Genomic DNA, 72,089 nt, shown 5'->3' with positions numbered 1-72,089 from the left:
TATTTAAGGACTGATTGGTGAAAGAGATTTGCAGTAAAGTGGTAAATCTGGGTAAATCTCACACTTCTGAATGTTTTTCTCGATGTTATCTTTGTAAATTTGCAATGCATATTCTTCAATGATGTGAAGTGATTGGGGTATTTTATTTAGAATTATGTCATTATCCAAAGCCGTTACACAAAGCTTTCTTGTGTTCTTTACCTCTGGAACAGCCTGGATACAAGTGCATCCTATTGCAGAAAGAATTTCCTTTTTTATCTGAGAAAAAATAAGAAAGCACTTAAAAATTATTAGTTTCTTTGATTTTAGCAAATTAAAAACCTCTGGAATATAATCAAGAGGAAGATGGATGATCACAAACCATCAAACCACCAAACTGAACTGCTTGAATTTTTGCACCAGGAGTAAAGCAGCATAAAGTTATCCAAAAGCAGTGTGTAAGACTGGTGGAGGAGAACATGATGCCAAGATGCACTATTATAAACACTGATCGTGCGTAATTGTTTCTATAGTAAAAGACAAAGACAAGTACAAGCCAATATTTTGTGTTTTTCATATCAACACCTGGTTTGGTAAATGTGGTAAATCAGGTGAGCTGCTGACGGAACTGAACATTATAAACACATGCTGGCTGAGGAGCATCCAGGAGAAATCTGAAATCTCTACACTTTGTTCTTCAGCTCGGCTCACAGGATATAAAACATACACAGGAAATTTGACAGTGTTAAATCAAGACTTATTAGTGTTGATTTAACACTAACAGTGTTGATTTAACACTGCCAAATTTCCTGTGTACTTATTGTTAAAAATAAAAAATACTTGTTATGTTTTACTGAATTTACGTTTATTTGCATCTGTTTAAATCATATATGTTGCTTTTTTCCAGGTAAAAACTCTCATATTGCTCATAGAGATAAATTAATTAGTGTAATTTGCTTTGGTGCCTAAAACTTTTGCACAGTACTGTATAACAGAACCTGGAAATAAAAATTCTGACTATAAATTAGAGTAATAATAATAACTCTCTGTGATGGAGCTTTTAGAGCTTCAGACATCTCGTTCTTTTCACAATCACCGTGAACAATACTGACTGGATTAGCGTATCTAGAACGGAGTGTTCTCTCTAAATGACTTTTGCAATGCAATGCAATTCTCCTTGAAGACAGTCCCAGAAAATGAATGGATTCTTGGAAATAAATTGATTTATGTTCACGTCACACTTCTGATTCAGTCTTCCGGTCTTAAGTGGCTTTTGTTGGCCTGCTGTTCTCTTTCTTTCTCTTTCTCTTTCTCTTTTTCTTTCTTCACACAGTGCAATCAGCCGGCGTGCCCTATTCCTATTCTAATGCTGCTTTCTGCAGGGTAATTCACACCAAAACCCAGTCTCTCCTGAGTCCCGCAGGCAGATGAGGACTCTGAGGACTCTCCACGCTGCCAGAAAAAGCTCTGAAGAGGCTTTGGGTTGAACCCACGCTGCAGCCTGACCTCCACACTGAAGCTCCTTCACAACACAGCTACCTTATTACAGAACTGATGCTGAGCCTCCGACAGAAATATTTCGATTGTGATCACTGATAAAACAGAACAGAGCAGATATTTTGTAGGATACACTTATTTTAAAAAGATAGATGTAGAAAAGAAAGTACACTCCTACACCAGGGCTGACCTCCCATTCTTCAACCTCTGCAGCAATACCGGCAGCACTAATACGACTCTTGTTTAAAGTCAACATCTGTAATATCTTATTACAGAACTGATGCTGAGCCACTGACAGAAATATGTACAGAAATACGCTTGTGAACACATTTCGATTGCGATCACTGATAAAACAGAGCAAAGCAAAACATGGCTCACTGATTTTGCTCATATCCTTCTAAGACCCATATTTTTTCTTTATGTGAATTTTTAATTTATCCTAGCTATATTTAGGATTAGAAGGACCGAACAAGTATAAAAGCTAAACTTTTGTTAAAACTAAAATTGAATGAGAATTTCTGTCTGGACTGGCTGTAGAAACTTTTGACTGGGATTCCCGTAACGTTGGCCAAAGGGTCAAAGTTTTTATAAATGTGTCATGGTGCAGTGAAGCAGAAAGGTAATGTCCTCATATGAGGACACAAGGTCTCAAGAGGATATAGTGTATATTTTGTACAATACACTTATTTAAAAATATATATGTAGAAAAGAAAGTATACTCCTCCACCAAGGCTGACCTCTCGCTTCTTCAACCTCTGCAGCAATACCGGCAGCACTAATGCGACTCTTGTTTAAAGCCAACATCTGGATGTTATGCTAATGAACACATGGACTTATTGTCTTTAGTAACTGCATTGCAGTAACTCAGAACATAACTACTTTATTACAGAACTGATTCTGAGACACCGTCAGAAATATGTACAGAAATACGCTTGTGAACACATTTCTATTGTGATCACTGATAAAACAGATGTGTTTGTTCACACATCAGAACAGCTGTATTTATAGATTAACTCTATTAACTCATTAAGTGACTTCTGAAGGTGATTGATTGCACTGATTGATTTTATTTACAGGTTTTAGAGTAAAGGGGGCTGAATACCTTGTGGATGATGTGGATGATCACAAGCCATCAAACCACCAAACTGAACTGCTTGAATTTTTGCACCAGGAGTAAAGCAGCATAAAGTTATCCAAAAGCAGTGTGTAAGACTGGTGGAGGAGAACATGATGCCAAGATGCATGAAAAAAACTGTGATTAAAAACCACCAGGGTTATTCCACCAAATATTGATTTCAGAACTCTGAATTAAAACTTTATGAATATGAACTTGATTTCCTTGCATTATTTGAGGTCTGAAAGCTCTACATCAAATAAATGCTCTAAATGAGAATATTTTTATTTAGAATTTGGGAGAAATGTTGTCTGTAGTTTATAGAATAAAACAACAATGACAATGTTAATTTTACTCAAACATAAACCTATAAATAGCAAAATCAGAGAAACTGATTCAGAAACTGAAGTGATCTCTTCATTTTTAGTGAAGTGATACAGAATACTGAAAAATGAATGTATCTTTTGGTTGGTTAAGTGGAACAAACTTTGTACTTCAGAGGGAACAAATCTGACCCTGTAAAGACCAATATTATACTTTAGAGGGTACAATTATAAAAAGTGTACTTTTGAGTACAAGTAAGTACTTATATCATACCTCTGTTTTTAGTGTGTCTGTAAAGGACCACATTGTACGCTAATCGGAGTGAGATAAGCTTCCATTATATAGAGATATGAAATAAACAGGAACAATATCACAGGAGTATCTGCTTTGTAATCGAGAGGAATGATGTGAATTCAAAGAATAAATTATCCATGAAGAAAACATCTGTCTCCGCTTCTTTCAGGACCCCTGGATCTCACCTTGGCAGCTGCTGCCTGGAGAAATTTGTCTTCCTGTTGATCTTTGGAGACCCGAGTTATAAATCTGCATCTGTCGGCCCACGGACGGAGAGGCGGCGCCACATCAGCAGCTTCCAGCTCAATCTGCAGAAACGGGTCTCACATCAGCACCGGCCGGTATTATATCTTATCTAGTTTTAGCACTGGAGCTATAAAAACTATAACAAGCTAATGTAGCTAACAAACAACAGAAGCCTATTATAGTATAGTATTAATTAATGCATTAAAGGTCACAGTGACGTATTAATGGTTTTGTTTAGCGATATAATCACAGAGTTGATACTCATGCATGCTAAAATGTGGATTAAATCTTATAACTAACTCTCACTCTCCTAAATTTAACTTACTGAGTTATGAAAAAGTGTTTGATTTAGCGTGCATGTGCATATCTTTGCTGCTTTTGTGCTGTGTAGGTTTGCCATATCTCCTCTCCTACCTGGTGTAATCCATTAGTTTTTTTTAACATTTAATCAATTAAAACCACTATCAATTAAAACCACTATCAATTAAAACCGCTATCAATTAAAACCACTATCAATTAAAACCACTATCAATTAAAACCGCTATCAATTAAAACCACTATCAATTAAAACCGCTAAAAGACACTAGTCTATCTCAGTAATTGGCTGAATGTAAAGAGAGAGAATATGATTTAACAATCCGACAAAGGAATGTACAATTCTATTAATTAATCATGGGTGTGGTTAATTTTTTTGGCGTAACATGAAATAATAAACCAATCAGTGTGCCAGTTGTCATTCCCTTTAAGAGGCAGGTGAGCTTTGACTTTGTAGTTTTGCAATAGTTTCTTAACAGCGCGGCGCTTTTGTGCGTCTCAGCAGAATAAACTTTAGAGGAAAAGTTCTTTTATTTTTTGTTCTGTTTATCGTTGAGTTAAACGTCGGGAATGGACTGTTGAGTGTTGTCAGGGTTTTAATGAGTCAGTGGAGCTCCTCTGTTTTCCGCCACCAAAATATATAGAAATACGACATATATTTACCTGAGTATAATTCACTTAGAGACCACTACGCTGGGAAGAGTGGGAAAATTTTGATTTTTTCACCAGAGATGTTATTTTTTCACTTTTTGTATCTCTTCTTTTCTGCAGTTTGCTAATAATTGTGTATTTCAGAGCTTTAAAAAAACAAGGAAACCTTTAAAAAAAAGTGATTTTTACACTGATCTATCACTTTAACTCTTACCGGCAGCATCTGTAAATGTCAGTGCACATATTCCTGCTGGAGGCTGCATCCCTTATCCTGTAGAGAGAGAGAGAAAGAAAGAGTCTGCAGTGAGATTAAAGGAAAGAAGGCCAGTTTCTGCTCAGGAGGAATGAACTCTGCATCGATACGGACCGGCTGCAGAGAGGATACAGAGCAGGGAAATTTGGCAGGGTAACCCTCAGAGCTCCCCTGTGATCTAAATGCCTTAAAACACATCATCACACATTTTCCTTTTCATTTTACTCCTGATTCATAGCTCAGAAGCTCAGAGAAACACTGTGGGAAACTGTGAGAAAGTGCAGAACATAGACTTTCAATCCATCACTCCATCCGTCAGTGTCTGTAAGTAGAAGAGGATATTTTTTGTTAGGATCTGATCTTTATTTCAAAGAAAAACCCTTTCTGTTTTTCTTACTAATGGAACGAGACGCCTGGACCTCTGAAAGCTCCTTCACAGAAACTTATTACACCAGATGGTTAGAAATAGGAAGCCATGATGTCTTAAAGACACTGATCTACTGATCTTCAGTGTTCTGAGTGTAAATCTTTTGATTTTGAGTATAAAAAGTGTTTTTATTATACTATATTTTCAAAATGGGGTTTGTGACAAAAAGAAAACTACAGCTCTTTGATTTTACCAAACAGAAAACATCAATTTGCTAAAGGATAATGGATGATCACAAGCCATCAAACCAACAAGCTGAACTGCTTGAAGTTATCCAAAAGCAGTGTGTAAGACTGATGGAGGAGAACATGATACTGAGATGCATGAAAATAACTGTGATTAAAAAACAATGAGGGTTATTCCACCAAATATTGATTTCTGAACTCTTAAAACTGTTTTTTTTTTTTGTTATTTCTGTCATTTCTCATTTTCTGTAAATAAATGCTCTAAATGAGAATATTTTTATTTGTAATTTGGGAGAAATGTTGTCTGTAGTTTATAGAATAAAACAACAATGTTCATTTTACTCAAACATTTTCCTATAAATAGCAAAATCAGAGAAACGGATTCAGAAACTGAAGTGATATCTTCTTTTTTTTTCCAGAACTGTATATTTTGGTGATTTTAGCTAAAGCTTGGCGATTAGCTAACCAGCTTTACATCTGTCTTGTAGTCCGTCTGGTGTTTTTGCACTGATTGTCAATAGTTACTTATGTTTCACTCTGTCTTTGGCATTGGAGCTTTTTAGAATGGTGCTGATGCTGCAGCATGTATACATGCATAGTGTTTGCATACTGTTGCTACATACTTGGCAACCCAGAGTGAGGAAATGGGAGTGGAGAATGGGCAGTGGGCAGAATCAGAGGCTAAAACACTTGCAAGTTTGGAGTTTTTTACTCCATATCAGACAGTTCAAAGATGAAATATATAACATAATCGATGACTAAGCTTCATCTTGTTTCTTTAATATTTATATTTACAAATTCAGTCCTTTGCTGCTGTAAACACTGCTGTTTGCTCTTCAGCTTGTAGCAGAATGCTCTTAACCCCACATACTGTAACTCCAGGGGTACAAATCTGTGGCTAGTCTGAGTGAATCCAGCTCTCTCAGCAAATCCTCTCTTATCACACCTCAGCACGGCTCCAGAGTCTGTAGGTGAAACCGGCCGGCTCGTATCTGGAGCTCACTTTCCCCGGGTTCTCCTGCAGGTCCGGTAGATCCACACAGCTGATAGAGCTGCTGCAAATCCAATCTGTGCTTTGGTGGGCTTGTCAATAACTATACTTTCCCAGCATTGAAATAAACACACAGCATTTTGGTCTCAGCTGATCTAATTTCTTCCACAAACATGCTCTCTCTCCATGCTTCACCAGCTTCACCTGCCAAAGATCGATGGTCCAGTGACAAATTTAATTCATGCAGTTAACTGAAGCCCAAAAGCAGTGTGTAAGACTGGTGGAGGAGAACCAAGATGCATGAAAAAAAATGTCTTTGCATTATTTGAGGTCTGAAAGCTCTGCATCTTTCTTTGTTATTTCAGCCATTTCTCATTTTCTGCAATTATTGTAAATGCTCTAAACTACAGTATTTTTTTCTGGAATTTGGGAGAAATGTTGTCTGTAGTTTATAGAATAATAGAAATAAACACACAGCATTTCGGTCAAATTTAATTCATGTAGTTAACTGAAGCCCAAAAGCAGTGTGTAAGACTGGTGGAGGAGAACTAAGATGCCAAGATGCATGAAAAAACAATGTTTTTCCACCAAATATTGATTATTTCTGAACTCTTAAAACTTTATGAATATGAACTTGTTTTCTTTGCAACTATTTGAGGTCTGAAAGCTCTGCAAATACTGTAAATGCTCAAAATTACAGTTTTTTTTTTTATTATTATTATTATTATTTTTTGGAATTAGGGAGAAATTTGCGATGGACTGGAGCCCTGTTGTGTGGGTATTCCTGGCTTGCTTTCAGTGATTTATGGAGTTTTCTGTACCCATAAAAAAGCAAAATAGAGGATAGATTGAAGGATATCTTCAACTTATCTTCTAACAAGTGAGAAAAATTCCAAATGACTAGAACTTAACGTTTTTAGCTACAAAAATAATTTACAATGAGTTTTATTTGCGGTTTTCTTTTGAAAGCAATATATATATATATATATAGAGAGAGAGAGAGAGAGAGAGAAAGAGAGATATCGATGACAACTGATGTCGTCACAAAGCAGCTATACAGAATAACGTTTATTTGCGAATCAGATTATTTGTTTGCAGATATTTGGATGTTTTTAGTTCAGAAAGCTCAGAATTTGATTGGCTCGTGTCCTTTAACATGATTTCCTCCATTCTTTGTTCAAATATGAACAGTGGCTCCATCGACTCAAGCATGTCTCTGCATAGTGACAATCTCTCTCTCTCTCTCTCACTCTCTCTATTCTCTCTCTCTCTCTGTATCTCTCTCTCTCTCTCTCTCTCTTTTTTCTCTTTCTTTCTTCCTCTCCCTCTCTCCCTCTCTCTCTCTCTCTCTCTCTCTCTATTCTCTCTCTCTGTATCTCTCTCTTTTCTCTTTCTTTCTTCCTCTCTCTCTCTCTCTCTCTTCAGCACATCTGCTTGGCCTTTTGTTCTTCTCCTCAGGGTTCGGGTAGACAGACACATATTCCCCAGATCTCACACACACACACACACACACACACACACGCACACACACACACACACACACACACACACACAGCAGTGTTAAAGACACACACACGACACACGCACTTTCACACACGTGTCATCACATGTCTGAACCTGTTCTGTGTCTAGAATAAACGAACACAAACACACACACACACACACTCACACACATATGTCACAGGCTTGTTGTTCTTGTGTTCAGCTTCTTCTCACTTTTTCCTTCTCCATTATCAGATCAGACAAGCCTGTTAACCCTTCTGTTACCTTTAAATTTACCTTTAAATCTGTGTGATAAGCTCCTTATGTTGTGTTATATATATATATATATATATATATATATATATATATATATATATATATATATATATATATATATATATATATATTTTCCAATTTATTTATTATTTACTTATATAATGATATAAACCTTGATATGTTTAATTATGAGATTATTTTCTTCTTTTCAATTAACTTGTTTACTTTGTAAAGTGTAGCAATGGAATTTACTGCAACATAATTATTTTTCTCCTCAATGTTCAATGTCAAAGCAAAATCTACAATAAAAAGATAAAGATATACAAAAAAAATTACAATGGCATTTTAAGGCCTTTCTTAAGGAAAAGTAGATATAATTGATTTGAATAAAGTTTTATTATTACAAGACTAAATTTGAAACAATATGAGTTTAAAGTCGTATTATTATGAGATTAAAGTCATAATATTACAAGAATAAAGGTGCAATATTACGAGATAAAATACATCATATTACAAAATGAACTAGATTAAAGAATAAAGTCGTAATATTACAAGAATAAGTTGTATTATTAGGAAAATAAAGTCATATTATTACAAGAATAAAATTGTAATATTACGAGAATTTATTTGTTATAATATGAGAGTAAAGTCATAATATTATAAGAATAAAGTTGCAATATTACGAGAACAAAGTCGTAATATTTCGAAAAATAAAGTCAAAATATTTTGGGAATAAAGTCGTAAAAACATGTTTTCATTTCAATTTATTTATTTATTATGTAAAGCAGGGTAATGCTGCTAATGAAGACTGTAAGACTACAGTTAATTAGTGTATTCTTACTGTAAAGAGTATTTAATCTGTGTGCTGTAGAGGAGTGTGAGTGTAGAGGAGTGGAGGAATGAGGTGTGGAAGCTCTCTGAAGGGAAGTGTGTGTGTGTGTGTGTGTGTGTGTGTGTGTGTGTGGTACAGAGATTTCTAACACATGTTGATGAGGTTTGTTTATTGAGAGGCTGTCGTTTCAGATGCGTCTCCGGTGGACGCTCTCGCCGGCTTAATTTCACAGCAGTAGAAGAACGACCTGGCCTTCTGTCCACTGGGACAGTGTGTATGTGTGTGTGTGTGTGTGTGTATGTGTGTGTGTGTGTGTGTGTGTGTGTGTGTATGCGCGAGAGAGAGAGAGAGAGAGAGAGAGAGAGAGAGGGCAAGAAACAGTAAGCTTAGTGTGAATAACTGAATATCAAGTGGCAGTGTACATGTAACAGCACCAGCGGTGTGTGTGCATGTCTATACAGTATGTGTGTGTGTGTGTGTGTTTGGCAATCATCTGGTGTACTCCCTCATCTCCAGCAGCTCCTCTCTCTCCTGATGAGAGTCTTCTGGCTGAGCGCTGAGAGCACTACAGTAATCCTCTCGGACGCTAAGCTAGTGTTCAGGTTAATAAACCAGCGGCGGCATCAGCTTTAAAGCCATAGGTTGTCGAAGTCCACTTCCCCCAGATTGTGGTCGATAACTCCTAAACATTTGTTGGGCTTCTTTAATTATGCACGGTAGCTATGAGGCTAATGAAGATAACACACAATTTATATATTCACTTCACCATCTTACCTCTAAAAGTAACATCGCATTTCAGAAAAAAACATCATACATACTGTAAAACATGGTGGTGGTAGTGTGATGGTCTGAAATGTCCTGGATGACTTCCTGTGATTAATGCAACCATGAAGTCTACTGGCTACCAAAAAAAGTCCTAAAGAAGAATGTCCAGACATCTGTTCGTGACCTCAAGTTAAAACGAAATTGGGTTCTGTAGCAGGACAATGACCCAAAACACACCAACAAGTGATTGATCACAAGCCATCAAACCAACAAGCTGAACTGCTTGAATTTTTGTACCAGGAGTAAAGCAGCATAAAGTTATCCAAAAGCAGTGTGTAAGACTGGTGGAGGAGAACATGATGCCAAGATGCATGAAAAAAAAACTGCGATTAAAAAACACTTTTAACTCTCAAAACTTTTGCATTATTTGAGGTCTGAAAGCTCTGCATCTTTTTTTTTTGTTATTTCAGTCATTTCTCATTGTCTGTAAATAAATGCTCTAAATGAGAATATATTTATTTGTAATTTGGGAGAAATGTTGTCTGTAGTTTATAGAATAAAACAACAATGTTCATTTTACTCAAATATAAACCTATAAATAGCAAAATCAGAGAAACTGATTCAGAAACTGAAGTGCTCTCTTAAGAGCTGTATATAGGGTATGTTTCATAAAATACTTTTTTTCTCTAAAATATTACACTGAATAATATATTAAACAACAGATTGCTTTCTAATGAACACTTTCCTCAACAGCAATTACAAGTTTTCCCCAAGACTACAAGACAGGATTGGGTCTAAATGAGGTCCAGACCAAGACACAGCTAATTAAGTTCATGGTCTTGAGATCAATCTTAAGACCAAGATTTTTACGCTATACTAAAAATATAGAGTAAAATTTAGTGTTTACTCTCTTTTTAAGCATTTCAAACTGAAAGTGTTGGCGAGCATGCTTCAGTCTTTTAGTTGTAGCTCTGTATCCTGACCCCAGTGGGTGATTAGTACACAGTTTTCAGTCTGTTGATCCAAATGGTTCATTCTGGCTCTGGATATTTGTTCTGGTTATTTTCCCACACCTGATCACCACCTGCTGAGATGAATTACTAACGTAGAACAAAAGCAGTCGGTGAGAGAAGCTCCATTAGAAATGCTAATATCCATCCCTTCATCACACCTCTATAAAAGCTGGACCGGGAGATGAGAGAGATCTACTGCTCTCATCACAGATGTGTCAGAGCATTGTCTGATTCCCACTAAACACTCTGGCGTGAAGCGTGATTTTCAGAGTGAGCTGGAGTGGCGTGCAGTTCTGGTGAAATATGGTGCTCTGGAAAAGGTCAGAAACGTTCTAATTTTTGGTGAAGTGATGGATCAGCTTAGTGATGATGGGCTGAAATGGATTCGCTCTTAATATCATAATGTGAAGTAATATCAATGGGGAGAAGTTCAAATAAGTTATTACTTGGATTATTTTATAAGGATTATTTTGAGGAGATGGTGAGGTAGGTTGGGGTAATGTTGAGGAGATGGTGAGGTAGGTTGGGGTAATGTTGAGGAGATGGTGAGGTAGGTTGGGGTAATATTGAGGTAAAAAGGTAGTTTAGGACTATTTTAATGAGATGATGAGGTAGGTTGGGGTAAATCTGAGGAGAGGGTGAGGTAGGTTGGGGTAATGTTGTTGAGGAGATGGTGAGGTAGGTTGGGGTAATGTTGAGGAAAATATGTAGTTTAGGATTATTTAGAGGAGATGGTGAGGTAGGTTGGGGTAATGTTGAGGAGATGGTGAGGTAGGTTGGGGTAATGTTGAGAAGATGGTGAGGTAGGTTGGGGTAATGTTGAGGAGATGGTGAGGTAGGTTGGGGTAATGTTGAGGAGATGGTGAGGTAGGTTGGGGTAATGTTGAGGAGATGGTGAGGTAGGTTGGGGTAATGTTGAGGAGATGGTGAGGTAGGTTGGGGTAATGTTGAGGAGATGGTGAGGTAGGTTGGGGTAATGTTGAGGAGATGGTGAGGTAGGTTGGGGTAATGTTGAGAAGATGGTGAGGTAGGTTGGGGTAATGTTGAGGAGATGGTGAGGTAGGTTGGGGTAATGTTGAGGAGATGGTGAGGTAGGTTGGGGTAATGTTGAGAAGATGGTGAGGTAGGTTGGGGTAATGTTGAGGAGACGAGGCAGTTTGGGGTACATTTGAGGAGATAGTGAGGTAAGTTGGAGTAATGTTGAGGTGATGGTGAAGTAGGTTGGGGGTTATGTTGAGATAATGAGATCGTTTAATTATGTTGAGGAGATGGTGAGGTAGGTTGGGGGTTATGTTGAGGAGATAATGAGATAGTTTAGGATTATTTTGAGGAGATGGTGAGGTAGGTTGGGGTTATGTTGAGGAGATGGTGAGGTAGGTTTGGGTAATGTTGAGGAAAATATGTAGTTTAGGATTATTTAGAGGAGATAATGAGATAGATTAGGATTATTTTGAGGTGATGGTGAGGTAGGTTGGGGTTATGTTGAGGAGATAATGAGATAATAAACATAAACCTATAAATAGCAAAATCAGAGAAACTGATTCAGAAACTAAAGTGATCTCTTCATTTTTTCTTCAGAGCTGTATATGGCTATATGGATTAGATATGGTTCAACTTTCAACTTATTTTAAGCTCTATCTTCTATTTTTCCCCTATCATTTAACAAAGATGTGACCAATACCTTTAATGTTACTCTTTATCTGTCTGATCTGTATCTTATTCCAGGTCACCTAGGAAACTCATATCAGTGCCCATATCAAAACCTCACTTTGGTTAATGGCCTTCATGCCTGCTCAGACTGTAATACCCTCTCAGAAGTTCAGAAGTAACGACATTAAAGACCAAATGCTGCTTCTTCTCCCCATAATTGATGGGACTGAAGGTCTGGAGAGGACAGAGGAGAGAGCAGATGATGCCTGTTGAAAAGGTATAGAGGTTTAGGCAGGAATGTATGTAGAAAAAGGTGAAAATAAGGTGAAAATGATGACGCGTGTACAGATAAATTAGTATGCAAAGCCCGGTTCCTGCGAGCTTCTAAAGCAAACAAACAAACTAAAAAAAAAAAGGAAACGGCAGCAGCAGAAGGTTCAGATTTCACACTCAGCTTCCACACAGGCGGATTTATTGCTAACTTGACTGAATGCCTGTTTTTATACCCAAAAAATCAGCCGTATTTGGCCTGACTCCCAGTCAGATTCATTCACACACTGGAACAGACTGTATGCAGGACAACCGTGCCAATCCTGAAAGAAATTTCTAAATTTCTAGATTCACGTTTACACATTTACACAACAGCTTTAGGAGAGCTTAAAAGGATTACTTTACTGATTAAATCACAGTTTAAGGGTCATTTCACCAAATGGAAGCCATTTACTTGTTGTAACTCTTCTAAATTAAACTTATTTCTTATCTTTTTTCAACTGTGAATCTAAAACACATATTTAACTATTCAGAACATGTACTGAGCAAACGCAGGCAGCTTTACTTCATTTTTAATCTGAGTTTTTAATCTAAAGATGGTTACAGAACTCATGTGAGATTTAAGTCCACTAATTCCTTCTAAAAAATCTTTATTTTAAAGAAATGTTTGACTGCACGCTCAAATAATTGATATTTATGACAAAAAAAGAACACTCCTGTTACTGGCACTCACTCCTGTTACTTTTTATGTTTTGAGTATTAAAGGAATTAAAGTAACAGGACTGAGTTTTTAGCAAAGAATTAGCAAAAACATGAGAAATAGCTACATGGCGGATATGCTAATAGCATGAGGACACTGAGCACATTCTAGTGATTTTTTACACAAAATTTGTGTTTTAAAAATAAACAAATAAGAATTAATCAAAAATTAATTTAGGTAACAGGAGTGAGTATTGAGGTTGAGCTCCACAGTCATTGTTACAACAAGATCAAATATACAGTAAAAAAAGCTAATGAGAGAACTTTTAAAACATTTTGAAAATGTTGATCTTTCCTTGATCTTCAGAAGAACCAGCTGATGTCACTTCCTGTTGTAGATGTGACTTCCTTTTGTAGAATGTTCCAGATGTTTCAGATTAGGTAATGTGTTAAAATATCCAAACCATCACTGATCATCAGTAAATTTTACATTTCATTTGTAAATCAAGAGTGGAGAGACACACAGTCCAAACTGCTCGAGGTCTAGTGTGAAGTTTCCACCAATCAGTGATGGTTTGGAGAGTCATGTATGTCATCTGCTGGTGTTGATCCACTGTGTTTTATTATCAAGTCTAAAGTCAGTGCAGCTTTGTTTTCCCACAAAATCTTACAGCACTTCATATCTTACAGCTTCCCTCTGCTACTGACCACATTTTTACAGAGATGCAGATTTCATTTTCCAGCAGGACTTGGCACACTGCCCACACTGAGTACCAAAAGCACCAATTGGTCTTATTAAATATATTAATATTCTAATTTTCTGAGATACTGATTTTTTGGGCTTTTTTTATTGGCTGTAAGCCATAAATAATCATCAATGATAAAAGACTTAAATAAACTCTTAAAATAGATTACTCTGGTTTTTTGAGACACACCTGTATATAAAATTAATGTAGCTATGGCAATGCCACTGTATGTTACTGTAACTGTATTTTTTAAGGTCATAACATGTATTCTGTTGCTCTACAGCCCTTTCCCAGCATGCATGAACACACACACACACACTCTGAGAAGATAGCGTTTACTGGGTGCACTACCATTCAACCATTCAGTAAGACATCCTTTTTTTAACATGCAGGACAGACTAATAGCGCAAATCCTCTAAAAGCTGTTTTTCAGCAAAAATCTCTCCGAAAGTGAATCACGGGGCTGTTTGAAAAACATGAGGCCTATTCAGCAGCCAACTAATACATCAATTACTGAAGTGTCCACAGTAATTTCCTCATACAGTAAGTGCTGCGGGAGAAAAACACCGGCCATTCAGGCCTGGCATGTGTCCAATCAGAGACGGCTCTCTTTTATAGAGACGATTTCGTCCACGCAGAGCAGGGAGACACTATGTGGACGGTATCGAGCGCTCGGGCCGAGTCTGTTTCAGAGAGACGAGCGGTTCTGTGGAAACTGTGATTTTGGGTCGTCAAAAGAGAGAAAAGAGAAAATAAAAACATTCGGGACTGAGGAAAGACAAAAGGAGAGAGTGCTAAAACAGGCGGCGGAGAGGACAAAAGATCGAACGCTTCTGTGTGTGTGTGTGTGTGTGTGTGTGTGTGTGTGTGTTTGTGTGTGTGTTGAGTGGGAGGGCGGTTAATAACACAGCTATGGGAAGTGTACCTGAGAGGATCAAAAGGGCCAAATTACTGCACCTGCACCTGTGTCTGTCATTCTCTCTCTCTCTATTTCTCTCTCTCTCTATTTCTCTCTCTTTCTCTCTGTTCTCTCAGAACACACTGTGATATCAAACATCATGAAAACACTCCCAAAACAGGAGCTGTGTATGAGCTGAGCTCGGCTAATAGACATCATTATTATTTTATATTTCTTTGAATTCTTTCAATTTATCACAACGCAGATTATGATTCTCATAAATGTTTATTACAGTCCAAAGTAGTTTTAAGAGTTCAGAAATTAATATTTGGTGGAATAACCCTGGTTGGTTTTTAATCACAGTTTTTTTCATGCATCTTGGCATCATGTTCTCCTCCACCAGTCTTACACACTGCTTTTGGATAACTTTATGCTGCTTTACTCCTGGTGCAAAAATTCAAGCAGTTCAGTTTGGTGGTTTGATGGTTTGTGATCATCCATCTTCCTCTTGATTATATTCCAGAGGTTTTTTCATCATTTTTAAGTGCTCTCTCATTTTTTTCCAGAGCTGTATTGTATTGTAAACTAAAACCAGATTGGTGTTTACAAGTTTGAAGCCCACGAAGAGCAGATCGGCTAACAGGGCTGGGTTGGAAGTTTACGTGTTGATTTATGATTAGCGTAGCAGGATCTGTTCCTGTGGGTTTCGGCTCACAGAGGGTGACACTGAGTACAGCTGCAGAGTGTGTGTGTCATCACACTGCAACTGCTGCTTTCCACAGAGGTGATGTGTGTGTGTGTGTGTGTGTGAAGGTGGGATGGTGGGATGTTGTCTTATCATACTAGATGCTCATTATGTTTCATCAAATTCACACACCTGTCCAGGAAGATCCAGGATTAGACCCAAAACACAAACATTCAGGAACAGAATCACAGGGTTGGATTTTCTTCTCTGGACATTTTTAATAAGAACACACTCAAAAAACCTAACACAACACGTCCACAAAAATGTGCCCACATGCAGGAATGGACTAACAATTCCCAGTGGTCAACTCTGCATGTGGGCCGCTAAAAGAGCAGAACCTGGTGAGAATGGGTAATTACACAGAGCATGCGCAAGAATCATTTTAAACTGGGTGGGTGTGATGCGGTCTCCTTTCAGAGCGAATGAACCGGAATCCAGGTTATGTTCAGTCAGAGAGAGAGAGAGAGAGAGAGAGAGAGAAAGAGAGAGAGAGAGAGAGAGCTCAGTCAGAAACTTAATTCCTACGTTTCTTTGGTTTTACTATGAGTGAATGGAGGAGCTACTGAGCTCTGAGTTTCCTCCTCTGGAGTCTCCATTGCTCCACCAGCTGTTCACATTTATTAAACTGAAATGTATTAAATCTTAATTAATTACACATTGCACCAGTAAGAGCAGAGTGTGAAGGTTCAATTAACAGGGTAAGAGCACAGTTCTGCTCTAAATATTGCAATGCACACAACATTATGGGAGACATACCAGAGTTCAAAAGAGGACAAATTGTTGGTGCACGTCTTGCTGGAGCTTCTGTGACCAAGACAGCAAGTCTTTGTGATGCATCAAGAGCCACGGTATCCAGGGTAATGTCAGCATACCACCAAGAAGCACCAACCACATCCAACAGGATTAACTGTGGATGCTGTAAGAGGAAGCTGTCTGAAAGGGATGTTCGGGTGCTAACCCGGATTGTATCCAAAAAACATGGCTGATCAAATCACGCAGAATTCAATGTGCACCTCAACTCTCCTGTTTCCACCAGAACTGTCCGTCACCACAATCAATTACTGTGCTCTAAAACCAGGTGTTTCAGTTTTAATTGTCCAACCCCTGTATGTGTGTCTGTTTGGGTATTAAGAGCAGAGTTTGCAGTGGATCTGTTCTCCGGAGTTCGCTTCAGGGATTGGCGCTGCACGCTCTGATCGTCAGAGTCAGTCGAGTGCTTTGTTTTTGGAGACGTGAAGGACAATCCAAAGACTTTGAAACGCTGACAGCCAGAGACACGCTCAAAAAACGAAGGGCTGCGTCTGAAGCATTAAACAAACACTGTTGTGAAGAAGAGAAACCGGGTCACAGAGAGAAACAGAGAGAAACGGAGAGAAACACAGGGAACATCCTGGTCACCTCGTCTGATTTGTAAATTAGTAACCTGGGTGGCTGAAGATGAGCTAGGAGGAGCGTCTGGACAGAAAGAAGGAAAGAGATGATTTGTCAGACTCCCCGGAGAACTACTGAATTACAGTGACCAAATTTTATTCGCTTTTTTTTTTTTAAAAGAGGATACTGTTGACATGCAGGGGACCACAGTGGCTTCCAGTAGGTTCTGTAGATGTGTACAACCATATACACAGCCTGGCCAATAAATAAGTCGCCACCTGGATTTAACTATTTTATTTTTCACACTATAAGATGCACTTAAAATCCTTTAATTTTCCCAAAAATGAATTTGGGTATGAATGTATAAATTCTAACAGTCAGATATTATGGAGCAGTAAAGCCACTCCACTGAAGTACAGAGTTATACAGGAGTTTCAGTAAAGTTTCTCCAGCACCAAGGCTGGATTAGCATTAGCATTACATGGCTAGCACTGCTGGAGCAGCATTAACCACTAACCGTGCTAATCACGCTAAGCGCTAGCTCTTTTGCCGCTCAGAGGTGACGAGTATTATTAGCCTGTAGCCTGCTGCTAACCTCGGCTGGCACTGCTGGATCAGCACTAGCATTAGCATTCACTGCTAACCGTGCTAAGCTCTAGCACTTTCGCCATGTTCAGATCTGAGAACTACACTTTTATTATTATTAACAGAATAAGATATATATATATAAAATAAGCATGGCTAATGAGGATATTTTAAGTGTATTCAGGGGCAGCGTATGTATTATTGCAGTTGGAAAATAGATAAATGTTATAACTGGGAGCTACAGGAACATTGGAAAAGTGAAACTTTATCAAAAAGTAACAGGTCAGATAATGAGAATAACAGTAAAACAATAGTGAAATAATCAAACACCAATCAAACAATTAGTCAAAAAATGTATTTACCATAATAAAATAATAAAATCATCATTTAATTCATGCACACTGACAACTGTCTGCTAAAAATCTCTATTTCTGTTATTTATAGACGCTCACTGGCCACAGAACTGTAAACCCTTAATAACCCTCTGTAATCTCTCAGTTCTTCCACACAGTCTTCACTTCCACAGAACTTCCTTTTCTCTTCATCTGAAGAGAAAGACTTTGTTCTAAAGCTGTTATTTCTGTCTCGTCTTTGTTCTTCTTCTCAGCGAGTTCCTCTCTGGCCTTTCTGCTATCGGTGCTGATGAGGTGTAGCTCCTTCATTCCTGCTTTTGAACTCCTCAGAAAACGCTGGATTGTAAAAACTCTAACCTGCAGACTCTATCAGCTCTTTTCTTCACAGCTCAGCTCTAATGATTTTTCTGCAGTCAGGTTCTGTAAATGGCCTCGGCCACCGTGAATACGGCTTTATGTTGGTCGAGGTATTCCATACTGGTGCTTTTCCAGGGGTCAGAATCATCAGTAACCATCTGAACAATGGTTCTGAGTGCCGTTTGCCTTTATCTCTCTTTCAGAATGGGCTTGCTTTTCTTTTAGAGTCAATTTTCATCTGTGCTTAAAGCTTTTACCCCTGAATCAGACCCACAGTGTCAAATACAGCCTATTTAAAACTGTCTACCTGCTACATTAAAGCAGCAGTTCAGCGGAAAATCAATTCTCTCTCCATTTAAAAATGGAGTTAAAGACAGAAGTGTTTGTTTTCTGAAGTTTTATTCTTTGATTTTATAGGAAGACAACTTTTATACACAGCTTAGAGACTTATATAAAATTACACCATGTTCTCGAGAGATCTGTGCATCATACAGGGCCCTATATGGTAACACTTTCTTTGAATGTCATCTCTATAAGACTCTATAAACTCTATATACTCATAACACATTATAATGCATTCATAAGGTATTATAAACATGGCTATACATATTTATAAAAATGTACAATTCATTATAGCCATGTTTATTATGCATCATGAACTGTGATTATAATGCATTAATAGCTGTGTTTATAACATGTTATATATCAACACCAAGAAACTCAGTTCCAGCTTACAGACTGTATCATGACTAAAAACGCTTATAAACTTATAAACACACACTCAATAATAATCCTATAAACATATTTTAGCCTCATTTTTAAACTGCTGCTGATGCTGTAGCATTACAGAGTAGCATCACAGCAGCGCTAATGCTCGGAGGAAAGCGCAGCGACTCGGTTCTGATACATCAGCTCACAGACGCAGCCTTGTGCTGATCCACATCACCCTACGAGTGATGAGTAACGGGTAAGAAAGAGCGCCATCTACTGTACACACCCAGAGAGAAAGAGCAAGGCAAACTGTGCTCTCTCTGGGCTCCGGCAGCTGATGGCAAGCTGCACGACCAGGATTCGAACCAGTGATCTCTACATGATCATAGTGGCAGCGCTTTACACTTTAGACCACTGGACCACTTGAATAACTCGGAGTTATAAAGATTTAAAGTTAAAGATGTGTTCTTAAAGTTGCATATAATTAAAGTGGTGGAGGAATATATATGCAATATATAAAATGCCGTGTGGCAAAAATAGTCCTTAAAGAAAACACACATCATCATTACATATAAACCTCGTTTAGGATGTATGTATAAATGTATGTATAGTGTGCATATATCTCTAAAGGCTCCATATATCAATAACAGCAGAGTGGAGAAGGGGACAGAGGACATGTAAACACCGAGGGACACAGTCCACTGTGGTTTTCATATTTGCGTCGTCCCGGTAAGGTCAGGCGTGATGTATGTGTGAACATATATCGTGTGGGAGAATCTGCACACTGACCTGCTGGAACGGCCCGCTCACTTTATATTAATACTAACGCTGTCAGATACTGTCCGATCGGCCATTAATAACTGCAAGACACGCCCCTCTCACAACCCACTACAGTAAACTTAGAGGACTTTTATTATGTGTTTTTGTTTTTACAATATAGTGAAAAACATATATACAGCTCTACAGACAACACATCTCCCAAATTCCAAATAAAAATATTTATTTACAGAAAATGAGAAATGACTGAAATAACAAAAAAGATGCAGAACTTTCAGACCTCAAATAATGCAAAGAAAACAAACAAGTTCATATTCATAAAGTTGTAAGAGTTCAGAAATGAATCAATATTTGGAGGAATAACCCTGGTTGGTTTTTAATCACAGTTTTTTTTTTCATGCATCTTTGCATCATGTTCTCCTCCACCAGTCTTACACACTGCTTTTGGATAACTTTATGCTGCTTTACTTCTGGTGCAGAAATGAATTCAATCATAACACATTTGATGAGAATTTAAATAAGGCAATATAAATTTTATTTATAATTGAAGAATATTTTTTATTATTTTTTATTATTTGTATTAATCTATAAAGCAGAACATTTTAAAATAATTCCAACAACTTGTGGAATTCATGCCTTGAAGAACTGAGGCTGTTTGAGGCCCTGTTCAGTATTAATGTGATGTACCTTATCCTCTTATAAAAAGCTTGATTAGTGCACATCCCACATCATGTAGTATCACCAATGTTCCAATATTACCAAGTTTATATCCCATCAGATTCGTTTAGAAGGTTGTTAAAGGTGTCTGTTACAGATTTAATGTAAAATACATTCATTTATTCCATCTGATTAATTGTAATGAATCTAAATGCTGCTCTTTACAAGTGTCTTGCTCATTAGCATTCACTTGATTAAGAAGAACAATCATCTTTATTCAGTTGCTGCTCTGTTCCATCAGCTAATTTCATTATCACTCTGCATAACTGTTAGACACGATCGGATAATGATTTGTAAATGTCAAATCAGTGCAGATATAAATTCAGTATATAGAGTTTTTTTATTGTACAGATTTAAACACAAACAGGGATTAAGCCTATATTTTAAGACTATATTTATCTTTCAATGGAAACTCTCCATGTGAAATGATGGATAGCCTAAGAGTACCCTTGTGAAAAGGAAGTCTACTAACGGTAAGAGCATTAAAAGTTAAGAGAGCACTTAAAAATGATGAGTTTCTTTGATTTTACCAAATTAAAAACCTCTGGAATATAATCAAGAGGAAGATGGATGATCACAAACCATCAAACCACCAAACTGAACTGCTTAAATTTTTGCACCAGGAGTAAAGCAGCATAAAGTTATCCAAAAGCAGTGTGTAAGACTGGTGGAGGAGAACATGATGCCAAGATGCATAATGATTAAAAACCATCAGGGTTATTCCACCAAATATTTCTGATTTCTAAACTCTTAAATACTTTTTTTTTTTTGTTATTTCAGTCATTTCTCATTTTCTGTAAATAAATGCTCTAAACGAGAATATTTTTATTTGGAATTTGGGAGAAATGTTGTTTGTAGTTTATAGAATAAAACAACAATGTTCATTTTACTCAAACATAAACCTATAAATAGCAAAATCAGAGAAACTGATTCAGAAACTGAAGTGCTCTCTTCATTTTTCCATTTCCAGACCTGTATAAATCATGTTTTTATGTATCTGCACTAATATTGGTGTATATTATAGAGAACAGTGGTGTAGCTGGGAGTAAATGGATCAGTTCTCGTTCTCCTCAGTTCTGCTCAGAGTGTGGCTGAATGCAGAACGCTGGAAAATTGCATTCCCGAGGTTTTGATAAGAGCGCTGATTGGACAATCTGTGTCCTGCTGTCGTGGGTAAGCTCTGATTATTAGGCTCCTGCATTCCTGCTTGATTTTGCTGCCTCACATATTCAGTAAAAGCTGCATTTACTCTGTGCAGCAAGACGACAGACTCTAGAAACACAATGCATCTAAACTGGAACTGACCTAATGTATGGTTAACACGTGCACTGGCTTTATATAACACACAGTGTTTAGAGGATTATTATATACAGCCCACACTCCAGTACGAGTGCAGTTACATCAGGGAACCTTAAAACTAACCCGGGAACATGTTTAGGACATTTTTTAGGGTGTTAAGAAGGCATATATGCCTTCATTAATTGTTGTTAATATATAATCATATGTTATTTCCTAGGATCTATTCAGAAACCAGTCTACATACAGTAGTGTGAAAAAGGGTTTCCTCCCTTCATGATTTCTTATTATCTCTTAAACTATTATCTCTTTATCACACCTGAGTTAAAAAAAGAACTGCCTGACAAAGAGAAGTAGACCAAAAGATACTCAAAAGCTCAAAAGTCTGGAAAAGGTTAAAAAGCCATTTCTAAAGTTTTGGGACTCCAGAGAACCACAGTGATTCATTATTATTCACTAATGGAGAAAACGTGGAACAGCGGTGAACCTTCCCAGGAGTGGCCGGCCAACTAAACTTACCCCAAAAGCACAGTGACGACTCATCTAAGAGGTCACAAAACAACCCACAACATCCAAAGAACTACGGGCCTCACGTGACTTTTGACTTGATAATAGAACACAGTGGATCAACACCAGCAGATGACAGACATGTCTCTCCAAACCATCACTGATTGGTGGAAACTTCACACTAGACCTCGAGCAGTTTGGACTGTGTGTCTCTCCACTCTTCCTCCAGACTCTGCTCCCTTGATTTACTTTAAATGAAATGTAAAATATACTGATGATCAGTGATGGTTTGTTTGGATTTTATTTTCCAGCAGGACTTGGCACACTGCCCACACTGCCAAACAAAAGTACCAATTGGTTTGGGTTTTCATTGGCAGCAAGCTTCACAATCATTAACAATAAAAGAAAGAAATAAACGCCTAAAATAAATCACTCTGTGTGTAATAAATACATCTATATAATATATATGTGTCACATTTTGAGCTGAATTACTGAAATAAAGTAAATTTTCAATGATATTTAGTTCAAATTAAATTATTTAAAATGCACTATTACAGTGCCTGTTCTGGTGCAAGTCTATAGTTCATACCAAACAGACATTATGGTCCATTTCATTCCATGATTTATGTTACACCAAATGGGTCCAACTCACCAAAACAGGTCAGTACAGTCCAATTCTTTCCTCCATTTGTCCAAATCTGGACGTTCTGAACACACTGGGCTCGTTTAGGTTTACGTAGTCCTTCGTCACAGTTGATAAGGACGTGCTGTGGACGTCCTCTCTGCACCGTGTTCCCTTTGTCTTTAAGGGTCGTGACGGTACAATGGGCCACAATTATCTGGAAATAATTGCTGTAATTATCTGCCAATGTAATCAATTAGCATTTCTGTTGTTTGATGATGCGAAAGTGGTCCGATAGCATTTAAAAACAGGGGAAACGCTGCGTCTCTGCTGTTCCTCTCCGCCTGGATCAGGTTCAAGTGTTCTGCTTTCGCAAAAACGATAAAAAAAATTATATTGAACCCTTTAAAATCAAAGCCAGAGCTACGAACATCAGAATCAGAGAGGTGGGAATACAGAAGATGAGCTAAAGAGAGACAAATAAAGAGAGTGAAAGGTCAGGACTGTGTGTCAAGGTGAGAGGAATGCCTGGCTCTTTGTGAGCAGATAGAGGATGGCCTTTACTTCTACAATAGCTGCGGCCGCCATTGTTTCCTCTGGCAGCTTCAACACTGAGCGGAGAGAGATCTCAGACCAGCCTCTGAGCTCCACTGACCTCAGAAAACTCAGCATTTCAATATTTCATAATATGATAATGTGATCTGAGATCAGTCCTGTCCTTAACGACTCGTCTGCGCTGTTACACAACATTAAAAACCAGAGAAAAACCAGCAGAAAAGTCTCTCTTTATACAAAAAACTGAATAAATATAATCATTAAAAAATGAGTTTATTTATTAACGTACCTCTCATTTCTCAGCTAATAAGGAATTACTCAGCTGAGGAATGTGAGGAATATGTTGATGTGATGTATTTACTGAATGTTTAGATAGTGTGAACACTTAATCTATAATATAATAACTGTAGTTATTCTGCCCTCTGTTGGTAAAATAGCGTTAGTACAATAGAGCCAGATTTTGAGGAACTATACCAGTAATAATACCAGATTCAACAGACTTTTATTTGATAAAAAAACTATGTAAAATATAAATATATATTAAAATGAAAGGATGTAGTCAGGCACTTTACATTACAAGCATCTTTCGACTCAAAAAGGAAGAACCTATCTACTAACATGAAAATGATAAAACATCAATAAAACAGCTTTAATCAATCAGACAGAATAAATATCATAATTCAGTGTGTTCTGTCATAAACACAGCAGTCAAATAAAGAAAAATCACTCATTATTGAAAAATGTGCTGATGTGTTTTATTTACTAATAATTCGGATTGAGTGTTCACACTACTTTTATAAACTGGAGCGGTGCTGCCCTCTGCTGGTTTATTGGTTCTACTTCATACAGAAAGGGATTAAACCTAAAAAAGTGCATTTAAGTATATTTAGAAAATATATATTTTAATTCTCCTGTTCTGTTCTGGGTCAAATTGACCCGTTTTAAAGTTTTAAGATCTAGGAAAAATAGTTAAAAGTATCTTTTTTCAGTATGAAACTTCCTCCGCTTGCCTTAATTACTGTAATCAACATATAATATGAAAATGGTTCATCTCACATATTTGCAACAATCACCCCCTGCAAAAAACTAAAACTAAAACAAAATTGCAATGTTATGTTTCAATGTTATGTAGAACTACTGTTTTTATATGTTTTTATATGTCTTTCAAAAGTATTAAAGTATAGTGAAACATTAAAAAAGTTCGAACATGTTTTTTTTTCATGAAAAACGAGTGAATTATCCTAATTGAAGCATTACCTGTTAGAGGTGCGGAACACTATTGCACTAAATATTGTTAGAATAATTAGTAATGGAGTTAATCATAAAATATTTACACTACTTGTTGGGAATTGTTTGGTTTTTTTTGGACAATTAAACATGCACCGGTTCAAACTGACCTGAGGACACCATTGCTGTTCCTGATAAATGAACATAATAGGAGGGTTTACATGGAAATGTACTATAATATTTCACAAAGAACAAGAAAAAAAGGATTTTAGCGGAAGGACATCTTTAAAGAATGCCTTCATTAAAAGGTGTGCTCGTAAACATTTATAGACTGTTTTCTGTAGATATATGACTGCGGCATGTAGGAAAGGGTTAAATCGGCCGTGTTTGTTATCCTCTGTTTGTCTTTCACAGTTAAAAAGGGTCATGTTTGCTGTTTAACTGCTGTTTTTCATTTCTAAGCGTTTTTTAACGGCTGATAAGCACGTATCACACAGCTCACCTGACACACCCCTGAGAAAATGCTAAAGATTAACCTGTGTTTGCAGGTGTACATACCGTATGTGATAGAATTTACACACTGCAGAATTTCTCCAGTCATTTATATATTTATATTTTATAAAAATGTTGCTTTTGTGTTTCGCTGACAAGCCCTTACCCAGAGAGCAATCAGTCACAGAACAGTCAACATTAACTTTACTGAATCAACATTTCAATCTGACATTAATTCATCATCTCTCTCTATACACAGAGAATTAATACAAGGATCTCTATTATTAAAAGTGCATTTTCAATGTAATATACATTGAATATATTTACTTTGTATTTCCTTAAAATGTGTTTTTAAGTAGTATGCCTTAAATTAAACATTGTGTTGATAGAAAAATAATATATAGTGGCATTAAATACGGCTTACGGTACATTTTTTTCCCAGTGTAGCATTAAGTTATACACAATATGTGCATCAATATGCAAGGTAGTAAATCTACAATATACTTCAAATGTATTAAAAATGATGTTTAAAAAACACATACTGAAATCTACTAAAGTTCACAGAAGTTATACAAAAAAGCCCTCAAAAGCACAATTTAATACTTTTATGTTGCATTTAAATATAGCTTAATTGCAATTAAAATATATTATATAAGTTGTCATCAGTTATTCCAAAACAGTTCACTTAGGATGTGTTTAAGTACATATTGTAAGTTTTTAAAAAGTAAGTAATTTTCAATGTTAAGTATACTTGAAATACATGTTAAAAATATGCTTAAATGCACTTTTTTCTTTTACAAGGGATAATTATGAAAAACAAAATATGATAATAATTTTTTGTACAAATTTAGTACAAATAGTACAAGTCTAAAGTCAGTGCAGTTTTGTTTTCCCACAAAATCTTACAGCACTTCATGCTTCCCTCTGCTGATAAGAACTTTTATAGAGATGCGGATTTCATTTTCCAGCAGGAATTGGCACACTGCCCACACTTCCAACAGTTCGGATTGGTCTAATATAATATTCAAATTTTCTGACACACTGATTTTGGGGTTTTCATTGGCTGTAAGCTTCATAATCATTAACAATAAAATAAACAAAACGCTTAAAATAGATCCCTCTGTGTTTTATACATCTATATTATATACATTTGAGTTTGATATTTTGAACTGAATTACTGAAATAAAATAACTTTTTTTTATTATAATTATTTGAGATGCACTAACACACTACACTACATCACACACTTGTTTTTATTGGAAAATTACAACGTTCGGCTCAGAGTTAAAAATTAATCTTTCTGTACGAAAACACACACACACACACACACACACACACACTCTCTGTGGTTTGTCACGTGTTTTATGAATGGGTTATCTTCAAAACAACAGTCTCACACCTCCTCGGGAGATACACTGCGATTGGGTGATCTGAACACATGCTGCCCTTGCTGCCAGCTGATTGGCTGATGGAGGTGAGCCCACAGTCCACTATGTTGTTTTTCAAAAGCTTTGGCAGCAGCAGCAGCAGCTCGCGCCCCACGTCCGCTGAGGAGTGTTCCTATTGGCTTAGCTCCCAGAACAAACAGCCGCACACACGTGCGGTAAATAAATACGGGTAATGAGAGTAATAAAAGTAATAAAAGTAGAGTGTGTATAAAGTTAATTCATTTAAACTCCACTGTACTCAATAATAATTAATATTTAAATAATATAAAACAAATGTAAAGTACAAATATATTATAATAGTTCTACTTTTACATTTATTTTTATGTTAATAATTTTTTTAGTGGGTAAATAAAACCAAAATGCATTGATTTGTAAATATCATACCCTTATTATATTTATATAGCACACATACAATACCAGTCAAAAGTTTGACCTTAAATCTGAAATAAATTGAGAAAAACACGTACATGGTCGTTCTGGTGGGGAATAAAATCACAGAGGACCCCCTATTAAAAGAGAAAATTTTCCCAGAACCCCCTGAGAAACTAATCCCGTCTGGATATGCTATATGGCTAGGCTTAATTCCTAAGAGTGTTCAATTTAAATGCTGCATAAGGTCTGATGGAGACCTGATGAGCATTATTTTCCGTTTGTCTGAGATTATGGATTAATTGTATTTATTTACTATGTTATTTTACATTTCTCTTCTTAGATCTTCTACTCTAAACTGTGGAAATTCACAATTAAACCATCACTCCTACAGCAACTCTCAGAATTAGACCTGCAAAAACATCTACCAGCAAAATACTGAGAAAAATACAGCAACCGCATCTATCAAAACATGTGAAATGACATTTTCACAGCATGTTTTATGAGCCCGAATTCTGTAAAAAGGGGATAAAATTGGGCTGTGTTCTTAATCCTGTATCTGAAAGGCTGGATTAGAACGTCTTCCACCTCGTAACTTTGCTGGGTGTCAGGGGAGGATGTAAGAACGTCAGAGCCACGGTGTGATGAGTCAATTTGTGGCAGCCGGCTTTAACGTTTTCATCATCCGGAGAACGCCGCTGCTCCGCTCCTTCCACCACCGCTTCATCCGGGATTCATTTGATCTGTCAGAACATTCAGCTGCTGCTGCTGCTGCTTCTTCCACAGAGAGAAAGAGAGAGAGAGAGAGAGAGATGAATAGAGTTGTAATATAAAAACAGCATCTTCAATTGAGGCTTACATGTCATTCCCATGTTCGCTGGTCTCTGAGCAGCCAGAGTAAAAGATTTGCACATGCCAGCGTCGCCCTGTTTCTATTTTCAGTCTTAATCTTGATGTGAGGCATTGAATGTGTCATTTTACATTTTCCCCATTTAGATTCCAAATTTACAGCCGTTTTTAAACATTTATTTTTTATTTTTTAGCTTTAGGCCAATTGTTCCACCCATTCGGCTGCTACTCAGCTGTATATCCCCTAATCACTTATCGTTTATTTGGATCCCCATTAGCTCCTATAATGATAGCAGCTATTCTTCCTGGGGTCCATCAGACATAAAACACACAGACATTATACATACACACAAAAAGAAAATGAAAACTCGTAAGTAAACTAGTAAGAAGTAGAAAAAAGGTAGAAAAAGTGTTGTTATAAATCCAGTAACCTCACTATTCCCATTGAAAATAATCCCTACTCTACTTTGACTTTTATTTATTTAGTTTCAAGGTCAGCAATCAGATAGCTTCTGATACATCAGCTCACAGACGCAGCTCACCTTGTGCTGATCAACATCACCCTAGGAGTGATGAGGGGAAAGAGAGAGTGCCATCTACTGATATACTGTACCAACCCAGAGAGAGCAAGGCCAGTGCTCTCTCGGGTCTCCAGCAGCTGATGGCAAGCTGCATGAGCGGGATTCAAAATATCGAACTCCCGATCATAGTGACAGAACTTTAAACTTAAAAAAATTCAAAGCTCTAAAGTCAGCCAGAAATCCTAACTGTCAAATTTTAAACCTTGTTATTTTATATAAATTGACCATATTTTTCTTTTTATTCTAATATATCCCATATTTACCCAATTTGATAGAACAATAACGCAAAAATCATTCATAACAAGTAATGCCCCATAACACAAGGAGGGTGAAGTGCATTTCTGAGTGGTAAGGTTTAGAAAAAGGTTTAGTTTTAGGACCCCCACAGGTGACCATAGGCTTCTTCTAATGGTCAGTGCTTTTCTGTAGAGGTTATACAAGCTGAGTTGAGTATTCGAAATTAATTAGATTAATTAGATGATAATCTGAATACGTTTGCATGTAACACTGCACTTTGTTCACTTCATTTTGTTCAATTTAAAGTGAAAGTCTGTGAGTTTTGGGATTTTGGGGATTTAGAGACCCCTCTGGTGAGAAAGTGTAATTGCATCAGGGATGCAGAGCACTTTTACCATTTATTTACCATAAAAAAAAAATCACAAACCAGCTCTGTAAAAAGAGCAGTCTGTGTTTCCAGGGATGGAAAAAGTCAGGAGTTTGAAAAAGCAAAGAGGAGCAGTCTTTTTAGGACTTTCTTATCACTGTTAGTGAAGCTAATCTTTCCAGAACCAGCTCTAAATCAGCAATTACACTTTAAGTCTTAAACCTGAGAACTGCCAAAGACGTATCAGGCCAAGCCAACAATTTTACACATGTCTGAAGCTCTGCAGATGCCTCTTTAGACAAGTAAAAACTCTAAAATGTATAAAGTAAGTCACTGAAGCTTACCTGAAGGAGAATAAGTCGCCTTTTTGGCATCATGTTCTCCTTCTCCACCAGTCTTACACACTGCTTTTGGATAAAAAATCCAAAAATTCAAGCAGTTCAGTTTGGTGGTTTGATGGCTTGTGATCATTTATCTTCCTCTTGATTATATTCCAGAGGTTTTTAATTTGGTAAAATAAATGAAACTCATCATTTTTAAGTGCTCTCTTATATTTTTACAGAACTGTATATTCATTTCTTTCACTTATATTGGTTAAATTAGCAAATACGCTTGAAATGAGGTGTGTTCAGGTACATTTCTGGAGTTTTGCTTGTTTATCTTGGTAACAGAAAACACAGGAGCTCCACTGACTGAATACAACCTAGACAGACGCCAACAGTCAGACGTTCATCGCTATCTCGTTAACACAGGCGCTGTGCCGAGCCAAGCGTACACCCCCACTTATTACACACACATGAACACACAGCAGCACAAACCCAACTTTTACATCAACAATAAACAGAATAGTAAATAAAATAACATTGCTGTTCCCGTAAATGAGCTGCTGGAGCTCCTTCACAGCGTTTGTTTGTTGGACACGTCCAGGTAGCTGCACCGTTACAATAGCAATCCACCAAATCCCTCAGAGCTCACCTGACTCTTAAAGAGGAATGATGAGATCTTAAAGTGACACACTGTTTGGTTAGTTAATTAAGAGAATTAGTTCATATCTTTTGCTCGTTTCAAGGTGTACTTTTCCCGTCGTTATGATAGCAAAGTCACACTGACACGCCCTAAATCAAGCTGCATGGTGCACGGTTTACTGCTCGCCTATATTGTAGTTCACTAGTTCACCAAAATAGGGACCTAAACCTGTATTGGCTGATTTTGGGTAAAATGGAAAAGTGTGAAAATTCCGATTTTTGTCCAAACTGTTCCTTTAAGCATTCTTTTATCACTGTTTTGTATTGATATATAATTTGTAATCGAGCATTGAGGTCTTACATGCAGCTGCTTTATAAACCATGCGGATTAGCCTCTCTTTAATTAACGGATTCAATCAACCTTTTCTAAAGCTGAAGCAAAAGCTCTCAGAGCTACGCAAACTAATCATGTTACTAAAATGATTCTGTAGATAAATAAGTGGAAGGATGATTGCTTCAGTCCTTTCTGTGTGTGTGTAGTGTGTGTAGTGTGTGTGTGTGTGTGTGTGTGTTTGCTCCAGGGAGAGAGCATCTTCATTTTTGGGGAAGGGATTTGCATGAGAAAGGCGCTGTATCCCTGGTATTAGTTTTCCCGAACTGCCCGGGGTTATGAAGCATTCTGCTTTATGACAGGCGCTGCTTAATCTCCCGACTTTACGACTTAATCATGTTTATAGAGCTCTGCTGATTCTGTAATACTGTAATACTGTAATACATACCGGAATAAAGATAACAGCTCCAGCTCTTCTGCTCTTCACCTCCGCCTGGGTGGTGCTCTGTTTTCCGTGGCCTGTTATCATCTCCTCTGATTCACTGCTCTCACTGTACAACACATATATCTAAATATGATAACCGGGGTTTATTAAGGCTGATGGTGATCAGAGATTAGCATGATGTGATTTACTATTTATATTTCTTATATCTGTGTTTTATAGTAGATAAACAATTAAATAATTCTGTAAATAAATAAATAAATGAATAATCCATATCCAATACTGGCTTATTCATATTGGATTCTAAATCATTCATAGCAGATTGCTGAATAATTCATAATAGATACTGAAAATGCTATAGTGTATACTACTGAATAATTAATTGAGAATGGTGAACATTTGATTGGAGGCTTTAAATAATTAATTCAGGTTACTAATTTATTCATATTTGATACTATTTAATTAAGATTGGACACATTTTAGTAGTGGAAAGGGAATAACTCATACAGGATAAAGTATAGTTAATGAAATATAGTGTAAACTAAATAATATTCATTAGGTACTGAATAATTCATAGTGAATACTGAACATGTTATAGTGTATTACTGAATAATTAATAGGGAATAGTGAACAATGTATAGAAAACTTTGAATAATTAATTGAGGTCAATTATTAATTCATATTTGATACTATTTGGAAAAGTTTGTAATAGTGGATAGGGAATAACTCATAGTGGAAAGTACATAATACATAGTGAATACTGAATAATTTCTGGAAATGGATAGTAAATTAAATATAGTGTATACTACATAATATCCATTAAGTACTGACGAATTCATAATAGATACTAAAAAAATGTTAGAGACTTTATAAGAGACTTTCAATATAATTAATTGAGTTCACTAATTCATTAATAGATTATACTATTTAATCCAGAATGGACAATGTAGTATTTTGTAATAGTACTTAAAAATGTGTAGTGGATACTTAATAATTACAGTAACTGAACCAATTACTAAATAACTGACAGCAAGTGGATAGTAAATAAAATATAGTGCATACTAAATAATACTCATCAGGTAGTGAATAATTCATAGTGAATACAGGGAGTAAAGCTCTAAACGCTTGTGTTTCTATAAGTACTGCAGTTTAATGTGTTAATATGAGGGCTGTGTTTGAGAGAGTGTGTGTGTGTGTGTGTTTGTGTGCGTGAGTAAATGAGTGTGTTGTGTTCAGAGTGTGACCCTGCTTAAAGATAAACTCTGATAAGCCGTGTTGTTTTTGTTCTTTCTGTGCCGGGTCTCACTCTGACCCGCCTCCCTGATGTGGTTCTGCATCACTCAGCTGACGGGTTGGACTCTGCTCTGTGGGCTCGTCACGCTCATTACTATCTCTACGTGCTGCTCAAGTGGTTAATGAACTCAGTTGCACCACTGACCCTAATTTCCCTTTTTTTTAGATTTACTCCAGCGGAAAGGTAACGTTCTGTCCTGGGTCAGGTGCTGCATGATCCATAAGGTGATGTAGAGAAAGCTATCAACGTTATTTCAGATTTCTGTACTGTGATCAAATGGAGGTGAATGGAAGAACACAACACCCTGCAAAGTGTATTTGTGTCCCTCATGCACCACTGATTCGAATCCCGGTCATGCAGATGCGAATGCCATCAGCTGCCGGAGCCCTGATAGAGCACAGTTGTCCTTGCTCTCTCTGGGTGGGTACAGTACAGTAGACGGCGCTCTCTTTTCCCCTCATCACTCCAAGGGTGATGTGAATCAGCACAAGGCTGCGTAGAGACCACTTCAGTTTCTGAATCAGTTTCTCTGATTTTGCTATTTATAGGTTTATGTTTGAGTAAAATGAACATTGTTGTTTTATTCTATAAACTACAGACAACATTTCTCCCAAATTACAAATAAAAATATTCTCATTTAGAGCATATATTTACAGAAAATGAGAAATGGCTGAAGGACCTCAAATAATGCAAAGAAAACAAGTTCATATTCATAAAGTTTTAAGAGTTCAGAAATCAATTTTTAGTGAAATAACCCTGGTGTTTTTTAATCACAATTTTTTTCATGCATCTTGGCATCATGTTCTCCTCCACCAGTCTTACACACTGCTTTTGGATAACCTTATGCTGCTTTACTCCTGGTGCAAAAATCCAAGCAGTTCAGTTCAGTTTGGTGGTTTGATGGTTTGTGATCATCCATCTTCCTCTTGATTATATTCCAGAGGTTTTCAAATTTCAAAGAAACTCATCATTATTTTTAAGGTTTAGTCATATGGATCCATTCACCACCACTGTAAACAATTCTGACACCAAACTTCCTCTAAATTACTTACTTTTTTAACAGTTTAATTAGAGAAATCTTCATCAAATCTGTGGATTTCCCCTTTAAATCTGGCGGAGGTGAGCCGGGGTTCAGTCTGCACTGTCAGCTGCAGCTGCAAAACTGCTGAAAAAGATGATGCTATGTTCCGCAGTTGTCTGCTGACGCATTAAAATCTGCTTTTGTCAGCGTCTCATATCCTATATGTGGGCAGGTGTCGTCGTCCAAGGCTGTGCTGACTTGGGACCAGATTTCTTTCCAGGTTCTGTGTCTTTCCACTGACCCCTACTGTACTGATCTTAAAGCTTAAAAAAGCAGCACCACTTTTTTACATACTTTTCAGAAATGCTTTGTTAGAATAGATGCTTTATGCTAATTAAGAGCAATTGAGGCTCAGTGGTTGGAGCACTGGGTTATTGATAGTAGAGCTATGGGTTCGATACCTGGAGTTTGAGAAGTTGCTCCCTGGGCAACATATAGCGGTGGCTGCCCTCCACTGTGCTCACTATGCTACTGTGCGTGTTTTCATTGCTCAGATGGTTAATGACAGGTAATGATGAGGCCACATTCCCTTTAATGCTATTTTGAATACTGAAACTGTATTCAATTAACTATTTTCAAATATGCAAGTTTATTTTCTTTTACTTAAATGCTTCTTTGTAATAGTTATGAAAACAATACAACTTTACAGTATGATTTTCAAATTATTTTAGCAACCTTAATGCAGCTTTTTTTAGCTTTCTTTGAATATGTGCTGTTACATTACATTATTGGCTATTTTATCCAAAGTGACTTACAAATAATGATGTACATTTAAAAGACAATACAGGACATAGAAGTTCAAGACAAAAAAAACATTTTTAGACAGGGCCTAAAGCAGGTCAAAGGGGAATAGTAGGACTGATGAGGAAAAAAGGAGGGGAAGAAGGAAATGAGGTTAGAAGTATTTAGTTTGTTAGAGGTGTTAGGAGTGTAAGTGGTCTTTGATGAGCTCTTACACTTTTGCCACCAACACTTTCGGCCATGACTGTAATTTAAACTGTAGGGTTATAAATATACAATATGCAAGATGTTATGCAGCACAAAATACATCTTAAAAATGTTTCTTTGTTTAGAAATAGCTATTTATACAGCTATATACTAAAAGCTCAGAAAACATGTGATGGGACATAATTGTGTAGTAGCCACCAGCGGCTGGTTCCATGCACCACCATTATAAATAAATCTTATAAATCTTATTTCTCTAAACACTTTGGCTTTGTTTGTCTAAGGTGTTTTGGTTGATAGATGCTACACATTAAAGGTTGATGTAATGCAACCCCCTTTAAAATCATTAAATATGTGTTTACATGCTAAACTATTGGTCAATCATATCAGAATTTCACTGCATTTCTGTAAATATATATGCGCTCGCAAGTTAAAACAGCTAAATCTCTCATTGCTCGTGAATTGGTATGGAAAGTTTCACTTTAAAAGTGTGGAAACTTCTACAGATTTGGTGAAAAACTGCACTGCAACATTATGTGCAGAACTAGTCCAGACAGGGAGCCAAAAATACACGACGTAATGTTCAGCTGACCTCATATAAAAGGTTGCCCTTCTGATAACACACACAACATCGCCAAGCTTGTCTCGTGTCCATATTAGGGATGTGTGAACGAGTCAGTTCATTTGAGCCGGCTCTTTTCCGGAATCACAATTCACAGATGAATCGATTCACAAGTGAATCAAACTACAGAGTAAGTCTGTGTTAAATGTTGCTTTATATTTGTAGGATTTTAGGTAGTTTAAAGTATTATTAACAGTGTAACTGATTTCATTAGTAAATGGGAGATGTGAAAGTGATTCAGTTGCTTGATTGGATCTGATAACACAGTGATTCACTCAGTAAACATCATTGCACTGTATTGTTCATGCAGTAGTCAAAGTGTTAAAGCAATGCATTAATAAAATGTATTTGACAACTAAGCTGTCTAAACAGTGAATTTAATTATTATTTAATGTAAAAACCATATGCATATATCCACATAATAATCTCATAGTAGTTTACCCTTAAATAAACCAGTCTACAAAAACAGTACCAGAAACAGCGTTTAATTCTAAAAAAAAGTGTTAAACTGAATTGGTGCATGAAAACAAAAATAAATATGTTACAATGGATTACAATGGATATTACGTATTTTGTGATTATTATTTCTAAATGTTTTGTTGCACATAACACTGTTTGAGAGCTGTTGTCCATCAGAATAGTTTATAAACCAATTAAACAGTATATTTTTACTGTTTAAGGATGGTTTATAAAATAAACACACACAGGCTTTCAATGCTTTCGAAATTATTAAATATTTTATTTAATTTGATTTATTTGCTATATAGATTTTATAGTAGATATTAGAGTCTTCTTTTCTGCTCACTACAGACAGAAAACAGCATTCTTAAATTTTTTGTTCATCACTGGAGATAATCCAGGTCTGAAAAGGTTCATTTAAGCGCAGATAAATTAAATAAAGACGTTTAAAATATAAAATATAGGGCCTTCCACTTTGTATATGAATCAATTGCTTGAATGAATCAATTGAGTCGGTTCATTAACCCGAACCCACTCTCCTCATCATCGCTCCATAAACGCGCTAGTGGCCCCGCCCACTTCACGCTAAGCCCCTCCTCTCCTCCACGTCACATTGGGTGGTGTGTGGCCACGTCATATCGGCCGCCGCGCTGTGATTGGTCGGTTCGGCTCACCAGACACCACGGCGCTTCGTTTTTCTTTGCAGGGCGCGTGAGGAGCTGAGAACGGGAACAGGCTTGGGAGGAAATGAGCTTTTACTTTTAGTTTTATTTCATTAAAACAACGCCTCAGTTAGAAAGTTAAAGTATGTAACCAGAAACAAACAGTAGAAAAGAGTCTGCAAATATAGGGTTTATTTTTTTCGACATTTAAAAAGAAGATCAGGAGTGAAACCGAGAAGAAATCGAGGTAAGTTTTAAAAATTATCAGCAGATTCTTTATAGAGAAACTATGGCTCATCATTTTCTGCTCACTAAAAATAACAGATGTGTTATGACTAAAGCTTCTTCTTTTTTTCTCGCTATTACCTTATATTTTGATTAGCATTATTAATCCCAAACTATTATCTTCAAATCCTCAGTTTCCTCTTCTTTTTTAACCTTATTTTGGTGAATAAAAACATCAGTAGTTGTTTAACCTCATGTTGTTGTGGTCCTAACTGGCTAAAGCTTTAATAGTTAAACGTTATTTTTCTAATTTTTCCTTTTTTTCATTGTCATTAAATCTCCACTTTCCCCGATTATACCTCATAGTATGGTCAATATAACGTTAACTAGTTTTCTCATAATTTTCATATTTTATATTTATTTATGTTAGCCATATAATCTACACCTCCCTCAGTTTTAAGTTACATCCTGTTTTGGGAGTTATCTAGTTAACCTAAGCATTAGAAGCTGATATCTCATTTTTTAAGATTTATGTTTATACTTATATAATATTTTGATCAACACATCACTAAGAGGTCTCCTTTTACGTTGAGTTTATTAAGTGTTTGGCATGTTTAAAGCTTGTGTTATTTTTCTCTCTTTAAGTCATCTGTACTTTGTGGTCTGTTATTATACTTCTTATTGTGTCTTTTCTCATTTCCACTTTGCATTTTGGTCATTAAAACTTTACATCACTATTTTTTATTTTATGTTTTGCCTTGAAAGCTTAAGTTTTCTCATTTTTACTTTGTATTCTGGTCATTAAAGCTTTTGTTCACAGATGTTTTAAATGTTATTTAACATGTATCTCCCTCTTTCTCTCGGTAGAGCCCCATGCCTAAGCTGGAGGACCGCTGCTGGAGCTGCTCTTGTTCCCCCGGTATGAAGTCGGAAGGGTTCCCGCTGGCCTCCAGGGCCCGGGAGGTGATGTCCGGGGTGGCCGGGTCTGTGAGCGAGGCTTTCGCCTCTGTCCGCCGGCTCCACTCCACCAACCTGGTCCGCCGCGGTCTGGTTCTGTTCACCGTCGGCGTTTTCCTCGCTCTGGTGCTTTACCTGCTGCAGATACGGAAAAACGTCGTGCTGTTTCCAGAAGAAGCTCTGGACACGTTATATTCCTCCTCGTGGTGGATCCCTCTGGGGTGCGGAACCGCAGCCGGTGAGTGAGAGACTGAGCTGGAGTTTATTCTATTGTTTTAAAAATTCCACCTTAAAAAGCAGCTGGTACGTTGTGTCGGGTGGGTGGAATACGTGGAGAATGTATGGGGTGAATAGGCTTTTTAAGGTGGAACGGATAGTTTGTATAGGAAGCTGTTATTGTTATTGTGTTGTATATTGAGTTGTAGAACATTAACCCACAACGTTTCTTTAGTATTTAACATTTTAGTTTAATCAGTTATTAAGCATGAATATACACATAAATGGCTAAAAATACCTTAACTTACACAAGTACCTTAAAAATTAGCCGGAGGCTAGCTTGCTTGCTAGCTCAGGTGTTTTGTTTTAAAGCCAATCAAGGCGTAAATTACTTAATTGACATCGTTAATTGACATCGTCACCCACTAATTAGTGTTAAATTAGTATAAAAATGCTTGTATGTAAAGTATAGCGTTCTACAGTGTGTTAATGTATCTCTACGCACATGTAAAGATGCTGCTTTAGGACAGCTCAGTTTGTTTTCCGACTCGCGTTCGGCAGCTGCTCTGCTCGCGTCGCTTAGCAACAGCCGGTGGGAGGAGCCAGCGCGGGTCAGTCTAGGTGTGCTGCGTTCTGATTCGCTCCTGTAGAACGGGTGAGCTGCCAGGTCGCCACGCGATTGGCCGGCGCGCTAAACATGCCACTCATCAAAGCAGAAATCTAACGTTGGCGTCACCAGGCAACGCCCGCCCGCCGCATTCCACGCATACGCAGATCTGGCGGGAAATCCAGTTCCAAAACAAAATTTTTGACTTGTCTTTTTATTTCATATTATATAATAAAGAATTGATTTATAAATCAAGCATTTATATTGGATCTGTTGTAGGTGAAGACATACATGTAAGTGAATGATAATACTTTAATTAATTAATTAATGATTTATTATTTTTAATCTTGTGTATACACTACGGCTGCACCTCAAATGGCTCCCTACTCCCTGTGTAGTGAACAATGCAGAAAACGACAGATTTGACTTGTTTAAAAGAGTTTATTAAATACAGCCATGTTTAATCATGCACCTACACAAACACACACACACTTTTCAGTAATATAATTTGTTATAATAGTACTGGAGTACAAATATCATTAAATTAGTCACTAAATTATAACCAAGCTAGGCAGAGTGTCAAATGACTCCATGCACCCTCCCTAGTGCACCATACTTAAAATAGTACACTAAATGTGATGTAAATACTCTGTCTACTGTTCTATATGGTTCTAATGGGTATATTCACTGTACGTCATTTGTATGGGGGTCTAACACCTTCTGTTTCTGTTTCCTCAGCTGTGGTTGGCTTGTTATACCCGTGCCTGGACAGCCACCTCGGTGAGCCTCACAAGTTCAAGAGGGAGTGGGCCAGCGTCATGCGATGCATCGCCGTGTTTGTGGGCATCAACCACGCCAGTGCTGTATCCTCATCAAACACCAAATTGACATGCATTCTAAACTAATAACTTGTTTATTTTACATGAAATTACCATTTTTAGTCTTGTGTATACACAATGTCTGCATCTCAAATGGCTCCCTACTCCCTTTTTAGTGAACAATGCAGGAAACTAGATTTCTACACCCAAAATTCATAATAGGGGAGTAAACTCAATATGATGTCATGCAAGTTGTGAATGGATTTTAATAGATTTATGTCAGACCTATCCCGTCCTATTTTCTGTTTTAGTTCAGGACATTTTTTTATGACTTGGTTCACTACATAGTCTACATCATGTTCTCCTCCATCAGTCTTACACACTGCTTTTGGATAACTTTATGCTGCTTTACTCCTGGTGCAAAAATTCAAGCAGTTTAGTTTGGTGGTTTGATGGTTTGTGATCATCCATCTTCTTCTTGATTATATTCCAGAGATTTTCAATTTGGTAAAATCAAAGAAACTTGATTTTAAACACTAGGACACACTTCTTTTCTTAACTTAAGCCAACTTGCAGAAACTGGACTTCGCCAACAACATGCAGCTCTCTCTGACTCTGGCCGCTTTGTCTCTGGGTCTGTGGTGGACTTTTGATCGGTCAAGAAGTGGCTTTGGCTTGGGACTGACCACTGCTCTCCTGGCCACACTCATCGCCCAGCTGTTGGTCTCCAATGGGATCTATCAGTAAGTTATGATCACTGGTGGAGCTTCTTTTAACTTTTAACCCCACAAAAATGACATTTACCAACAGATATTTTGATAGTTGACCACTAGTTTAACCTGTTTGTTTTCTGTTTTTTCCAGGTACACGAATACAGAGGTTCGCTCCGTTCGGTCCTGGCTGCCTTGCATCTTCTTCTCTGGGGGAGTGACTGTAGGAAACATTGGACGACAGTTGGCAATGGTCCGTTTATTTTTTGAGTTTGTATTACAACAGTGATACAGCAATATAATGTCACATTTACACTGTTTAGCCCTGTGCGGACAGGATTCGTTTCTCAGGGGGTTCTGGGGTAATTTTCTTTTATCCTCTGTGATTTTAGTCCTGTCCAGAACAATCATATAGGTGTTTTTCTCAGACGCCCTCTGAGATAAAAAATTACAGGCTGAATTATCTACTGTTTTTCTCTGAACTCCGTGCTCCTCCGGTAATTTTAGTCCCGTCCGGACGCACATCTCTGAGTTTTGTCTCCTCGCCTTTAATAAAATAGCTTATATTTGTCCACTGCCGCGCACCGTAATTACACTTTGGGCGCGCCACAGTTTCCACGGAGATCCACGTTTAAAAAAAAAACACAACAGCGAGTGGAAATGGAGGAGCTACTGAACGCTACTGATGTCATGTGACCGAGAAAAAAGCCTAAAAACTCACAGGTCCTCCTGCTTTTTCAATTGCAGTGCGGATGCAGGAGATTTATCACTGAGTAGAAGATAGAGCTTTGGTGTAAATAAGTAAAGACATCCTCTACAGGAAGATTTATTCTTCAATAATGTGGTGTAATGTCCATTTGACGGCTTAATTCGGCACATTGCTGCTGTTTAGGGTCCTTAGTGGTTCTTTAAAAGCCTCGAAAGCTGATTACCTTCCTGACTGGGTGAGCCAATCTGTTCTGTTTACAGATTGCAGCTTGTGCATTCCTCGTGTTGGTATTTGTTGTTCTTGTTGTTTTTGTTTGGGTTGCTGGCATGGACTGTGGCATCCACAGGGCCAGGATTAGGGTCATGGCAGGTTTCGTTCGGACTCTGGCAGCAGAAGTAAAATTTAGGGCTGCATACTGGAAAGAACCTGATGATATGATTGATATGATGATGTTTCACGATGCAGGAGTTATTTAGCGATATTTAGCGATAGGCGGAAGGCGAAATATTGTAATTTTCACCTGTGCTTAGCACAGGTAGCAGGTAATGTAAAGTTAATGCTGCTCCAGCAGTGCTAGCCAGGGTTAGCAGCAGGCTACAGGCCAACAATACTCACCTCTGAACCCCGAAAGAGCTAGCATGGTTAGCGTGGTTAGCATGGTTAGCGGCTAATGCTAATACTGCTCCAGTCTCTGTGCTGGGGAACTAAACTGAAACTCCCGGATAACTCTTTACTGCTCTTTAAGACCTGACTTTATATTATATTGTTATTTATTTCATTGTTATTTCTATTTGTTCTTATTTTATTTTATCTTACATAATTCTTACATAACATTGCTCTTTTGGCACCAATATATGCATTAAAATATGAGTGAACTGAACTTAAACTTTTTATATCATGTCTTGGGGGAAGACTGTACAAGCCTTAATGTTTCCTGTGCTGTTTAGTTTAGATTAGTTTGATATGGTGGTTCTAGGAAAAAAAATAAAATAACCATTTTCTATCCTTTTCTTCCTCAGGGTTCAATTGAGAAACCCCACAACGACTAGAGGTGAGCTAGAGGAGATCCTCTGCTCTGCTGAAAACCAGCTCGGACTTCCCGCCAACTCTGAACCCTCAGAATCCCTCAGCTCACCTGAGAGACCTGAGAGAGACGAGACGCTTCTGTCCACTTTACTTTCTCATCCTTTCAGCTCCTGTTCATCTCTGAGAAAGAGGAGCCCAGTCTGAGAGGACCTTTGTGCCAACTGGACAGCAAAACTCCAAATCTGACCCCTGCCTTCATCATAGTCATCATCATCCTCATCATCATCATCGTCCTTAATCGATCTGGCACTGTGTGTTGTCTGATGGGAGGAGGACACTGAGTAGCACAAGGTTAAATTAATCCAGACGGACACTTAAAGGACTGATTTAGCCTGGTGTTGATTGTGATGGAGTGTGTGCGTGCGTGTGTGTGTGTGTGTTTGAGCGTGCTCTGATATTTTGGGGTATGTGTGCAGAAGTAAGGAAGTAGGGATGCACCGATACGGACGGGAAATTTGAGGCTGGTGATATATTGATGATATTTGTCGATTCCGATGTTACCGACACCAATATGCACTTTTATATATATATATTTATATATATATATATATATAACGTACACTCATTGAAACGTTGAAGTGTATTTGTATCATATACCAATTTACATTATTGGTAAAACTTTAGTATTTTTCCAATTCTGATACAGTTCAAACATTTATATATTTTTTTTGCCAATTCTAATATGACTCCGATATCCACGTGCATCCCTAACGTGTAGATCTGAGATATTAGATCATACACACAAAAGTGTAAAAAAAAAAAAAAAGAAAGTGGTGGCCAAATGAGTGCTGCATTATATTTTTATTTTATTATTTTTATTTTTATGTTTTTTTGAGGAGGAGGGGAGGGGGGGGGGTGTATAACTCTAAACGAAAGGGAATGAAGTTAAGGCTGCGTGTGAATGTCCTCCATCCAAAGAGGCACGTTTTGATTTTTGTGTTAGATTTGTGTTATAGATCACACAGAGTATTATTTCGAGATATCAGTCTCGTTTATGGCCAACAAGCATAGAAAAAAAAAGCATGTATTTAGTTTAAAATATTACCAAAAGTGTCACAAAATTAAAACATTTTTCAATTTATATTTTAGAAAGGACCAGAAATCCCACATCCAGATTTGGACTAGAATGAATTTTTAAAAATAAGACTCCAAGAACAGGTTTAAAAGGGATTGTTAAGCAAATAGCATTATTTCACCCCTATAATAATGCTAATTAGTGGGTGTTGAATTAATTGATTACTTCATATACTTGCTCATATTGTACACTTTAAATATGCCCCTAAAGTGTTAGGTGAAGAATTAAAGGGGCATTCTGGCCTAAAACTAGCATTAGCCTTAGTTATTATTCCTAATGCAGAAACATCTGTGCATAATTAGATAACCATTTAGTTTGCATATCGTCGCTGTTCAATAAAAAAAACAAGTATCTTCAAAACAGCAACTTTACAGGAGAGCGAAAAAAAATATTTTAAACTTTTAATGGAAGTCAATGTAAAAAGAGTTTATCTCAGGTCATTTTGAAGTATTTTAAAATCAACAAAAATGGAGATACTTGTTTTTTTTTTTTTTTATTGGACAGCGATGATATATTTTGATATCCCACAGGGTTCTACTGCAGGGTCTATAAAACTGATGATAATTACGGCAGCAGTATTGTCGTAATTGGAAGTTTTAGGCTTGCGTACAGGATTTAAGGGGTTAAGCATTAAGTCATTTGAGATCATTTGCCTTAGTGTGTAAAGCTCTAGCCGGACGGGATTAGTTTTAGTTTCTAAGGGGGACGTCTGTGAAAAATATTTTATACTTCTACTCAGTGATATAACTCCTGCATTCGGACTGAAATTCTAAAAACAAACAGGAGGATCAGTGAGGTTTTTTTTTTTAGGCTTTTTTCCCGGTCACATGACATCACGGCATTCAGTAGCTCCTCCATTTCCACTCGCTGTTGTGTTTTATACATGGATCTCCGTGGAAACTGTGGTGTAACCAAAGTGTAATTACAATGCAGGTGCGCAGCAGTGGACAAATAGCAAATTTATTAAACGCAAGGAGACAAAACTCTAAAATTACTGGAGGAGCAGGGAGTTCAGAGAAAAACAGATAATTCAGCCTGTAATTTTTTTTTATCAGAGGACGTCTGAGAAAAACACGTACATGATAGTTCTGGACAGGAATAAAATCACAGAGGATCAAAAAAACCTATAAAAGAGACAAGAAAGAAAATTGCCCCAGAACCCCCTGAGAAACGGATCCCATCCAGATATGGTTTAAGCTCATAGGTTTTGTACATCAGTGTTTCACCACTGATTGACAATATTTATGTCTACAATACCCAGCATGCATTATCATTTTGTACAAAACTCGCAGCACCACTAGAAAATGTTATATGTATGTTTAATACAGATACACTTCTTGTGGTTGTGGTGGTTCCTGTTCTGGCTGGAGTGCCCCTTTAACATTTTTTTAATTTTATTTTATTTTTTTAGAATTAATAGCGAAGAAGGTGATGGTGATGAAGAGGGTGTGGATTTTTTTTTCTGCGGCCTTGAAGATTTGCAATCTGTGATTGCCTTTGTATTATAAAATTGAGTGCTTTTGCCACTGTTCCAGATGACTCTCGCATGTTCGTTTGTGTTTTTCTTTTTTGTACTTTGTACTTTTTTGTTCATTGTATGTTGCTTACCCTGCGTAATCCTCCATTCGTTATCTAATCAGAAAGACGTTTAAACGCTAGATATAGTTTGAAAGCTGGGGATGTTTTTGAGCAAAGATTTTTTTAAGTGCAATCGGTTCTTATGAGCCTGACGTACCTTCATATTTATTACTATTGTTTTGTTTCTGGTGTACAGACTCTTCCAGATCATTATGCAGTACGGAGAAACCAGCCGAGCAATATCTCTGGAGTTTTTATTTCGTGTTTTTATTTCGTGTTTTGTTTTGTTTGGTGTGTTTAGTCGAGGTCTGACCCGCAGTCCAGCGTGTAGTGGTCTAATCCACGTCTCTGTAATGAAGAAGAAGAAATCTCACACACACAGAAAAAAGTAATTCTAATGAAACCAATGACCACCTCCACTGTCTGTAGGTATTGGTGTTATTTAGTGTGTTAGTGTGTTAGCGTAGCAGGATTTAGCAGGTCTGGGTGTGTGTCATATGCAGTGCAGCTGCAGGAGAGATGGAGAACTTCACCATATTAACCTGACGTCCACATCCGAGGCTCTGCTGCAGTTCAGGGAATGTAGACGATGTTAAAAACAAAAAATGAACGAAAGCTTTATTTTTATGGAGGAACGGGGTTTCTTTGACTAAAGAGAGAGTGTGTAAGAAACAGAGTGTGTGTGAGTGTGTAAGTAAACGAGAGAAAAAAGAGAGAGAATGTGTGTGTGAGTGAGAGAGTGTGTCTTTACCATTTCGGTTGTATTGTTTCTACTATACTGGTTAAGTGAGAAAGGAAAAAAAATGAAGAAAAACAAATTAAAAATGAAGAAAATAAAACCTTCTCTCTTGAGTTGTTATTTATTTTGCTTAGTTGCTGAATTATCTGTTAGACATCTTTAAGGATTCTAGTCATTAGCACTTCACCAATTCTACAAACAAAACAAAAACCCCAGAGCATCATAGCAGCCACCTTAAATACCATAAACATAACACAAACTGCCAGACAAGGCACAACAATTAGTCAGCAACCCCATAAAACACAAGAGAAACCGTTTCACACAGAAACCACCCTGAGATAGATACCAGCAAGCATCTAGGTACTGTTTATTTTGCACAATCACTGCATTTTCTTTGGTTTGATTTCTGTCTTTGGTATGATTAACAGAACTTTGTGGAGAAAACTTTTTCCACTCTGTTTATTTCTTTATTCATGTATATTGCACTAGGTTCACCTGTTAAGCATTTTTATAATACCAAAACAAATGTTTAATACCAACCTAGGAAGCATTAAGACTTAATTTTATTTTTAGAATTAATTTTATTAATTTTCTTTATATCGAAAGTGCTGCAATATTTCTTTGAATAACAGCAACTATGTGCATAAAATGCATTATGTGACACCTGCTCATAGTTCTACTCTATTGTAAATACTTCTCTACAGGGACTTCTCTACAAGTTATGTGTGTGCATTTGCAAATCTGTCTCGTTTATTGCTTTTATTAGATGTGCATTAATAGCATTTATTTGCAGAAAATGAGAAACAACTGAAACTGAAATATAAAAGATGCAGAGCTTTCAGACATCAAATAATGCAAAGAAAGCAAGAAGTTTATATTCTTAAAGTTCAGAAATAATCAATATTTGGTGGAATAATCCTGGTGGGTTTTTAATCACATATTCTCCTCCACCAGTCTTACACACTGCTTTTGGATAACTTTATGCTGCTTTACTCCTGGTGCAAAAAGTCAAGCAGTTCAGTTTGGTGGTTTGATGGTTTGTGATCATCCATCTTCCTCTTGATTATATTCCAGAGGTTTTCAATTTGGTAAAATCATAAAAACTCATCATTTTTAAGTGATCTCTTATTTTTTTCCAGAGCTGTATAAATGGACACAGTGTTTAATGACTCACTTTTTTAACCAGACTGCTGATGAAACTCAGCTCACTGTCTGATATAAAGGGGTTCTTTGTGTAGAGTGTGTGTGTGTGTGTGCGTTTGTCAATAATCAGCAGGGACTGTATTGGGGGGGCAGTTCCCCCTCAGTGAGCGTATCCATGGTAACAGCCCCAAACGGGAAATCCTCATCCTAATAAATAAGCCATAGTCTGGCAGGAGATCAGCAGAGCTTCCATAACTTACACACTCATTGGCCACTTTATTAGAAACACCTACATCCATCACGTGCGTGCTTCCACTCTCTGGCCACTTTATCAGAAACACCTACATCCATGGATTTGTGCATCTTTAAATTATGTCCTGTATTTCTGATGTGTTTCCACTCCTAGCCACTAGATGGTAGCATTTCCCCTCTCTCCAATGAGTAGATTAAAGGCAGTGTTTGGGTTTCTCGGGGTCACAGAATCACTGTTGCTGATGATAAATAGCAGAAAATATAAATTTATAGAGTTAACTTTGCATATAACATATGTGTCCTACCATCATGTTCAAGGTATGCAATATTAAAATAGGTTTTAGACCCAAAAAGCTCCCAAATCCATTTAGTTTTAGAGATATTAAAGCTTGTGTATGCTCATAATTCCTATTCATTTGATCACCATAATCATAATCTAATCACAGTTAATCTCAAAGTATTAAACTGGCCTTCCGTTCTTCTTAAATCTGACCTGCTCTTTCTTTCTGTTCATTTGACACTGATATACGCAAATGAGCTCTTTCCCAATTAGCTCTAACTCAGTAAAAAGGAACAATACATTTTAATTTAGCAATCACCGAATTGAAAACATCTGGAATATAATCAAGAGGAAAATGGGTGATCACAAGCCATCAAACCACCAAACTGAATCAATCTGCTTGAATCTTTGCACCAGGAGTGTGAAAAATAAAGTTATCCAAAAGCAGTGTGCAAGATTAGTGGAGGAAAACATGATGCCAAGATGCTTGAAAACTGTGATTAAAAAACAACCAGGGTTATTCCACCAAATATTGATTTCTGAATTCAATAAGCTCTGTATCCTTTTGTTATTTCAGCCATTTCTCATTTTCTGCAAATAAAAAGCTCTTAATTACAACATTTTTATTTAGAATTTGGGAGAAATGTTGTCTGTAGTTTATAGAATAAAACAACAATGTTCATTTTAATCAAACATAAACCTATAAATAGCAAAATCAGAGAAACTGATTCAGAATTAAGTGATCTCTTATTTTTTTCCAGAGCTGTATGTCCCTCCACCATTTTCAATATATGAAATATTGAAATATATTTTAAATCCTCCCAATTTGAGTTAGTTGAGAGATTTAAGTAAGCACAGAATTCATGAGTTGAACCTTACAGAACATTATAGAGCATTATAAAGCATTATTGAGCACCAACTTCTCTTCCTGTAGTGTATTACTGTATTACTGTCTGTCAGTCCAGCCTTTTCGATCAAATTAAAATTCTAAATCTTTAACTAAATTATATTTTCCATGATCCACATCATCAACAACTAGCTTAACTAATCCTTGCAGCCTTGTTTCTGTTGTGTCAGTGTTCTACACCTTAAAATTGTCCTTTTCTGAATGCAGGTCTGTAAGGACAGCTCTGTAATATGCAGTGTGTTTTGTATGGAGATGACAGTGGGCTGGATGCGGAGCTCTAACAGGCGTGGAGGATCTGGATTGTTCTCTGGCCCTGGGTTTAGCCCCCCCGCCGCTCCTCTAATGGAAGATGATTCCGCCGAACGGCCTTGCAGACAGAATAGCAATTACCCAGACTTATTGGCCTCACCCCTGACATTTCACTGGCTTCTGAGCGAAAGAACACAGGGGGACTGCGAGAGGAGACAAAGAGGTGTGTGTATGTGTGTTTAAATGTGAGAGAAATGAAGGATTGAGGAAGGACAAAAGAAAAAAAACTAAGATTTCAGGTTGTCTTAAAAAATGTAAGACCACAAATTATTATAGCTTGGATTTGCCCAACTAGTCAATGGTTCAGAATGTTTATCACCTTATAAACACCTTTGTCTTTTTTTTAAACATGTTTAAACATATGGGCATTTGTACACTGTATTAACAATGTACTGATTGAAGAAGGTAATATTGCTAAATGCATAAAACTGAAATTAGAAATCTACAAAAAGAAATGCAGTTTTCCTGTTATTAAAAAATAGGACACGCCCACGTTTCCTATCTGAATTATTCTGGAGTCCCCATGGCCAAAAATGTCCCTGAGACCCTCAGAAATAAGAATGTAGATGAAGAAGAGTCTGGTAAGATTTGGAAAAGAGGTCAAATATCTCCAAACAATTACAAATCAGCTAAAGAAGATTTGTAAAGAAGTTTCCAACACTCCTTAAATGTCATCCAGGACCTACAGAAATAAATTAAAGTTTCATTAATTAAAGTTTTATTCATTAAAGTTTGTGACAAAGTTTGTATACCTCGATAAAGACCAGGAATTGTGGATCATTGCGCTCCGAACAGAAGTTGATCAGATTGAACGGTTCAATCAAATGTCCACGCATTTCAAATATTTACACCTTTTTATTCATTTTTTCTTCCGAAATCAAGAGTATTAAATCATTTAATCATGTATTTGTCTCCAGTTTGATTACAATTAGCGACAATAACGTGAGTCAGGTCAGACTGTTGGATGATCACCACCTCACCTTACCCCCAACTTCCCAACGCATCCCAGTTCCAACATGGTGCATGCTTTCCAACGTTTCTATGTGATATTTAATCAAGCTAAATCAGATAATGATAAATGGATATAACTGAATATTATATTTAGGAGAGCTGCAATCTCTAATAGCGCCCCTTTGCTGCAACCGCTAATCTGGAACATTGAATAAAGGATGGACAAAACTACAGTGCTAAGCAGCTCAATGACACATTTTGTTTGGGTTTTTCACGAAATTACAGATTTAAATTGATGCTGACCACTCTCAGAAAGACTTAAAATGACGACTTAAACACCCCCACCATTGGTGTCTGTGTGTTGTCATGTTAAAGTCATTTTTCTGTCATTTTTCCAGGGGCCTTGAGAACTGCACGTGTAGCTCAGTTTGCAAGTAAGAAGTGCACTCTCTCTCTCTTTCTCTCATCACCCTCTCCCTGTCTCGCTCCTTTGGAAGGCGTGAATATAATGAATCGAAGAATTAAAGCTAATGGGACACAGCCCAGCGACAGGCTTACAAGAGGGTGCAAAATGGGCCGCCACTTCAGTCCAAATTGCCCGTGGTGCCATTCAAATGCCAGCCTGGCATTTAGAGCTCGTCTCACCTCTCCCCGCATTCGCCACAGTCAGCCTGAGTCTCGCGCGCCCCTTTTCATCTCGCGCCTAATAACAAATACCGCCCTGCGCCGCTCTGTAGAGCGAGGAATCACCATATCCTCTAAACTGACCAACAAACCCGCATCTTGAATCATCTGCTTCAAGTTGTACTCAGTAATGTTTGTGTACAGTATGTTTACTCTGAATAGTGCTCTGAATACATACTAATCACATTTGACAACTGATGGTCTTGGTTGGCATATGAATATATTAATGTACAGTATGTTTGTACATAATGTTTTTTTCTGAATTCTTAACAAACGTCAACAAGAGAATATTCAGGGAAATATGATACAATTTTTAGCATTCTTTGAAATTCAGTGAAATGATAAATATTGCACTAAGGTTAAAACAATTATTGCATGCAATATTGTATATGTATTGTATTTGCTATTTGTTTTATTGTCAGTAGTATTTGTACTCAGATTTGTCTAAAAAATATTTGTACATGTGCCCTATTTATTATTTTTTGTCCCAGCAATATTTAGACTTTTGAATAACTTGGTCTTTTGTACAGTACTTTACTGTAGTTTTCTTATACTACTTGAAGTACTTACTAGTATTTCCACGCAGACGTGTTGCAGACTTTCCGTAAAAGTGTTTGTTTGCCATTAGGAAATTTGCTGTTTTTTTTCACTCAATATTACTTTAATGCACTTTGTTTTTTCTTATTAGTATTTGGAGTTTTGACGGAAACCGCCGACATCAAAACAAATCAATGTCAGCAATGTAATCTGTCCACAGCGAATTAGATCAAATGCAAATGCAATTAATTACATACCCATGTAATTACCTAAACAATTGTAGCATTTTATTAAGACAATAAAGCAATTAATAGATGATAATACACATAAACGTAGGTCTTGAACATTTGCCCCAATAATTTAAAATGACAACGACATGAAAATAAGTAAAATGCGCTTTGCAAGCTTTTGGTAAATAAAGCAGGAATAATAATAAAAAAAATGCCTCAGTTCGCACACAAACACATTCACAACATCAATGCTGTTGGCTGTTATCTGTTAGCACGTGATGAAAGTAAATCTCAGGTGATGGCACACTAAAGCGCGTGATCTGCACAAATCCTTTACAGTGCAAATGAAACATCACATTACGGGCTGGGATTAAGTGGCTGTCATTCACGCCTCGCCAAAAATACAACCTAATCAAGCTGCTCTGGAAAAAAACCTACCTTCTTTACCCGCTTTTATAGAAAAATAAACACAGCCCAGGCGCGTTTTTAGCTTCGTAATTTTACTTTAATAAACACCTTTAATAGTGCAGATGTTCTAGTCCAGCTCCTTATATAATAGATTTATAATCAGTTATTTATAATTTTCATATTCCGCCATGCTGTTAGCATTTTATAAATAGTCTCTTTAATCCTTTTTTTTATAAGAAATGAAGTAAAAATTTAAAGAAAAATGAGGTAGAACACAAAAATATTATAATCTGACATTTTCTTAACTTTTCTGTGGGCTCGTTCTTTTAAACAAGGGTTTAAAACAGTCAATTTACAAACTACATTCCACAAATTCCTATAATTTAGTGTTTAGTTTCAACACACTCAGAGTTAAACTGTTTTTTTTTACTTGAATTCTTTTCTACAGGAGTGGTCAATGGAAGCTGGTATCAACACTTATATAAGCATTTTATCCATCATGTTTTGTTTTTATATTATTGAACATAGATGATGGTATAACAGCGGGAAATCAGGAAAACTTTCCTAGCCGACGCCTGGCATTAGACATGGTCTCAACAGGTTTATGTTTATCTGCTTCAGATAGAACGTGCTATCGGCAGTAGGTACCTTTCTACTTTGGTGCCTAAAACTTTTGTACAGTACTATATGTATGTATGTAACGTAAAGCCATAATTGGTTTTATTTTAAGGGATTCATAGTTTTGGATAATTAATAAAAAATTAAAATTTAAAAATTCAGTCTCGGTCCCTGCGCAACTATTTCTAACCTGTTTTTTACGCAAGGTTTTCTACGTGTCTGTCTGGGAATAGTTTGAACTTGAGCGAGAGAAGCAGAGAAAGGGCAGCAGAGGATAAAAGATCAGTGTCTGAATGATTCCTCCTCACAAAGCGGTAAAGCAGCTGTGGACGGACGTTCCGCTCCACTTCAGACGCACAAAGGAGGACGGCCACTTTCTCAGAGAGCCACTTTCTCAGCGCGCGCCCCGAAAACTTTCACACAGCAAACCTCCTCAAAATTCACTGTAACTTCAGTCCAAACAACTCCAGTTATTAGAGCTTTATTCTGGATATTAGTGTTTTCATTCTGGAAGTTGTGGTATTAGAATATATTTATGGTCATTAATGTTTTTACAATTTTATTCAGAATTTTTAATTTATGAGATTTTCTGTCTGGATATTAATATTATTAGAATGGATATTACACTGTAAACCCAGAATTTGTAGATGGATAGATAGATAGACATGTACAGGATGTGTACGTGGGCAGTTATATATAATAATTTTGCAGAGCAAATTGCAAAATAAATAAACTATTAGTGCAGAATATGGTAAAACTATACAAATATTATAAATAGGGCATCTCAGAGGGTGTAAATGAGTGGCCGGAATAAAACGGTTTGAACAAGGTTTGTTGGAAAAGTAAAAGTAACATTTCCAAAATTAACTCAAACACTTTGAGTTAGATGAACATTTGCCACCACATACATACCATCAACCTTTATTGTGATATTTGAAAAAAATATCAAATTATAATAAGCAACCTTTAAAAAGTTGTCATTGAAAGCTTCTTTTTCATTGGCTTCAACACCATCATCTATTTGCATACTATAGGTGTATCCCCCATGATTCAGACACTGGCTGTCAGTGTGTATAGTATTTTTGCCCAGGCTATACCTCAGTGTTCTTGTTGTTGATGCTATTAGAACTTTATTCTATTCTTTATTTTAATTCAAGTCAAATTCGAGTCAATCAACAGGTGATGCGGCCAGACTGAATCATTGAATCGGTACATAAGTGAAACACTAAGGAAATGACTCACTGAGTCACTGATGAATTAGTAAGTTACTGTGAAGATCAGTAAGTTTGTGAATCTATAAGTCATTAAGTTACTGAATCAACTCAAATAAGTTATATTTAATTAGACAGTCATCGAGTCAGTAAGTCAGTCGCTGGATCAGTAAGTCAGACCTTGGATCAGCGAGTCAGTGAGTTCAGCCAATAACAAGCTCTGGATGGAGACGAGAACTGACCTCTGACCTGTTTGTCTGGGGAAGTGCAGTCAGCATCTGTCTGATCAAAACTTCCACAGACCAGATGTTGGAGAGGTTCTACCACGTTTCACCACGTGTAAGTAAGATGTAGCAGCACGTGCACGTAAAGGTGTCGGTAAACACGCAAACACACTTTATTAATAAGCCATTATAACTACAAGTATTATAGAAATAATAATAAAAAAATCATAGTTTTTGTTTTAGTAGTTGGGGTCTGAGACATTAAAATAATTTATTTTTATTCAGAAACATGTAGGATGCATGTTTTACATAAAATAAATCAGCATATGAGCAAACAAACAAACAAGTGAGTAAATACTAAAATTGCATAGAAACACACACACACACAAATACAAAACCGACAAAAATAAACAACAACAATATAGTTATATATTTATAGTTTTATATTTATTCAATTAAAAAAAAATGATATGATTGGTTTAATATTTTGGTTATTTCACATGCACATCTTAAAACATATCTTAATCTTAAATTTTATTTTTCATTGCTAATTCAATACAAATCTAAATAAAATATTGTTTATTCCATGAGTTTATCCTTTTTGAGAATTTCTATTGGTCTATTCATCATGCAATTCAAAACAATGTAAATACCAACTACCAGAATCAACTATCAAAAAGTGTAAAACAACAATATTCATATACATATATAGTTTTTTTTTTTTTTTTTTGCGCGACAGTGGTGTTATGTGTGTAAATATGAATACTAAAATGTTTCAGAAACACTTCCCACAAGTCCCGTCTTTACTAAATAAAACTCCTAATGCAGTGTAATTGTCAACCGAAAACAACAGGAAATAAATAAATAAATAAATTAGGAATTTATGGGACCCTCATCATTAAAGAGGTGGGAGGTGCTAAGATCTGTACTTTGGTCGAATTACTGATCACATATCAATAATCATATATTAAGCCAAACAGTTACAGTTTTACTGAAAAGTTGAGGAAAAAAGATCTTACTACTGACAAACGGGGGTTCTGTCTGTGTTCCTTCTGTTTGATGTTACTGATATTAACGACACTTCTATTAACTGACAAGTATATTTTGTTAAAAATAAATTGTTCCAAACAAAGTAAACGTAAAATAATCTGACAGAACGAATTCGAATTGGCGAATTGGCGGCGTTCGCTAAAGTTTTTTTTTATGTTATAGAATAAAATACCGGGTAAACGTGTTGCACTGTAGTTACAGGTGGTTTACAATAAGTAGACTGTACTTTAACATCTCACATCTGGGTAGGCTCATGAACTTTATTATAGATCACTCCTCTGTTTTATTTTACAACTAATGCTCCAAAAAAATCATACTCTATTTCCTGTCCTGAGAGGTGCTGGATGGACTCTAGAACATACTCAAGAGTTCTGACGTTTTGAGGGGATTTTTTTTTTACTGAAAGTTGGAATCAGAATACTGTAAACACATGTACACACCTGAAAGTGCGAAGTTTATTAAATAGAGAAAATATTTTCATCGTATGAAACAGTCCACAGTTTAGATTAAGTTGCATTTAAATTCTTATTAGATACTTTTTTGAGACTAGAAAGTTTTTGAGAACATTTTACCAGTTTGCACTGCAAATAATATGTATTTAATTAAGAAATGTTTAAAAAAGATTTAACTAGTTTTCATGCAACTTTAATAAGTTTTTTTTAACGAGTTCATACTGTAAATTAAGTTTCTTTAGAGTTTTTGTAGCGTTTCGGTTGAGCAGGTTCACACTGTAAGTTATATTTCGTAAGGAAAGTTTTCAGAATATGCACATTTTCACACTGTAAAGTTTTTCTTCAGTTTTCTTTAATTAGAAATATATTTTTATTTTCCCAAACTGTTTATTAACTGAAGTTAAACATCTAAAAACAACAACGCTGATGTTCATGCGAACTAGCCACGTCCACATTGCCGCACGCCACAATTTGGGCAAAAAAAGCGCAAATAAATGTGCTGGTCAAATATTTTTAGGAAACTTAAGTGTAAAAGTCCCGCGAGCTCGTAAAGAGATTAGAAAGCGCAGATAAACGGCTTTTACTGCGTGAATGAAGCCGTTTTTCCTGAAAAGAAAAGAAAAGAGGGGCTAAAGACGAGGTTCGGCATCCAATTAGCGCGGGTGGGTGCACGCGGCAGTGATTGGGAGTGTTTTCGGGCTGAATGGAGGTTTCTCCACGGCAGGGAGATCACACACAGCAGAGCGGGTCTTTACTGGGGTATTAACCTCCATCAGCTCCTCCTGATCAGGACTCATCCGCTCTGCTGGGGGATCAGGGGGGCTGAGACAATGGGCTGGGGGCAGAAATTAAAGAAGGTGACCACTGGGGCTTTTGGTTTTAGTCTCAAACTGAGTGAAGGATCAGGGCTGCTCACTCTCCTGCACGTGCATCTACATATCAATACTATAGTGATCACTTAAATCAACTCTGTACTTTTACCAGTTTACTGAGGAACTTCTGAGGAACTGAGGAACTTCTGAAGAACTGAGGAACTTTTAGACCTTCCTCAGAATTCATCCAGGTTTTTGGAAATGAAGCGCGTTAAACTCTTCGGTTACCTTTACAATGCAGGTAGCGTTTAGCTAGAGGGTTAGTTCCCTTTACTTACGGTGTAACTTTTCTAGATGAACCAGTACATTAAAAATACTTACCGGGTCCTACAGGTACTTTAAATAAACTACAGAGAACCTGCAATTTCCCTAAACTTGTGGTGCAATTTTCATATAAAATAATATCTAATCATTTTGCCCTTTGTTCAATGCAGTTCTGAAAGCTTCATTCCAGTCACACTTCAGGGAATTATGATTCTAATCATTTTATTAGTTTGAAAAAGAAGATGAGAATTTGATTCATGCTTTTAAAACAGTCAAAGGTGTAGCAGTTAAAAACAGTCAGGGTGGAGCAGCAAGAAAACGTAGATAAATAGATAGATTTTAAAGAAAATGTATTCATTAATACACAGAAACCACAATATTTTATATTAATGGTTAAAAGACCCACACCTCACCTGCTTTTTACTTTTCTTACACAGTATTTACTCAGCAAATACTCAGAAATAACAGGAAGCAGACTGTATTATATAGTGTACAGTGTTTTATTATTCTTACTCTGTAAGTACACAGTTCTTACCCTCTAAAACGCGAGCTGTATTATAAAGCATTACCAACTCTTCTTCACACAGACTATTTACAATCTCAAATGTCTCAAATCTTCCTAAATTTCATTCGGGATGAATAAAGTATCTATCTATTTATCCCAGCTGGCATTTCAACTTTGAATCAATGTTGATCAACGTTGATGTTATGGTTAAATAAGAGTTTAGATTTTTTTGTGGATTTAGAGTTGATTTTGAAAAGTGCATCAACACTGCATATATTCTATTGGCTTTACTGTTTTTGTTTCAGGTACGGCATAAATTCAAACCGTTTTTAGGAGCTTAGGAGCCCTTGTTAATATTTTGAATTAGATATGTTGCTGCAGGAAAGCATTTAAAGCATAAAGTGAATGGAGTCTCCAGAATTAAAGAAGAGATCTACTGTATTATCTTAACGGTCCAAAAAAGAGGTCTACATAATGCTCTGAAGCAACAAATACAAACACTGTTTTAGTAAATATACAAGAAAAATATATGTTTTAATTTTTTTATACATGAATAACTTGGATGCCTCATTGTATTGTGTGGAGATATGGCCTCTTACATGGTTTACTAACCAAAAAGATGGTTTGTTGCCTGAGGGCAACACCATGCTATAGAGGGATATGATTGATGGTGAGTAGTGTGTTAGTGAGTGTGTGTTAGTGAGTGTGTTACAGAGGAGTATGTTGGTTTGGGTGTTGGAGTGTTGAGGGTGTCCAGCTGTCCTCTCCGCTCTGTTCCTCTGAGAACCTGGATTCTCACATCTAAGCATGTGTGTGTGTGTGTGTGTGTGTGTGTGTGTGTGTGAGTGTGTGTCAGTGAGAAGGAGTAAGGGAGGGAGCTATGTTTTGATCAATGAGGCACACACACACACACACACACACACACACACACACACAGTCCACCATGCTCATTCACAAATCTGCTGTGGCCCCGCCCACTGCAGTCCCGCTCTTCAGATCCTAAAGACGCCACCAAAACACACATTCAAACAAACACCACTTTCACATGGAGCTCAAACATAAAAAATACACACTTTTACCAAAAACCTATCTTTTACACTAATTTAGCCAGCAAGAAATACAGGTTAGCATACACAAATTAGCATTATGCTAAAGGCAGACCTACCTAAATAATCACACTCTCCTTAAAGGGTAACTAAACTCCCTGGTTTTAGCTAACATGACAAAAAACCAGGAGAAGTAGTTTGGGAGGTTTGGGAGGGGCACTGGGTGATGTATGGGTTTAGGAGTGGGACAGAGGAGGTTAATTAAGGTAATTAGATTTTTGAACTAGATTTAATACTGTCAATACTGAGTTTTCACCATGTTAGGGTTAATTGCACAGTAAATTTAAAATGTATTAATATAGCTCTCAGCTGTCAGCACTCTTGTAATCTTCTACATTACAACCTTCATTCAACCAGATATCAACAGGTATCAATTTTAAGACTTTTTACATTGTTTGTGAAATTCTTCTGAAACTTTTTTGCCACCTGTTTGAGAAGCGGTGTGATTTATATGAAGCCCAGAGTTTGAATCTAAATTTAATTTAAACCAGCTCTGGTCCAGTGTTTATGTGTTTTAGAGAGCGCACACTTTCCCATTACTGCTGTTTCATCCAGGCCCAGCGTACAGTTCAAGTTTTTACGTGACCGCGGGCTTTACAGGCGGCCTCATATATCGACCGGATCTTCTGACAGTGCCGTCTGTAAAGCTCTCTGAACCCTGAGGGAGGATCAATAGTTCTGTTTCCCCTGCAGGTAGAACCTTTAACATTCACAAATATCATTTTCTCTTTCATAAACAAATTCAGATTGGTTTCTTTCTGCAGTTTGATCACGTGGAGTCGAATTAAGAGCATGCAGGATGTCATACTGGAGGTCACTGGAGGAGAAAACGACAAAGAAGTCAATAAACAAAACCAATTAGGTCGATGTTGGACGTTGGATATTACACAAATATATATATAGAAGGTTTGTTTTGTGTCGTATAGAAGGTTTGTTTTGTGTGTGTCTCCAGTAAAGATAAAACTTAAAACAAAGTGCTTTTAAAGAAACACTTGTGGTGTTGGTGCAGACCGGCATGGATGAGTGTAACACCAGTTTAGTGAAAATGAAATTTTTGATGTTATCTGAGTTTTTTTTCTATGTTTTTCCCCGTAATTGTTAGATTAATATAAATTCCCCATTGTTTTATTCAAACTTTATCCATATCCAGGTTCATGATGGTGATCTACTACTGTAGTCTCAGTGCAACATTTTACAAACTGTTAACCCTTTCAGACCTTTCAAAACACTAATTGAGGCCTGTTGTTGCTCATTAGAATAAATCATAGAATAAACCAGCCAATGAAACAGTAGCTTAGCTCCGCCCACTGCACTGGACAAAAAAAAAATCAGCAACTCAGACATTAAGGCATATCATCACCATAAAACAAATGAGGCTCATTTTTACTAATTCTTTGGCTAATTTGATTTGTTTTAATACAAACTTTATATTAGGACAGTAGTGTCTTACTTTGTGTGCATTGCAGACAGAAAACAGCATTCTAATAACTTTCCATCACTGGAACCTAATTCAGGTCTGAAAGGGTTATTAAACAAACAACCAAACAAACAAACAAATATACAAGGCGTTAAAGTTCAAATGTGAACCAGATCTGTTTTTAAATGGAAAAAATATGAATACAGATCACGTAATATGGTATATTTTACACATCAAACATTCTATAAATCAGTTATCCAATATATGCATAATATGAGCTTCGTTTATTTATTATTTATGTGTTTATATGTATTTTTACACATTTGCATCTTTAAAAAAAACTTTTATTTATTATTATTTATTTATTTATTTATTCAATGTGGAAACATGACGGTTCAGAGGCTGCACGGCAATAATAATAAATTTTATATTATTTTATTATATACAATATGAGTGTATAACTCCTCGAACCCCCCAAACTTAACCACCACCACCTTTCCACTCAGGTTTCTCTCTATTCGAGGTTTATTGGTCTTCAGAAATGTCCCACAAAACACGGAGCTCTGAACCCGAGCTCAGGACTGAAGATCTGCGGGTCACTGCTCCTCCGTCCAGAGGTCAGACTCTTATTTTCAGCGTTTTTTAACTGTTTATTCTCATTAAAGAGGAACAAATACATCCAATAAGATCTCCATAAGAAAAGGCGAATAAATAAACTGTTTTATTTTTTAAAAAGAAAACAGGAACATTTATTTGAGACGTTTTTTTACCACAATAACACAATTCGTTTCACCGCAAAAAATGCTCAAAATAAAATTTCTTACATAAAAGCATCCTTATGTTTCACTACAAAACACAAAACATGTTCATTGCAGGTTTCATTGCAAAAAAATATACAAGAAATTAAGTTACTATACAAAAACAGGCATTTTTTTTTTACTTTTTTACTATTTCAATAAAAGCACAAACAAAAGTCTCAACAAAAGTGTGGTTTGTTGTCGCTAAACTGGACCTTCTCTTGTTCTGGGTCTGTAGAGGTCATTATTTAGAGCTGATAATACTTCTACAAACAGATTTATGAAGCTAACACATTTATACATATATACACAGCATGTGGTGTTAGCTCTGTTTTCTTTCAATACATGACGTTTTATCGTTGTATTTATGTTTTATATATTTTTCAATTTAAGCCAAAAACGCCAAAAACTAGTGCTCCTCCATTACTGGGCCTGTGCATCTTCTGATTATATGATTTAACCCCAAAACGAATCATTATTATAAAGTTTGATTATTATTATTATTATTATTATTATTATTATTTTTATTATTATTATGTTATATAATGTATATTTTGTTATTCTTCCTATTATTTATTTATGGTATAAATAGTGCTGGCTCCGTTCTTGGCACCATCACTGGGCCAACTGCTCTGGAGAGGGCTGGTGCAACATCTCACCAAATTTTTGACCCAAAAACCAATCACGAATCACCCCTACCCTACCAAATTCCGCGTTTCGCTTACACAATTATTAACATTTACAACAGCGACACAATGCTCATACAAAGAAGGACAAATGTTGTGTTTTTAAATTGAAATTTAAACGTGTTTACCTATAATTTTCTTCCTCTCTCTCTCTCTGTGAACTCATATCACCTTTCTTACCACCAAAATCTACATAATCTGAAGCGTTCACACTCGCACATAAACTCCAGCATGTTGTGAACTGAACCGATACAATAGTATAAATGTAAACACGCTTGTTTTTATGTTTTTTTTGAACGCACATTTTTTATTAACGCGTTGTTTCGGTTCCTTTAAGAAAATACAAGGCTGCTCTCGAATCAGGCCGACGTCACGAACTCCCTCGCGGCCTATTGGTGGAAGGCACGTGTCTATGGATACTGGAGTGAAACGTCACGCGAGTGGGAGGAGCCTCGTAGCGGGGGGAAAAAAAAGGGAAAAGAGAGAGAGAGAGAAAAAAAAAGAAAAGCCCCCAAAATAAATAAATAAATGGGGAGTGAAAGTATTTGAGGAGCAGTTTGGATCCCCCTCCTCTTCCTCCTCGGTGTGGTGGGGCACTGAAGCGCTGCCTCTTTTTCGCCTTATGCATGAACACTAATTTTAACCGATTCTGCAACAATTCTAAACGGATTTGTACCAAAATTAAATATAGATATCTTTTTACTTTATTTTTTTTTGCGTTCGCCTAATATATAAAAGTTGTTTTTTATTTTTGGAGGATAAGCTATGCTGCCTTGTGGCCGGGACCTGCGCGGGCTGCGATTCGTTTTTAAAATCTGCTGACTGAACTGCAAAATTCTGCAAATTTTCTTCAAAATTTTGGGTGGAAAGTAAAGCAAAAGTGGCCGGAGGCGCCGGAGCTGAGGGAGTGAGCGGTCAAGGGTTAAAGGAGGGCAGCAGGGTGGAGAGTGTCTCAGCATGGAGGAGGGTGAGCAGAGTGCGCCTAGAGATGAACCCAACCGGCCCACCGATCGGTCCACCGACCGGTCCACCATCCGCCCGGTCCAGGGTAACCCTCCGCCGCTCCCTCACCGCATCACCAACTTCTTCATAGACAACATCCTCCACCCGGACTTCGGCAGGAAGAAGGAGGCGAGCGCTCTCCGGGCGGACAGCTGCCCGACCGGGGCGGGCGACGCCGCTGGAAGCCCCGCGACACCCGGTTCGGGTCGGTTGAGCGTCAGCGGGCCCACGGAGAGCACTTCCACCCCCCTCCCTGAGAGCGCGGCTAAGAAGTCCGAGATAGAGGAGCCGTTCACCGCCAAGGGGAGCAACAGCAAGGACCAGTGCCTCAGCAGCTCCGAGTCCGACACCTCTCAGCCCGGTACGAACACGTCCCAGAACCGACCCATGCTCTGGCCGGCGTGGGTCTACTGCACGCGCTACTCGGACCGACCATCATCAGGTAAGACCGCGCGGTGAAGTTCTCTGCTTTCCTTACCTCAGCTGAACCATAACACTTAACGCGAGCCAGCGCGCGGGCTGCGAGTGCTTGTTGTAGCCAAATAAAAATAAAGGCAGGTGTCTCTTGGAGACATACGAGATTTTCTGTGAGCTTTATTTATTTTATTAGATAGTCTTACAAGATCTTCTATGTATAAAAAAATGTTGCTCCTGAATCATTCAGCAATTCAATTCAATTTTGCATTTTGCCAAACTATATATAAACAAATATTTAATATATATATATATATATATATATATATATATATATATATATATATATATATATATATATATATTCCTGAGCTATATTCCATATGAGTTATGATATATGATTTGCATTGGGACTGGTTTGAATATTTTTTTAATAATATATGCAAAATGTAAAACATAAAAAAATCGTCTGTCTTTGGTTATAATTTGTTTTATAATTTTATATATTTTTCTCCCAGTGCAGTGTGGTATTTACGTGCGTGAATTCCATACACTAAGCTGTTGAACAACGGGTTAAAACACACACCGCACTCGCGTGACACGTTTAAGCTGCTAAAAAAAAATAGCGCAGCGAAATTTAAAGTAATATTTCATACCACAACAAAACGGCATGCACGCACCGTACGCTCCTCGAATACCACCAGGCTGTAAGCGAACTCCAACAACGAACTGCATTAACCATTAGATTCATCCATATATTATTATATTATTATTATATTATTATGAACCCAAGTTATATTGAAACGAAACGATATGGATCTTTCGAGCTTCGTCTTTTTGGATTTATACCTTGTTTAAACTGCGCTTGGTTTGAACTGCATGACCACTGGGTTTATCGATCAGTGAGAAATTTAAAACAATTTGGGAAAACAATTTGGGAAAAGGTAGCATTAATTGCAATATACGAAATCGAACATAGTGTAAACGTATAAAATACCGGTTCTAAACGAGGTTGTGAACGTTTCGATTGTTTTAAAATAGTCCAACAATCTGACATTTATGCAATGTCTTTCTGTATGCACATTATTCTAATGGATCATTCTAATATATGTCCATAACCTGGACAACGGGTTGTTGTTGATGTTTATTTTAATTATTTTGTACATTTTCTATCGCTCAAACTAGAGCTCATCCATATTCTGCTTCATCTGAGACCCCCCCCCCACCCAACACACACACCAACCATCACTCCATCAATCCCTCCCTCCCTCCCTTGCATTACTATTCACTATTCACACAGCCCTCCATGCCTCACACCCTCGTGACGCAAAGAAAAAATAAATAAATATAGGAAAAAAGACTTCTTTAGAAACTATTCAGAAGTATAAAATGTTTTTATGCTTTATTTTCACATTGTACAGCTGTAATCAGGGCTGGATGATATAAACACTAAAATAATATTACATACAAAAATGATTTTGCTAAATACTAAAATGGTAAAATATGAAGATGCGGTAAATGGTCATTTTGAACAAATTTCGGTTCTGAAAACTGTGTAAAGTGTAAAGAAGCTTTCAGTGGTTAGAATATGTGGAGGTTAGAAGGTTCTTCACCAGTTTAAATGTCTTTTTCATTTTTCATTCTTATTTAAAAAAAAAAAAAAAACACATAATTTATGGAACCAAAAGTGGTTGGCAACGATTGTAGCACACATATATGTTTTGTCCAATCAACGATGACCTACATGTTTTTTTTTTTTACCCATTTTTAATGACGTCAGTGACCTGATTAGACCAAATGCTGCTAAAACCAGGGCTGGTCTGATTCGGTTTAGATGGTCACGTAACCAAAGGAATATCGCTGTAATTATATTGCGATGTTGTGTTTACAACACCGAAATAATATCGATCTTAACAAGGCCCAATATTACACTTGCACCAATATTATACACAAAACAACAAACATTATATTATATTTGGATAACCAAACAGCATATTTACATATGCATGTTCACGTCTTGTCAACCTTTTTACATTGTGTAGATTTTGTAGAATGTTTGGTGAAAAACACTAAATGAGGTGAGGTTCATTCACTTCGTGTTTTGAAGTTCACACGTTATTTCATGACTTAGCGTATTGTAGTACGGCGAAAACTACAATGTAATAGCTCACTATGAAGCCAAATGACTGATCCTACATAAGAAAATATGTAGGATTCACAAAAAAATGCATTGAACCATAAGATTTCTTAAAATAGTATACACCTAGGGTTTTAAACATTATAAAAATTGGTGTATCTCTTAATCCTAGTCTCTACAAACTAGCTATGGATGTTTTGTAGTAAACAACGAAGCATTTTTGTATGTCGCTCTGGATAAGGGCGTCTGCTAAATGCCTTAAATGTAAATGTAAATAAGATGTTCTTCAATGATCTCATGGTTTCATATCTTACATTTTTCCACTTTGGTAGAGCAAATTTGCAATATTTGGTAAGATCCACCTCCATGCCAAGAAGAACAAGAATATCAGCTAATTCTGGTGGGTCCAACCATTTCAGATCTTTCATATGTCCTCCCTCTGTCCTCTCCAGGTCCCCGAACCCGCAAACCAAAGAAGAAGAACACCACCACCACCACCACCACCACCAAGGAGGACAAGCGACCCCGCACGGCCTTCACAGCCGAGCAGCTCCAGAGACTGAAATCCGAGTTCCAGACCAACCGCTACCTGACCGAGCAGAGGCGGCAAAGCCTGGCTCAGGAGCTCGGCCTCAACGAGTCCCAGATCAAGATCTGGTTCCAGAACAAGAGGGCCAAGATTAAGAAAGCTTCAGGGACCAAGAACACGCTGGCCTTGCATCTGATGGCCCAGGGACTCTACAACCACGCCACCACCACCAAGGAAGACAAGTCTGATAGCGATTGAAATGATAGTAATGGTGAAAATGGTGATGATAATGATGGTGGTGGGGATGGATGATCATGATGGTTGGTAGTGGTCCTCAAAAATGTTCAATGCAATAAAAACACTAAGGGCCAGTGGACGAAATACCAGCAAAGCTGAAAAATTTCATAAAAAAACAAAACAACCAAACAAAAATAAAAAAATAAAAATAAAAAAACACAACTAAAAAAAAAACGAAGACAAGAACATGCTTTAGCCTATACTGATAATCAGCAATGTATAAATAAAACTGCAAAACTGCATTTGCGTATCTGGACCACCACGATTTTCATAGGCTAGCTAGCTAAGCTTCTCAGCCATCAACCATTCATTACACAGCAATGCGTTCAATATAAGCACGTGGGAGTAAAAACACAAGAAATACACAAAAAATCGGTAAAAATCTGAAAACGTGAAAAAAATATAAATAAACCAATAAACAAATAAACAAATACATTCTTGCTTAAATCCAAAGAATATTTTCTGCTGCACCCAGGCGACTGTGAATATTATTAATACACTGCTTACGAAGCATTTTATTTCCAGGTATGTTCGTGTGTTTTTTTTTTTTAATTTGTGGATTTGGTTTGATAACTTAAAATTTAAAAATGAATAAATATAAAATACAATATACAATTTTCAAAAACGTCAAATTTTAAGTAGCGTCAATTTCAGATTTGTATTTTTGGCTATGTTCAATAATAATTATAAAAAAAAACTGGGGAGGGGGGGCATCAAAAACTTTAACGCCGTAAAAGCCTATTCCAATCGCGAGAACGAGGTGTAGCCTAGATATGTTTTTTTTTTAACATTATTATCGTTTTTTTTCTAATATTTGCTAATTATTTAATTTAACACCCATGTGTAGAAATCCGGTTCTAACCCAAACAAGCCAACACTGGAACGAGCCGAGTCCACCTCAACTGGACCTCTTAAATGGTAAATAGTTTTTATGAAAGAGCAATATAATCTTTTTTCTTTTTTTTGTTTTCGTTGTTGTAGCAAAGTCTGTTTTAATGTTTTAATCAACGTAATGCTGCCTATAAAGCGCGTGTAGCACACTGACAATGACAATAGCGCGAAAAAATAAATAATAAATAACGTCCTATACAAAATATATACACAATATAACAGAATAATACATTATATATATATATATATATATATATATATATATATATATATATATATATATATACTATGGAAATACAACTCTAAGACTCTAAGCAAACCAGCAGTTTACCGTATAACAAATGTTAAAATACTGTTTTATCGTTGACTTCATATTTGTTATGTATTTATAGAGATATATTGAGAAGAAAAAACAACTTTATCCAATGACCTGTGTGGCTTTTTATTTGAGAGTTAGATTTCTTATTAAAAAAATAATAATAAAGGTGTTTAAATTGCTTATTTATCTTGCAATAACTTCTGTATGTGAATGGAGAGATTTTTTCTTTTCTTTAGTTTTTTTGTTTTCGTTTTTTTGGAGGCCTTTGCATGAAGATTGTCATATTCGCGTGTTTCCAGGAACTCAGAAAGGTTTTCTTTAGGTTGCGGAAGATCAGAAGACCAAAATGCAAACTGATTTGTGAACTTTCCCTTTTTTTTAAAAGGAGTTGTTTGAAGCTATTCTTTTTATTGTACACCTTTAAAAACAGAGAAAAAAGAGTGTGTGAATAAAAAAAAAAATCCACCAAACTGAACACACTTTGCCTTACTTAGAGTTCAAGTGCGAGATATAATATGCCACAAGACTGTGCCCAATCAATCAACAAATCAATTAATCAATCAATCTATCATCAGCAGAGAGCTATCTATAGAAGACTATGTTAAAAAACAAAACGGAAACGACACATTTGAGATGTATAATAAGCTGTTTTTTTATTTTATGTTTACAAGTATTGGTGTAAACATTGGTGTAAATAATTTGTATCACGTATGCATTAATTAATGGTGTAATTAATTGCCTCTTGAGCTGGATAAAGAAAAGATAAATAAATAAATAAATAAACAGGAAAGATAATTCTCTTCAGTCTCTGCCTGGTTTTATAAACACTGTATGCTGATTTTCTAATTGGGCGGATGGTTCTGATTGGGTCCAGTCAGAAACACCGAGCAGCCCGAGCCTCCTTTTTCTCCAGCAAATAAGAGCCGTGGCGGATGTGACGTCACGGATCACTTTCGGTACACTTTAGCTTTGCCAATTCAGGAGAGTTTTGGTAGTTTAAGGTCATTGGCACGGATGGAGTAATGAAAAAAATGTAATGAAAAACAATCACCAAATTGTCACTGTCCTGAACTTCTTTTTAAAATAAGTATTTTCTTGTATTTTCCCCACAAATCAAACAGTTCATGTCCTCCAAACCTATGTCTATTTTCAAACATGCAGAATTTGGAGTAGAGAGAAAGTAAACAGGCAGCTTCTCCAAGTGTCCATATTTACAGTTTTTAGAATTAAAAATAAGGGGTTTGTATCACCTATACCTGTAGCTTGTATATGGGACAAGGCACTTTAAGGGGTTAAAATTACTGAGCTGGCAACCACACACTTTAAAACAAACAATGGAAACGGCTTGCTTCTGAGTTTAAAGTGAATTTTATTTTCCAACCACAGTTTCTCATGTTACACTCAGTTATACAGTAATTATCTATACTGATATACATTATAAGGATGGTCATAAACAATTAAGAACATACATATTTCTGGCAAAACAGTTGCATCAGTTCATTCAGCTTAACATTGCACACTAAAAAATAGAGATGATAAAAACAAGTACTTTCTTGTACTCAAAGGCAAAATATTGGTCTTCACAGGGTCAGTTTTGTTCCCTCTGAAGTACAAAGTCTTTCTTAACAGCAATAAGTTCAGATTTATACTATTTAACCTGCAGCCAAAAGACAAATTCAGTATTTTCTGTATCACTGTACTAATAAACAACATATATTTAAATTGCACATTTTTCATTTGAAAGTCAGATAATTTTGGATCATCAAGTTCTTGACACATATTCAGTCGATTATAATGTTTATAATGTTTATAATCTTTACTGGCACAAAAAACATGAGTACAAAAAAGGGCTTTTACTAAAAGTTGCTTCATTATACATCAGTATAAGGTACAGCCCCAGCAACAAACTTCATACTCTTTTAAGTACAAATCTGTAGGAAAAATTCAAAACTTTAAAAACTATTTAAAATACTAAGTGGGCTTTCTTCTGAATATGGTAAAATGTGCCTTTTATTTTTCAACCACAGCTTCTCATGTTACATTCAGTTGTACAGTAATAATTTGTAATGATATATTAAAAGAAGGTTCATAAGTAATGTAATAAAGAACACAAATATTTTTGGCAAAAGAGTTGCATTCAGTTCATTCAGAGATAAGAAAAACTTGTGAGCTTTCTGATTGGTAGGATATTAGATATTTGATATTATGCAAAATTTGCTCTCCTCTTAAACACACCTAAAATTCTAAATAAAAAAAAAACGTAAAAAAAAACTATTTAAAATACTAACTGGGCTTGCTTCTGAATTTGGTAAATGTGAGTTTTATTTTCCAACCACATTTTCTCATGTTACATTATACAGTTATACAGTAATTATTTGCATTGATATACAATAACAGGAGGGTCATAAATAATGTAATAAAGAACATGCAATTATTTTTGGTTAACATTGTGTTTCTGTAGTAAGAAGTCTTGTATTTTTCGGAAATGGAAACTCTTCTTCTTACAGGAGAAAGAAATAAGAAACCCGGTCCATTTCTGGGGTTCATTCATTACGAAATGTTGGAGTTCAATGCAAAGGACAGCTGCCACTTTCAAATGGGTGAATAACAACAGGAGAAACAAGGTTATAATTTGACACTTGAGTTGACTGGATGTAGGCTAGGAGATGTTCTATCCTTTGGACAGTTGGCTAAAAATTCTCATTTTCTATAAAAACAACAACAGCTAAAGGAGCTGTGTCTGCTGGGTGACTGTGTTGATTCTTCTCCCTAAAGTTTGGAGAAAACCGCGGGTCCGAAATACACCACCTGTCCTCCCACAGCGGGGCTGAGGGGAGTGTACGAATCAAGAGGGACAACCGGAGTTTCCCATGCGCTAACAATGCCTCATCTACATTTCCTTTATAGGAGCCCTTGTATGAGGAAATGACACCCAATGGTCAAGCACAGAGGTGCCTGACTGACTCCCGTCTATAGAACTGGAAGTTAAAAAAACGTGTGAGAGAGAAAGAGTGAGAAAGAGTGAAAAAGTGTGAAAAAAGAGAGAGAGAGAGACTCCAGATGAAGGTCAAAACCTCCTGTCATGGTCGCAGGTGTCTCGCTTTTCTGGCGAAGCACAGTTGCCAACCCTCCCTCTTTTCCTCTCTCTTTTTTTCTGTCTCTCTCTCTTTCTCTCTCTCTCTTTCTGTCTTTTCCTCTCGCGCCCTGTCACACACAAACACATGCTTACACTCCAGCTAACTTTCCAGAACACCTGTCCACACAAAGGGCCTAAAAAACACTTTCTCAGGCCGTGATCTTCAGCAAATTTTGGACAGTGACCTCGTCAATCTCCTTCTGAATCTCGTGTCCATCAAAGTACAAAATACAGCATCTTCTCTGATGAACCCGCCTCCCCTGAACCTGACAGCAAGTCGGACCAAGGAGACGGAGGCGTTTCCACAACAGCCTTCAGACTTTTTTAGTCTTTTTCAGTCTTTTTTAGTATTTTTTAGTCTCACTGAGCTAAAAAGATCTAAAGTCAGTGAGTAGCAAGATCTGATAGAAGCTATAACTTTCAGACATAACTTTCAGTATTTCAGACAACACTGCAAAAAATCCATTTGCAAAAACTACGCAAAATATATTAAAATTAAGACATATACAGCTCTGGAAATAAAATAAGAGAGTGCTTAAAAATGATGTGTTTCTTTGATTTTACCAAATTAAAAAACTCTGGAATATAATCAAGAGGAAGATAGATGATCACAAACCATCAAACCACCAAACTGAACTATAAAGGCATAAAGTTATCCCAAAGCATTGTGTAAGAGCATTTCGGTGCAGACCACAAACCACAAAAAATACAAAATACAACTACAACGATGACTGTAAAACCATTCGTTGTTTGAACTCAAATTATTTAAGTCTGTTTTACATAAAATTGGATATTTCTAAACAATACTCAACTATTTTGAGTTAGTTGAATATTTATGAGCACATATACTGTACTATTCAGACTGAGATCTTTGAGTTTAGTCTGTTTTGCCATTAAAAGCTTCTTTTCTATTGGCTTCTGTCACAATCTATTTGCATACTGGGTGTGTCCAACAGTTTCTGACAGACACTCACCATCAGTGTGTAGTGATTCCCCCTGGGCTACCTTACAAATAAATCACCTTCCCCTTTAGTTGTAATAACTTTATGTTTTAATTGATGATAACTTATGTTTTCATTCACCATTACTTCACTTTTTTAAGGCAACTGGTTTCCTCTATTCACAGCACCATGTCTCGCCTTGCTTCATCTAAACCTACTCCATCCACTCGGTTTATCCACGTGTGAATTTGTAAGTTTGTGAGGATTACATTACATTACATTTGACGCTTTTGTCCAAAGCGACTTACAATACTGAAGTACAAAAGTAATAGAAGTTAAAGGTAAAACATCTTTAGACAGGGCCTAAAAGAGGTCAAAGGGAAATAATAGGATAGATGAGTGAAGGAGGGGAAGAAGGAAATGAGGTTAGAAGTAGTTAGTTAGTGTGTTAGAGGTGTTAAGAGAGTAAATGGTAAATGTGTGTAAGGAATCGCATCTGTACGAGCAAATATATAAAAGGAGAAAGGGCTCTCCTGAACGTCAGCTTTTTGTCAAATGTCTCTAAACACCATGATCAAAGTCAAGTGAGAGGAAAAATAAAAGGAGGAGTAAAGAGGAAGAAAGTGTCGGCGGAGTCTCCGCTTGTCTGCTTTCCATATAAAAGATCTGTACACTTTTTTAAAACTCCTCCACTCTAAATCCTCACCATTTCTAACAGACCCCCCCTCCTCCTCCTCCACCATCTCCTCCTCCACCTCCTCCCACCCCCACAAAAACACATTCCTACTGAGCCATTCTGCTTTCTCCAAAACTCCCCCCAAAAAAATGCTTCCTCCGGAATGCAAGCGTCCAGGTTCGGAAACGAGGGATGCGAAGGAAGAAGAAGGAAGAAGAACAGGGGGGATGAAATCAGGCCAATTTCACAGTGGCCCCGGGACGACCGGACCCAAAGCCGGGGCCCCCGAACGCACCGCAGATCAAAAGCCAGCGGCAGATACACACCGGCCCGTCCGCCAAAGGAAAGAGAGGGACTAAAGCACGCTAATCCTCACGACAAATATATTTTAATCTTGTTAGAATACAAGTTAATGCCACAGCTGGTCTACTGGACTCGGCCGAAAGGAAAGGAAAGGAAGGACGAGTCCCACCTTTCTTCTACCTATATTACCAACAGCACCCATCCAGCACCAAAGTTCTCTCATCCAATAGGAAAAGTTCCTGAGCTGGTTTCCCACCGACAAAGACTTTGGGGTCAAGATATGTGAAAAGTCCCAAGTAACCTGTGGAATCCTGCATTAAAACTGTGTGATCTTGTAGGTTAGACCGTATGTACACCCAGAAGGAAGTGTTGGACTGCAGTTAGGGAAGGTTCTGTCACATTCTTTAATAATCATTGTCTATTAGAACAGAACAGAATAGAACAGAATGGATCAGCAGCTTAACCCTTGTGTTGTTTTGTCTTGCGGGTCTAAAATGACCGGCTACCGTGTTTAGCTGCAGAAAAAATACCTTAAACAAAAAAAATATTTTTCCATCTTGAAATTTTCCAAACATGACTTTTCCTAAAGGCACCCCATCATTAGAAAGAGTGATTCTTCGTTTTTGGCTATGTTTCCATGTGAGCTGTAAACTTGGATAAGTTTAATTTACTTTAAAAATTGAGGAAACCGGTTGCCTTAAAAAAAGTTAAGTAAGTAATGAGTAATGAAAACTTCAAGTTATTCCAACTAAACTACAACTAAAGGGGAGGTTGATTTAACTTTTTTATTTTTGTTTTACTGTAAGACCGGATAAGTAAACTTGAGTTAGCATAACTTAAAACATGAAGTTTGTACAACTAAAGGGGAAGTTGATTTATTTGTAAGGGAGCCCAGGGGGAATCACTACACACTGATGGTGAGTGTCTGTCAGAAACTGTTGGACACACCCAGTATGCAAATAGATTGTGACAGAAGCCAATGGAAAAGAAGCTGTTAATGACAAAACAGACTAAACTCAGTTATTATTATTATTAAGTTGGTTCAACTCAAAGATCTCAGTTTGAATAGTACAGTATATGTGCCCACAAATTCAGTTCAACTAAATCAAAATAGTTGAGTAATAAAGAATAAAGTATAAAGGCCAAACACACAAACTCCCTCTAATACACACACACAGGAACTGCTTCTTTCCTTTTCTTTTTTGGCTCAAAAATAGAAAAAGCACAAAAAGCAGGGTAGAGATTTCCTCTTCTTCAGAATCTACATTCTGGTAGATTCTGTGAACCTCATTTTGAACCAGTTTGCCACATTACCACCCACAAAAGTAGGTTCTGAAACCAGAAATGTTCTTTCGCAGTGGGAACCGATGAACACTAGGTTCCACGTTTTGATGGTTGCACTAAACTGGTGGAAACGTGGGCTGGTTTGGTAAAAATCACCACTAAAAATCTCCTAAGCTTAAGTTCTTTTGCGGAAAAGCACGAAAAAGAGTGTTACTGAGTAATACACTGAGTAAGTAAAACACTCAACAGTCGGCCCACAGAAGCATGAAACATCTGGCCCGTGAGGTAGTTTGTTTGAACTATAATGAAAAAATAAAATTAAATAAATGATAAAATACTTCTCTCTGGTGAGCTTTAGTTTACATTCCTCCCCCTGTCTTTCTCTCTCTGTTGTGCTCGGCGTGACTTTAGTTTAGTTTCCACCCGTTCTCATTTTTCCCACCCGTTCTCAGGCTCCCTGTCTCCTTATAAGGACGTTTTTTTTCCCGGCCGTGTCCCAATTCAATCACTAGCCGGGGCAGCGTGGTGTATTGGAGCGTGACCCTGACGACACGGGTTGGATCCCGCGTAAGGAGTGTTTTTTTGTCGTGTTTATTTATTTCTTTTTTAATCCTTTCTTATTGGGTTCAACAACACTCTGCAGCCAATCAAAACATTTTTTAC

The 72,089-nt window shown here is 36.9% G+C and overlaps 2 protein-coding genes across 2 annotated transcripts; both read left to right on the top strand.

Annotated features, from left to right (window-relative positions):
• The first annotated feature begins 35,897 nt into the window (after positions 1-35,897).
• insig1 (insulin induced gene 1) lies at positions 35,898-44,694 on the top strand. The gene is made up of 6 exons (XM_022677758.2): positions 35,898-36,121; positions 36,967-37,294; positions 38,618-38,742; positions 39,274-39,440; positions 39,561-39,660; positions 41,136-44,694. The coding sequence occupies exons 2-6, from the start codon at positions 36,973-36,975 to the stop codon at positions 41,163-41,165; spliced, it is 744 nt and encodes a 247-aa protein (XP_022533479.1). The 5' UTR covers positions 35,898-36,121; positions 36,967-36,972; the 3' UTR covers positions 41,166-44,694.
• Positions 44,695-59,824: 15,130 nt separating this feature from the next.
• On the top strand, positions 59,825-64,033 carry en2a (engrailed homeobox 2a). The gene is made up of 2 exons (XM_007229176.4): positions 59,825-60,941; positions 63,503-64,033. The coding sequence occupies exons 1-2, from the start codon at positions 60,455-60,457 to the stop codon at positions 63,835-63,837; spliced, it is 822 nt and encodes a 273-aa protein (XP_007229238.3). The 5' UTR covers positions 59,825-60,454; the 3' UTR covers positions 63,838-64,033.
• Positions 64,034-72,089: the final 8,056 nt, after the last annotated feature.

The sequence above is a fragment of the Astyanax mexicanus genome, chromosome 8 (genome assembly GCF_023375975.1).
Source record: "Astyanax mexicanus isolate ESR-SI-001 chromosome 8, AstMex3_surface, whole genome shotgun sequence".
Classification (NCBI taxonomy): Eukaryota; Metazoa; Chordata; class Actinopteri; order Characiformes; family Acestrorhamphidae; genus Astyanax; species Astyanax mexicanus.
This window is presented reverse-complemented; position numbering and strand designations above follow the sequence as displayed.

What these genes read in the sequence shown, in the direction of transcription:
- en2a (XM_007229176.4), top strand. Translation starts at nt 60,455, where the DNA reads ATGGAGGAGGGTGAGCAGAGTGCGCCTAGAGATGAACCCAACCGGCCC. An exon ending in CTCGGACCGACCATCATCAG is followed by an intron (nt 60,942 to 63,502) that starts GTAAGACCGCGC and finishes TGTCCTCTCCAG; the next exon opens with GTCCCCGAACCCGCAAACCA.
- insig1 (XM_022677758.2), top strand. Translation starts at nt 36,973, where the DNA reads ATGCCTAAGCTGGAGGACCGCTGCTGGAGCTGCTCTTGTTCCCCCGGT. An exon ending in GTCTCCAATGGGATCTATCA is followed by an intron (nt 39,441 to 39,560) that starts GTAAGTTATGAT and finishes TGTTTTTTCCAG; the next exon opens with GTACACGAATACAGAGGTTC. An exon ending in TTGGACGACAGTTGGCAATG is followed by an intron (nt 39,661 to 41,135) that starts GTCCGTTTATTT and finishes TTTCTTCCTCAG; the next exon opens with GGTTCAATTGAGAAACCCCA.